The sequence below is a fragment of the Accipiter gentilis genome, chromosome 26 (genome assembly GCF_929443795.1).
Source record: "Accipiter gentilis chromosome 26, bAccGen1.1, whole genome shotgun sequence".
Taxonomy (NCBI): Eukaryota; Metazoa; Chordata; class Aves; order Accipitriformes; family Accipitridae; genus Astur; species Astur gentilis.
The window spans coordinates 517,934-588,617 of record NC_064905.1 but is presented as its reverse complement, the minus strand read 5'-3'; the positions used below and the strand labels follow the sequence as shown (position 1 = coordinate 588,617).

Below are 70,684 nucleotides of genomic sequence, written 5' to 3'. Positions count from 1 at the left end.
TTGTCCTTGTTGCTAAACCAAAATAGTGCAGAACTGAGAGCTGGACACCCTCAAGCTGGGGGGTGGATTTCAAGCACACAGAAAAGATACTAAATAAATGCTGGGACATTTTCACTCATCTCCTGGTGGGATGAGCTTTGCTCATTCGTATTCTCAGTCACTATAGAACTTCTCCAAGGAAACCAAGATTTGCGTGCAGTCCCACAACTCTGGGAACTAGGGCTTTAAGAGAAACCCTTGTGAGCAGCCCCATCACCATAGGTGCCTGCTCAGGTGGCGAGCCTCTCTATGCAGCCCAGTGCACCTGACCCAGGCCAGGCCAGCCACACTTACTGTGATTTCCTCCACCATCACAAATCCCTTCTAATTCCCTCTAAACCGTTCCTTGTCTCCATCAAAGCACAGCGCCCTCCCTGCTTTACCCAGCGGGGATTAGCACAGCCCCATGGAGTGGGGATCGCAGGCAGAGTGAAAGCAGAGCAGCACTGGCCCTGCCTGTGGACAGGCCTATCCCTGCATCCCTGCATCCCTGCCCTGATTTCATGGCTAATCCAAACCCATCACAAGCTGGGAGTGGAGCCACCACAGAAGCTGCCATGGCATCAGCCTCTTCTGCTCTCTCTCAACCATATCAGCCCTTTTCCTGTCCCTTTGCTCATCTCCCACCCCATCCCAGCCACTATGATCCCCTGCTTTGGCAGCCAAAATTACTTCTCTTGACTTCTTCCAGACCCACACGCCAGCACCCACCTGCTCCCAGTGCCCTGCCGTGTCTCACCCAGTAGGCTGAAAGCAACCCAACAGTCTTGGGGCTTTCATGTGCTGGCTGCAGCCTGCAATGCAGTATCTGCATACAGATCTGGGGGCTCATGCCTTCTGCTGGGGGAAAGGAGCAAGCAGCGGGAGAGACTGCTCCACCAAGGAGACCTGATATTGTTTATATGGAGGTGATGAGAGATAGCTCCAGCCCCCTATGCTCTAACCATTCAGAAGTAACCATTTCCTTACACAATAAACCCCAAACCCTTTGTCCATCTCCAAATTGCTCCCTCCTCCAGACTGCTGCTGTAGCCTCCTCCCTCACTATCTCTGGCAGCACCATGGGAGCACAACTTCTCCACTGGCAGAGGAACAGCACCAAAGAACAGCCTTAAATGTATAGTGGTACTTACAGTCATCCCTTGCAGTCTCTTGACTCTGGGACACAGCCCGAGTTTTAGTGGTAGCACAATCAATTTGATGAGAACAGATAAGATGCCAGACTAGCTCCCTTTCTCACCCACTAGTGCAGGAAGGTTTGGGACCTCAGGGGCTATGCAGGGAGTAGAGTACATGCTGAGGCTGGGGCTGAGGCCAGGATGAGCCCGAGTTATGTGGGGAGACTCAGGTTTGGTGATGGGCAAGCACAGCATCACACTGGGCTGAAGCCTGGAGCACTGTCCTGGTTTCAGCTGGGATAGAGCTAACTGTCTTCCTAGTAGCTGGTACAGTGCTATGTTTTGAGTTCAGCATGCAAAGAATGTTGATAACACTGATGTTTTCAGTTGTTGCTCAGTATTGTTTAGACTATAGTCAAGGATTTTTCAGCTTCTCATGGCCAGCCAGGGCACAAGAAGTTGGCACAGGACACAACCAAGGCACCTGACCCAAACTGGCCAACGGTGTATTCCATACCATGTGACGTCCCATCTAGTTTAGGAACTGGGAAGTGGGGGGGGGGGGGGGGGGGCAGGGAATCGCTGCTCGGGGACTGGCAGGGTGTCGGTCGGCAGGTGGTGAGCTATTGCCCTGTGCATCATTTGTACATTCCAATCCTTTTATTACTACTGTTGTCATTTTATTAGTGTTATCATTATCATTATAGTTTCTTCTTTTCTGCTCTATTAAACTGTTCTTATCTCAACCCAGAAGTTTTACCTTTTTTCCCGATTTCCTCCCCCATCCCACTGGATGGGGGGAGTGAGTGAGCGGCTGCGTGGTACTTAGTTGCTGGCTGGAGTTAAACCACAACAAGCACCCAGCTGCACGAACAGGGTGACCAGGGATATTTGGAGGAAGGCGCCCCACATTGCAGGAGGGCTTCAGCAGCAGGAGTGTATTGATCCTGACCAGGAGACCACTGTACATCGAGGAGTTAGCGATGCATCTATAACCCGAGTACACCCATGCCTGTGACATGCTGGGCTGTGCTGGACACACAGAGTGCTCTTCAGGCTGGGCTGTGCCGCACAAATCCCTGGGCCACAGGACAGACTCAGCCAGCTCATGGCAACGGAGGAGCCCACGGGCAGCTCCCACTCGGTACCGGCCATTATCCCCCCTGCGTGGCCTTGCCTTTACCTATCTGTGCAGCAAGGAGTTCTTGTGAGAACATCCTTTAGGAATAGAGTTGTTTTCTTGTAAGAAAATTATGTAATGGCTCGAATGACAAAAAGGGAGAGCTTCTCTCCGTCGGTGGGATCTGCTTTGAGCCGTGGGAGAAATCTCTCCAGGGTCTGCCTGACACTGCACAAACGCAGGGTGCCCAGCATCTAAAAGGACATAAGATTTACTCACTACATATAGCCCTTATTCTACCTTATTAAAACTATTTTATTGAGACAGTTGTCACTGGGCTTTTCCTGTTGAGAACCAACTCGCTCTCACCTCACCCCCGCTTGTGGGGGTGAGGTGAGAACAGAGGCAGAGGACACACATCTTCCCTGGGGAGCACAGGCAGCGTGCAGAGCAAGGGCTCGAGGTGCAGGGGGCTAGTGGGCAGGGACACCTGAAGTACCAAGGGGCCAGAAAGGCAGCAGGGAACTGAGTGGTTGGGGGAGCAAGAAGCTGAGGGACGCAGCCCCTGGTCTGGCTGAGCCAAATCTGTGCAGCTCTGCCTCAGGCAGCCGGGACTCACCACTGCACGCAAAACACTCGCTCCTGTGTATCGCTGTCCCTTGCCGTGGCGTGTCCACGCCGGACACAGGCACAAACCCAACCGCAAGTCCCAGCCAGGATGTCCCAGCCCATGCCTGGACCACTCTTCGCTCATTGGCCAGCCCTGTGCTTAGCAACGACCAATCCCAAGAGGTTATTTGCTGGCTACGGGGTAGGAAGATGCTGGGATTTCTCCCCCCCCTCCCCCCCCAAGTCTCCTGCACTGATCATTTTTGTCTCCAGAGGAAGCCTCTGGCACAAACACACGGGCATACACACACTTACTTCCCCAAGGCCCCTGCTCCAAGAGAGGAGCATCCCAGGGCTGCCCCCGCATCATCTTATGCTGCAGCTTCCACTGCAGCGTGATGCATCCCCAAGGCAGGTCCCAATGGGAACACAGATGTGGGGGATCACAAAGGAAAGGAATAGCTGCATCTACCTGCAGCTCCCCCACAAAGCCTCAAGGTTGTTAGATCTTGCCCATGGGACTTTACCACCTTGTGTTGTGAATCAGGGATACCCATTGGTAACACTAGCCAGGGCTTTCCCTACTGCAGCAAATACAGCCCCAATGGGCTCCAGAATAAGCCCCCCCCTCCCCTGCACCAAGAACATGGGAAAACAGTGTGATTGCAAACCCTTGCCCACAAAAACAAAACAATTGAGCCTTTCCTTGTCACTCTTTTGGATGGAAACTGCAGAGGAAAGAAGCAGGGTCCAGTGGAAATCCAGAGCAAGGAACTTGAGGAAAGAACTTACCTCAGACTCTCCCCACTTCATGAGGCCAGTGGTGTATCATTGGTCCTGATTGAGACTGAGAGACCTGAACCTCCCCAGAAAGATCGATCTGAGGCCTAAATTACTTTAGAGTTCTGCCTGCTGCCTGACAAGGGGTTAACACGTTGAGTGCACAGGGACTGACCTTGTGCACAAGGTGAGGCAGGCCAGCAGGAGAGATGGGGGGTGAATTGGCATTCTTCTAAACCCTGGTTAACCTCCAATCCCTTTTCAACTCTGGAAAGAGTTGAAATTCATGAAATTCAGGACCCTGTCAGGAGGTAGCAAGAAGGGTACAAGCAATTCCTTAGCCACAGGGTTTGTAGCCCAGTCACCAGGACACCTTCCCTTTTCAGTGGCATGCACCCTGCACCCGCAGCTCTGAGGGAAGGGACGGGGCAGGGAAGGGCAAGAGTGGGACATGCTGGCAGACTACCAGTGGCTTTCATTCTCAGTGCAGCCCCCCCCCCGGAAAGGTCGCTAGGAAGCTGCTTCTTCACAAGTACAGACTGTTTCTCAAAAAAGCATCCAATGTATTTTGCATTTCACCTCACAGCAGCTGGATAAAAGTGAGGAGGAAATCAGAAAGCAGTTGGACACAGGAATGAGTACATCCCTCTTGGCCTGTCAGTCTGGCACATAGGCACAAAATGGCTCCAGCATGGTCATGCAAAGGACATGCACTGGGGTTTGTCCCACTGTTGGGCTCCAGAGTCAGAGCCATAGGCAGACCCCTGTGTATGTGTGGTGGGCATCACTGCAAAGCAGTAGGGTGAGCAAGCCACAAGGTAATGGTGCTGCTGCTGAGCAGCCTGCCTGCTGGGGCATGGAAATGAGTCAGCTCCAGCCTTGACCCTCAAAGCCACTGTATGCATGGTGAATTCAGGCTTGGGAACCTTCCATCCTGCTGCACTCACAGAGCCCCATGGCGCAGCGCTGGGGAGCATGCTGCCACAAAACCCTCTGACAGGCTGCTGGGATCTGCTCTCTCAGCCAGACCCTCCTTCAGGTGACGGCACCAACCCATGGAGCAAAGCCTAAGGTGAAAGCTCCGAGGTCTCACACTCTCCATGGCTTGACCACCATGGATGCGTTTCCCCAGCCAGGCTCTCACAGGCACATACACTGCTGGAAGGACATAGCAATTTGGATGCAGTCCTCAACACACACAAATGTGGGGTGAAGGTTCCCTGGGATGAACCAGGATGTGGGGAAGCATCCTGGGGTGACTGGCAGTGGGTTAGCAAGAAAGAAGCAGGACAGAGGACCTCGGACCAGTCTTGCCTTTTGTCAGACTGTCAGAGAGGAGGGTGTTTTGCAGTCAGATGTAAACTGATGCTTTGACTCCCTTTTCTCACCATGCCAGCATGAGACTGGGGATCTCACTGGGGCATTTGCTGTAATGACTTCAGCTCCAGCAGTTAAAGTTAGAGCTCACCTCAGCCATCTGTCTAATGCTTCTGTAATTTAGTCAGACAACTCAGGGTAACTTTTAAGGACATTGTGCCAGCGCATGTTGCTGCTCTCAGATCTCAGCAGCCACGACCGCTCCGCTGACAGGCGTCCCAGGCTCCCCGAAGCGTCTGTCGTCTTATTAGCAGAGCCTCCACTTGGGATTTATTTTCCATCCAGAATTTAAGCTGAATTTATGTATTAACTAAAGACTATTAGTGCCAAAAATAAGTGGAATGCCACTTGCTCAGCAACACAGGCCTTACGAGAGACCACGTGGCACAGCCAACCCACCCAATCGCAGCCCCAGAGAGGCTTTTTATAGACACCCACGTCTGATGGAGTGCAAATGATGCTTGGCTTTCTGCAAGCTTTGCTCTGCAAGGATCTGATTGCAGGGGGAGGGGAGGGAAATATCCCCGCATCCACAGGCAGGAAGCATGGTTGCCTCCTCGCTGCTGACTGCGTAAGCAGCCAGGTGGAACTAGAAATGGTTTAGGAACAGGTATTGGCAAAGCTGCCTCATTTGCCTGCCATAAACACCTGCGCATGCAGCATGAAGCTTCTGACACACAGCACACATGCTGCTGAGTATCTCAGTGCAGTATCTCAACATCAAGGGTCCTCCACTTCCCTCTGAGCAAGACTGCTCGAGGGAGAAAAAAGGTCACGCAACATTGTACAGTTCTAGCTGATGGTGGCTTCTCTGTTTCCTAGGTTGTCCCCAGGGTATTTTTCCCTTTGAGTACACCCCCCCTGCCCCAGCACCAAGCTGGCTCAGCTACCAGGAGAGTGATGCTGATGTGACTCTGAAGGCTCCTCCAAGGACTCTGACCGATCTCCACTGCAAGGGATGCAAAGCCACAGCAGCAGCCACAGTGCTACTGCTGCCAGCAGCCCCAGAAAGCCCATACTGCACAAGCTGAGGCACAGAAGGGGCAGGGGCAGGTGGAGGGCAGCCCTCACATACCAAGACAACCATAGCCGCCCTCTTGGCATGGCCTCTTCTCTTCCACTGCTCCCTGTCCTACTCCCCTCCAAACCAGCAATCTTGCAACCTTTTCCAAGCCAGACAAAGGTGCAGAGTGTGGGACAGGCAGAAGCCAGCGTGGGTTTGCTGGTCTGGTAGCCTCTGCAGCACACCCAGTCTCCTGGGCTGAAGAGGGGCAGCTTTGGCTATGATGCGGCATGGGGTAGCACACAGACAACCCTTGGCCCATGGCTTGGGCCAAAGAAGCATCTGGGAAAACAGGTCACAGGGTCACAGCAGAGGTCAGCAGGGCTGGGGCAGGCACAGCTTGTCTGCTCAAACCTTTTTGATCCAGCAGCTGCTTGCAGAGGTCTGAACAGCAGCTTCAGGCCATCAGCTGGACCAGAAGCCCCAGGCAGGCTGCTGGACTCCACTCTCCTCCTTGCCCCAGGACATGGTGTGCTGGCAGAAGCAATCACTGTGCTCACAGTCCCACCACAAGTAGGATGCTTGCTCCCCAAGCTGCAAGGCAGAAAGGCAAAAAGTCCACCCAACAGCCTTCCTGACAGCCATTCTCTGCTGCCTAGGTCCTGTCATTTCTGCGTCACTGATCTGTGTGGGAAGACAGAGGAGGGAGAGCAGGCAATGGCATCTGAGAAGCAGAGAACGGGCAGGTCTGCAAACAACAACAAGATCAGCACCGGGTCTCACTTTGCAGAGAGTTTGTGAGATAGAATCCAGTCTGGCAAAGATGGCAAAGAGCTGCTCTTCATGCTATCCTGGCTCCCGCTTTGCCCAAGAGACAGCTTTGGCAGAGCTCAGCCTACTGTAGCTGCAGCCCCAACTTCTCCAGGTACAGCACCCAGTCATGCTGCTCCCAGTGGCTCCCAACCTCCAGCCCTGCTCTCTGCAGCCTGGCCCCTCCCTGCACGTTCACTTGAGAAAGACTTAAAACCAAAGCATCTTCAGGTATTTATATACATTGATAAGGCCCCCCGCTGAGCCTTCTCTTCTCCAGGCTGAACAGTCCCAGCTCTCTCAGCCTTTCCTCATGAGAGATAGTCCAGTCCCTTCACCATCTCTGTGGCTCTCACTGGACTCTCTCCAGTATGTCCAGGTCTCTCTTGTACTGGGAAACCCAGCACTGGACATAGTCCTGCAGATGTGGCCTCACCAGTGCTGAGCAGAGAGGAAGGATCACATCCCTTGACCTGTTGGCAATACTTTGCCTAATGCAGACTAGGATACCACTGGCCTTCGCTGCCTCAGGGGCACACTGCTGGCTCATGGTGAACTTGGTGTCCACAAGGGCCCCCAGGGCCTTTTCTGCCAAGCTGCTTTCCAGCTGGTTAGTCCCAGCCTGCAGTTGTTCCTCCCCAAGTGCAGGACTTTGCACTTCTCCTTGTTGAACTTCAGGAGGTTCCTGTTAGCTCATTTCTCCAGCCTTACAAGGTCTCTCTGGATGGCAGCATGACCCTCTGGCATATCCGCCACTAATCCCAGTTTGGTGTCAGCTGCAAACTTGCTGAGGGTATGCTCTGCCCCATCATCCAGATCATTAATGAAGTTGTTAAACAGGACTGGCCCCAGTATTGACCCCTGGGGAACACCGCTAGGTACTGCCCTCCAACTAGACTGTGTGCCACTGATCTCCCATTCAGCCAGTTTTCAATCCACCACACTGACTGCTCACCCAGCCTATACATCAACAGCTTGTCTATGAGTATCTTATGGGAGACAGTGCCAAAGGCCTTCCTGAAGTCCAGGTAGACAATGTCCACTGCTCTCCCCTCATCTCCCAGGCCAGTCATTGCATCATAGAAGGTGATCAGGTTGGACACAGTGGTCTTCCTCTAGGCAGTCTAAGACTTTTGTAACTTTTCACCTCAAAAATCACACAACTTCCTACAAAAATGCCTGCGTCTCACCAGCAAACTCCTGCAAGAGGGAGACCTAGAAGGGGTGCTAAGAGTCTTTCCCAGCAGGCAGGTCCAACCTGCATGTCCTGCATATTTAGTGACACCAGACAACTTCATATTCCCACTTCTCATCCAAATACTGAATTTCCAGGAAATTTCCTCAAAAAATAAGTCTAAATGGAAAAAAAAGGTCATTGAAACACCTTCCAGTTTTCAAACAGGGTGCAGCCTCAGAGAACACTGCAGAAAAAGGAACCAAAGCCATCATTAAAAATGTGTTAGGGTTTTCTTAGCTCAACTGCAATTATTGCTCTGAAAGCTGAGGATGTACGATAGAGAAGAGTATGTGTGGGAGGGAGGAGCAGAGAAGGGGGAAAAGAGAAAGACAACAGCAGCATGGAAGGAAATTCAACAGTGCCAAGTGAAAGCCCCTGTGACAAGCAGAATTTATTTCCTTGCAGAAGGGTTTCCCATGTCACCCGTTACACAGAGAAGGAGAAAAAACCATTATTTTGAAGAACATCGGCCATGAAAGTAAGACTTCAAAGAGGGGGGGGGCTCCCTCAGATGCTGCAGCCAGGAGCTTACCCCCATATATGCCATTCCCCCACCCTCCAAGAAAAGATTAGTTTAGCCCAGCATAGAAGTGCTCCACATAAAATTCTATCAGCCTCACTTGCTGGGAGGGGTGTGTGTCTGTTACAGCAAAGATCTCCAAACCTCCAAGCCCCACTGCTGGGCATGTTTCTGCCCCAGGGACATGGATGTGTTTTCCACAGGCTCCATGCTCACCCCCTTCCCACCAATCTGATAACTCTCCTGGGAATTTCATTTGCGTGGCAGGTTGCTGATCTTCGTTTTTAATAAGAGGAGCCCAGCACATGGTCTCCCACACAGGCACTGCCCATCACCATGACCACTCTTCCCTCCTCAAACCTGGCTGCCGGTGTGCAGCATCTGAGAACCTGTGCCACGGCACAAGGTTTCGCCTCTGGCAACAGCAGGCAGCAGAGCTGGCAGGAGCCACAGCCTGATGGGGCATCGCTGACCCCCTTCCTCACACCCCCAGCCCAAAGGAGACAGAGACAGCAGGTCTGCTACCAGCTTTGCACTGCTGGGATCTCTGGAAAGGCCCCTAGACCAGCTTGTTTAAGAAACACTCAGGTGAGACAACTTGGACTCTGCAGCCTCTTTGGGCCAGAATCAGAGGCTTGGCAGAGCTCGTCTGTGCTGTGCTTCAGGTCAGATTTAACCTGGCACCCCACGGGCCCAGGAGGTGGAAAGCCAAGGACTTTATTGCCTACCCAGAGGAGGAAAGGGCTAGTGCTGTTCTCCTGGCTCTGGGACACAGCCTGACCACCAGGCAAGTGCAAGGGGTGGGAAATTCCCTGAAGGCAGAGTGATGGGAAAGGGCACTGAATTACAAAAGAGATGATGGGAAAGGAAACTCTGCGACTCGTCCCCTCTCAGCAGGTTCACACAATGCTTTCAGTAAATCTTGTGCAACATAAGGAAACATCCCAGATGAAGATCAGCCCTATCCACAAAGCCTCAGTATCCCTCATCCCAGACATGAGCCCTGCAGGGATCCGTGCAGGGGCAGGGACTAAGTGACATCTCTCAGAGCCTGACCTACACCAGAGCACACACAGCCACACATCTCCCAGTGCGTCAAGGGCAAAGGACAGAACAAGACCCCTGTCTCTAGCTGCAGAGTTGCCCAGCACTGTGACCCAAGGAGCCACCTCCAGCCCCAGGAGCTCTCGCTGGCAATGGTGGTCCAGAGCTCAGCACCAGCATGCTCGCAGCCTGTGCAGCCGGGCAATACCCAACACGGGCAACAGGCAGCTGCGGTCCTGCAGCTGCCCAGGGCTGCCTTGGCACCAGCCGCTGCAGGAAAACCATAGCCACTCTCCCGGCAGGAAGGTTTCAAAAGGTCACAGTTTCCTAATGGCACCTTCCAGTGTGCCCATCTGCTCTTCTGAAGCCAGAACTCTCTCCGTGTACTTATGATTTGGGAGTTACCAGCTCCTCTCCTGGATGTTTTAACATCTAAATATGAGGTTTGGTGGTCTCATCAGCCAGTTTCAGAGTTCACCACTGAAAGGTATTTTCTATACTTGCTCAAAGAACCATCCGGAGCCTCCTTCCTGCAATGGCCATAGTTTTATTCACAGTTACCAGTCTGATTACAGAAAGGCATGCACTTTCTTGGCAAATTCAGCTGTTTTTTTCTACAGGTGTATTAACACTGTGGGCAGGATTTCCTCCACTTCCTTGCACCTGCGCTGTCCTGGTGTGACAGCTCTGGTCTCTGTGCTACTGCTCTGATGACATGCAGCAGAAGGCGATTCAGCCTGAAGTGCTTGGGAAGGAAGGAGAGGCCTGAAACTGTCTGCAACCTGAGGCAGGAGGACTCCCAGATTAGCTGTCTCAGCACAGGCAGAGAGTGCAGTTGTCTTTCCTCTCACCAGGAAGAGTCTGCAGAAGTAAACAAGCACACAAACCCCTGCCTGTCTGGGTTTGGATCACCTCCAAGTAACATTTACTGACACATAGCATCCCAGAGGGCTGGGGAATAGGCCTGATGGCAACCATCAGGGTCATTTCAAGCCACAAAAGACAACCCTAATCTCTCAGCTCCATGCAGCAGCTACAGATTTGCAGAAGTTTGCAAGCATCAGCACACCAGCCACTCAGCCTGCCTCACCCGAGCATCCTTCTATCACAGCATGTACCACAAAGCTGCTCAGCCTTCTAACAGCTTGGGAAATCCTCTCTCCACACCATCATGCGCCCTCAGGGATCCATGCTCACCGCCAGCACTCCCAGCTAGTTCTGAGCACCAGAAAAACAGCCTGAATGCCAGAAGCCTGCATGTCACCACGCAATGGACTGACAGAAATTGTCTCTTCACACGTCACAGCTCCCCCACACAGACAGAGCATGCCGCTGCAGATCAGAGGCAGGTTTGGGGACCTCAAGTTTATGTCTTTGTGGATCCAACACCTTTGCTGTGAGCTGAGCTTGGCTGGGAAATGTTCGGAGCTAGATGGCCACCCAAGGAGAGTCAACACGCTGCTGGCTGGTAACAGGCAGGTCCCTTGCAGACCCATTCCACGAACAAGACAGGGGTCCTCCACCCCCAAACACCCACTCAGATCCTCCCAGCTGCACAGAGTACCACTGCAGGCTCTGCCTCATCTCTGGCAGGGTCTGCCACCTCCAGGAAGGACCAGTTGGCAGCAGACACAGCCCTGCACCCCGGGGGATGGACTGCTCTGAGGTCCATCAGTGAAAGGCACTGCAGGGGGGACAGGATTTCATCACCATTTCTGCTGATTACCAGCACTGATACTGGCTGATATGAGCCCAGCACACTACCAGGTTTTGCCTGCTCCCTAGCAGAGCGTGCAAAGCAGCATCATTCCTGCTTGCCAGGCAGGGAATAATGGTGTGGGGATGCTAAGCAGCTTTCCTATGATCAGTGGCACAGATGGGAACTGAACCAAATCTCTAAGCACAGCCCCCTTGCCTGCATCAGTTCCCTCCAGAGTGTGAAGCCACACAAACACACCTCTCTGCAGTGCGTGCACCCAGCACAACTGCACAGACACAGAGCTGAGACAAACTCATACAGCTGGCTTTCTGTGCTACACCCCCCACACAGAATGTCCTTACACTAGAAATGGGCTCAATACTCCACAAAGCTCCTCCTCTGGAGCATGGTCCAGGCGATGGAGATCAGGCTCCATGGAGGAATTACTGATCAATAAATGGAGAAACATGACACTGCCTCCCTGCAGAGCACACCAAAACCACAAGACTGCTTCAGCCCTGTACTGTGCCTTTCCCCACTGTAGCCCACCCCTTCTGGCAGCGAGGCATTTGGGAAAAATGCAGAATCAGCAGCTGTACCCCAACCATGCTGTAGACACAGGCATGGCCTCTGGAAGCCTGTGTGATTCTTCTTCCCTGTGGCCCCAGCAGCAACCTGCAGCGAGGCACTGTGTGAAAAAGGACCTTCTTTGGGTGACCCCATGCCTGCTGCTTCCCATCACCCTCATGCTTGCAGGTATAGAAGAATTTCTAATTTCCATCCACACCATCCTACATCTACCACTATGTCCTCCCCAGTGGCCAAAAACCTCAGCCTTTCCCAGCATCTCACCTGCATCTGACCCTCCCAAACCCACCAGAACACCTTGCACCCTCTAGGTTTTCTCGTCCTTGCCTGTAATCTAGGGCACCATCAGGTCTGGGACTCCTACAGCATTTGCCATGGCCTGCAGTTGTTGTTGTGCCTTAACATCCAAGAAACAACGACAGTCATCCTACAGTCCCAGCCTCTTGTGTCCCCCATGCCAGTAAAACCAGCTAAAATCACCAACCTAGGAAGAAAGCATGCCAGAGAAGGGTGATCTCTCTGTACCACAGACCTCCACCACAGCTGCATCCCCATTTGCTGACATTAAGGCATCTTTCTGTGAGTGTTCAAGATCAGGGCAGCATTGGGGTGGTGGGACACTCATTTGATGTCTGTCCCATCTGCTTGGGGCCCAGCAGCACTGCCAGAGGCTGGACAAGCAGGGCTGGGTGTGTGGATGCTGGAATGGGCACTGCCTCCTCCTGCCATGTATATGGACCGTGCCGAGCCAAGCCAGGAGCCGCACGAAGGACCTGGCAGGGAAACTCCTCCAGCTCCTTCTTGCTGCCTCAGCTCTGCGGATCTGGGGACGTGTCTGTGGGAGTCAGGCTCTCCAGCACTATAAGAAAGGGTCTCCAGGTCACCTCAAAGCCAGCAGGTAGCACCACCCTGCGAAGCCAGGTGCCCCCAGGATAGGAATCTCCACTTCGTTCCAGCACAGGACATAAATGTGCAGCTGCCCGAGCAGGCAGCATGTGTCCCATGGCCCCATGAGAAGTGGCCCTGATGTTCCCTAGGTTACACCAGCTTCACCAGGCAGCTCCCCACAGAGCTTGGGGCCAGGAGCACAAGAGACAACCTGGCAGCCAGGATGGGAAGACAGCTCCTTCTCCCAGCAGGGATATAGGGAGAAGGCAGCTGCGACCCTGCATGGCAGGGGATTGTCCTAGGGATGCTGGTGACTTCAGCTGGACCCCCAGTAGCAAATGCCAGCCTGGCTCGAGGCTGAAAGCAGCCTAGGGGAGACTCACCCACTCAGGTCCCCACTCCTCCCCTCCTCTGCACCAAGCCACATGGAAGGGCAGCTGAGGAAGACCAGAGGGGTGGAGGTGGGAAGGAGGGAACACCCAGAGCAGTGGGTCCAGACAAGAGCCAGAGGCACCTGTTCCCATCATTGCTGTTACTACCATCCTGTGGACCCACGAGGAAGATCCAACCACCAAGCGAGGCATCCTTACAGCCCACTTGTACTCCTTGTCATACTCGCAGGGCTAATGAATGTATTTGCTAATTGTCCTACACACCCACACACACCCCTGCAAGCTGGGAAAGGTCACATTACATTGGTAGAGGCTGACAGTTAGAGGCCATGCCTGATCCTGACCTCACCTTGGCTTGACCCAAGTGCAGCCCACCTTGAAGAGCTAAAGCTGACAGTGCATGAGCAGGGAGCCAGGGTCCGATGGGGACAGGCTCCAGTGAGTGCAGCAACCAGGGCTGGTGCATTGCTGCCAACTTTGAGACAGCCCAGAAAGCAGAGCTAATTCCAGTCCCCACCCTCCTGCCAAGCCATCTGCCTGCCCCAAGACCACCAAAAGGATCCTGAATAGCATTTCATTACTGAGCCATTACGAAAACTGGATGAGCAGTGATTGATTATAATGAATGCAAATACCTGCCTTCCGACCCCAAATTGGCACGACCTGACTAGCTCTCCCACTAAGTAGTACAGCATGTCCTTCCACAGGCTCTGCAAAGCCCTCCCATCCTCCTCAGCATTTCCACAAGCCATCAGGCACAAGACAGCCCATCCAGAACTGCCCTAGAAAACCATCAGGTCCAAGATCTGCTCTGCATCAGCCCTGGGGCCCTGCTCCCATCCGCAGATGCTGCAGGCTCATTTCCAGCACCCAAACCCATTGGGAAGGCTTTCCCAGAATCCTCACCTTCATCAAGAGGGCAAAGGACAGTCCCCTCACACCATGACAGGCTGAGAGTGGGGGTCAGCAGGGTGGGAGCTGGGTGCTCTGTCACAAGTATGACACGTCCCCACTCATCAAGTACGTGTGTCCCATCCCAGAGAGATGCTGTGCCCAGAGACGACAGCAGCCAGCTCTCCTCCAGGAGGCCATCAACTATGAGGCATTCCTGCAAACTCAGGACATGCACTCCACCCTGGAAGGATGAACTCAGTTGCCCTCCATAGGCCAGCAAACAGTAAGTGACAGGAATACAGGAAAGGATGGCACTATCCTGCTGCAGACAATGGGGCATGAGGCAGGTGGGGCAACCAGTGAGAACCACTGCAGCCACAAACCCTAGCCAAGAGACCTTAAAGGACTGCCCTGGCCAGAGAGAGATGCTGTGAGAAGCAGCACCTTGTCCCTGGATACATCATCAGACAACAGAGTGGGAACAGACCCAAGCACCTATCTGGTCCCTTGCCTGACTGCAAGGAGGTCAGCCATACCAGGGTCATTCCTGACGGGTGTCTGCCCAACCTACTGTCAAAATGCTCTGCTGATAGCTCTCACCCAGCTCCAGATCAGGCTACCAGGGACAAGGGGATAACTCCTTGCAGAGGGGCAGATACCTGTGGTTTGCTGTTCCCACAGCCTTATCAGGACTGTTGCCATCTTCTGGCCTCTTTTCTGCACACGACTTCTTCCCATCAGCCCACCCAGCTCTATCCTCAAGGTGCCACATCAGCTGGGGCCATGCTCAGCCCATGCTACCACCATGAGGCCCAGCCCAGTTCCAACCCTTGATTCATACTGAGGAGCTCTTCTAGGAGGTCACCCTGGTCATAGTTTGGACTGCAGAGATACCTTAAAAGAGCAATTGCTTGGGGTAAGACCCCGAGACAGGAAAGACAAGAAGACCAGAGAGGATTCCCTGACACAGGTAATCAGCCAGCAATGCCAAGACATGACTACAAGCTCAGCAAGAGTTGGCTGACCCTAACATGCAGAGGCAAGAAATCCCCACTCAGCTGAACACCAGTGCCCTGGGTCCCCAAGGCAGCATCTCCTGTCCCTCTCCAACCCACTGAATCTCTTATTTTCTCATTCCCTTTTTCTTCCCTAACATGAGCTCTCCCCCTTCCCTGAACAGCTTCAGTGCTGTCTGCTGCGACTTCCATACAAAACTTCTCACCAAATCCTCCGAGCACAGAGGTGATCCTCCCGCACCCAACCACATCCTAGGTTTCCCTGCCTGGAGTTATACAAATTGTTTTCATTCAAGCTGCAAATCACCTGCTCCCCTCTAGTACCCCATGTTCTGGGGAACCTCATGTTTTCCTCCTCCAGACCAGTCACCCTCTTATCCATCACAGAGCTGGACCATGGGAATTAAATGAAAGCAGTTTTCATTGACCCTTCTGGCCAAGCTTTGCAGTACACAGCCCAGCACCAAGCTGCAGCAGGCAAGCTACTGGGAGCATGGTCATTCAGCAGAGAAAGAGCAGCACAGTGATTCATCTTCCTTTTGATCTTTACCCTACCTTTGCAGGCTCAATACTCTGTCCCCAAAATTTCTGGCAGTTAGCAGACCTCTCCACCTCCCCCCAGACCTGAGAAAGCAAGTGCTGAGAGGTGTTGGCACCCCTTAGGGGTCCAACTGCTGCACACCCTATTCAGTAGGCGAGCAGATGCCTGGCTGCCAAAGTTGCCAGGGAGATGAGCTTCCTCCGGAGCCTCCCCTCGCTGCAAACGTCCGCCCGAGCTCCTGCCGAGGACCGGCGTCCTCCACCATCTGCACCGGACAGAGCATCACACAGCGCAGAGAACACCTCACCAAGGAGTGGGGCAGAGCCTTCTCATTCAAACAGCACCATTTGGACACAAAAGAGTGGTCCAGCCCTTCGGGAGGGTGCGTGCTTGCATCCTGGCAGCCTCTTCTGATCAGCAGTAAGAACAGAGAGAGAGGCAGGATTTACTGACATCTTTGCTACACCTAGCCCAGCTCCCTGCCAGCGCGACCAGCACTGACCACGCTGCCGCACCCAGCACCGCGCAGGCACAGGAGGTCCGACAGAAGCTGCCAGACAGCCCCAGCACCTCCCAGCTCAGTGGAAGCACTTTATCGCTTCCCAGCACTTGATCGCTCAGGCTCCTCTGAGAATTTCTGAGACGGCCAGAGTCACCCACAGGCTCTCAGCCTCGCAGACCTGCTGCCCACCATGGATCGATCTCCTGTAGCTCCTCCTGGCCAAGCATGACACTCACTCTGCCCTTCTCGCTGCGTCCGCAACCTTGCCTGCCAAAGGCCAGCACAGCTCGCTGAGGGAAGCCTACGCACTGTTCCAGGGTGGCACAGCTCTCCTCTACGCTCAGTGGTGTCACTTAGCGACTCGGGAAGGGAAACGGAGACAAGGCACACTCCAGCACCATCATCCAGTGCCCTAAACCTGGCAAAGCAGCAGCCACTCCTCGCAGGAGCCATGCCATGCTGCTCACAGGAACTGGGAACCCCTTCTGATCCTGCTGGGAGAGGCACCCTGACCCCAGCAGTACAGTACCAAAACTGATCCCTTGGGGGTCTTTGCAGTAGATTTTGGGGTGTGCCAAACGCTTTAAGGCTCAAGGCCCTGGTGACCATGGCACATTTTGCCTTACGCTGCCCAAATCAAGAGGGGAGCTCAGCTGCAGCAGAACATGGCTCCCTTTTTGCTTGATGATGGAGTTTATTGCTTCTGTGCTCCCAAGCATGCACCAGTTTCTGATCCAGGTCCAAACCCAAGTCAAGGTGTTGCCTGTGATTTAGAAAGGGCGTTATGCTTCAGGGCCCATATCTAAGGGTTATTAGTTAGCAGAGCACAAAGACAGCCACCGAGCAGCAGCTGGTGTCCCAGGGCTGTGTATGGAGAGGCCCTAGATATAGAAACCAGCACTGCTGGGATCACACAGGAGCCTTTTTAGTCTCCTCTTACTCATAGAGATCCTTGGGGAGATGCTTTATTTAGTCAAACATTTCTGAAAGGGACACTGAGAAATTAGCCAGGCTTTGCTCCACACACGGCACGTGCCTGGGAGTGGACAACCTCCGTTGTTTCAGGTACAGCTAAAGTCACTTGGACCTGCAGCACCAGCCGAGAAAAGTTGCAGCTGCCAGTTCCCCGTCACGGCTGGCTCAGCTGGGAGACAAGGAGCTGACCTGGCCATGGGGACCCAGCTACCCCAGCTCTACTCCCAGGTCAAATCCTGCGTGCCAGCTAACCAGGAGCAGAGAACACCCAGAAATGTGCCTCCCTTGCAAGGGGTAAAAGCTTTCTGCAGCAAAGTGACTGTTCCCCATCTGCAGAAACTCAAGGCAAGAAGGAAGCAAGTTTTCACTCTTCTGCGAACCTAAGGAAGTGTGATTTTCTGAAGGTGGTGAGAAATAGTTTCAGACAGCTCTAATTAGCAGGGTGGCACATGAGAAAATCCAGCTTTGCTGCTCCCTGCTCCACAGCTGTCCTGGGATGAAGGGAGAGCACCAGCATTGGTGGCTGGAGCCCACCTGCACCCTCCCCCTGTGCCTGCCTGGCTTGGAGCTAGCCCAACGATTTGCAGGATAACAGAGAGGGCTATTTTTGTATGAGCTGCTGGTCCAAAGTTGCCAGCGCTATTTCAGGCAGCACCACCTACACTGTAATCCAGAGGGCTGTATTTTCCCGCGGGCACTTCAAAATCAGGGCTCCCTCCTCTCCTCACAGGCCAGCTGTAACCAACCTGGCTCCCAGAATCAACAGATAAACAGCTCCCAGCATCGTGTGGCCACCGAGTCCAACGTTCCTGATTCCCATCAAGATCAAGGTGCCTTCTGACTGGAAAAAAAGAAAAACACCTTAACTCACAAGAAGTACCTGCTGCAACAACAGGTCTTCTGCCTGCAAATCCTCCTGGGGATCTGCCATCACCAGATTACTTATTGCCCAGACTAAGCTAGCTAATCCTACAGGCAAGTCGCATACTTCGTCCTGGAACTCTGCAGCATTTTCGGTGGGGTGCTCCAGGAGATGTACAAGCTCTAATTAAAGCTACTTTGCAACTCCCTGCATATGGAGGCAGGAAGACATTTGTTCCTCTGTGAAAGCAGAAATCAGAGCCCAGACAGGTTAAATCCCCACCAGCAAGAGCCTCTCCTGTATGCAAAATACCTGCAAATATATCTTTCTCACAGGAAGCATGGACTCATATAGAGTGGAAAGCAGATGATGACAGGAGTGACCCCTAAAGACCAGGAGGGTCAGGATCACAAGCCCCTTTCTGGACTCAGATCAGGAGTGGTTTCAGCAGGGATACCATGCCACACAGCCACCCCACCAGTGAGAGCCAGCGCCGCATCTTGCACCTACTTCTTCCTCCTTGATCTGTGCATGTAGGCACAAAGGAGGTAAGAGACCACCCAAAATTAAGGAGCTAAAAGATGTAAAGAAAAGAGACAGGAGGACAAGCAATAACAGGAATCATTATATAACAGTATGAAGAAAACAGTAATACTCCTAGTGCAGAAGAGCTTTTAAGATGGGCAAGTGGGTGGTGAGACCTGCAGGATCCTGGGCCCAGGGACCAGCTGCTCCCTGTGTGCCAGGGGATGCAAATCCATGGCTGGGAGGAGATGCAGAGGCTGAAGGAGATGCAGGTACGGAAGTTCCAGCCTCCAGAGCCTGCCCAGCAGTGGGATGACCAAAGTGAGAATCCCTCTCCCTGGACCTCAGCATGGTGGGGGCAGATGTGAAGCAGTCCAGGCAAGACCCTGCACACACCAGCTGCAGAGACTGGTTTTCCTGTTCTGCCTCCCGCACCCCATCTACCCTTCCCTCTCCTCCAGCCTTCCTGGCTCTGCCTGGCAAGGGTCTGGGTCCTGTGCAGAGCCTCACCACCCACTTTCTCCCCTCCTAGTGAGCTCTACAAATAGCAGAGACTGTTCCTTGGAGAGAGACACATGCTCCAACTGCAGGCCTAATCCTGCAACACATCCTGGACCTCAGTGAGCAGCGAGAGCAGAGGACACACAGCACCTTAGCCTGTGAGAAGGGGATGATTCACTAGAAAACAGACCCAGGCATGGAGCCAGAGCACGGAGAAGATGGTCCTGCAAGGCCTCCATCTTTGGGAGGGGGGGGATTGGAGTGATCAGAGCCATGAGATCCCCCTCCACCCACTCCAAAGTGGCCCCACTGCCTGTCCCCCTGGCTCCATAATACCCCTCACAAGGCTGCAGCCCGGCTGCCCCTCAGCGCGCACATTGTGCCTGGACACTTCACCCCCTGCCAACTCTGGCGTCGTCCACAACCCCCGCCTGCAGCAAGAACGGGAAATAGCCCTGCACCCCTCCGGATCTTCCCTCCCAGCAGAAACCAAGGTGCAAGAAGGTAGACCGTGGCCTGGTTTCCCAGGCCACGCACCTTTCCAGCAGCTAGGGTGCTACAAATTGGAAGATGCTGCCAGGAATGTCACCTTCAGAAATAACCTCCTAGCCGAACCGAGAACATGAAGTGCTTGGGGAACCACAAGTTCAGAAGGCTGAGGCTCCTGTTTAATCTTCATCACTGAACCGAACCACAGTTGTGACAGTTCCCAAGCACCAGCTTTTATTTTTCTTTTGCAATCTGCCATAAAGCTCTGCTGAGACAACGTTCTCGACAACCTGCAGAGTCCCTTAGCCAGGGATCCTGTTCAGACCATCAAAAATACAGAAACAAAAGCATCAGCTCCAAGAAGGTGTCACGGGCAGAATGACATCCCTTAACTTATTGTTACATCAGCCTACGCATTAACACTTTGGGCCTGATCCAGGAAGCAATGGAGCAGCCTCCGTTCCTCTTAAAGTCATACCCTGCTGCTCAGAGATGCGCGTTTGGAAGAATCCTTCTTGCTTTAAAAAAAAATAAAAGCCACGTACCTTTTGCTGTGCTTTCACCTGATGATGAGACCACAGTCCCGAGAAATTCCGCCATTTGCCTTCCTTTTAACTCTGCAACAGCTATTTCACTAAAACCTCTATGTCCACGATGGCCCACATACAGATGCACAGGAAATTAGTGTCTCCCAAATTAGTTTTCTCATATGCAGCCCTAGCCCATTTTCCTCAACAACATATTACGATACACAAGGTTCCGCCTTTCTCCCAGAAAACGCAATCTTCTAAATATATCTTTTGGATAACTAAAAAAAGAGACAGGTCTGGTTTTCAAAATCTGGGGTCAGCAATCCCAAATAGCAAAGTGTTTGCCCCAGAAACACCTAGTTAATAACGCAACAACAACAACAACAACAACAAAGCAGCACATGTATGTTCATAGAGCTAAGTTTAAGTTGACATGGCACCTTGCTTTTAATGAGGCAAAAGGCCAATTAACCTGATGAGGAAGCACAGCATGCTGTCATTGAGTGGGGGACTTGGATACCCTGGAGATAGTCCCTGTACATCCTTGGAACCCACCAAACATGAGAGCTTCAAATCCATTCCTGATGGCACGGCGCAGCGCTCAGAGCTCTCCACATTAACACCGGCCTTCTCCAGATTTTGTGACACAGTATCTGAACATTCGAGCTGGATGAAGGGCTAGCCTCGCATTTTTGTAAGCTCAGATCCTAACCCGGGGAAAATGCAGTCATTGTCTTTGCCCCGTCTCCCACTGCCCAGCCCACCGCAGGCATTCGCCCTGCCGGAGGACGGCAAGGAAAATCCGGGCACAAAAGGAGTAACGCTCCGGCAGGCGCTTCCCCATTGAAGTCATTTCATAACCGCGTTTACAAAGGTGGTGGAGGATCAGCACACAGCACGCACGGAGAACAGCGCGAGTGCGTTGACGGGAGACATCTAAATGCGCTGAACGAACAAAAGAACGCCAACTTCACAACGTGAGGCCGGTATTTTGAGGGAGGCGAAACTTCCCGGCACTTAGGGCACACCTGGAGAGCCAGCATCTGCCCCAGCCCCCGCACTCCCCCGGGAAGGAGCCCCTCTCCCCATCGGTAAACACGCCCGGGGAGAGGAACGCATCGGGCAGCGCCAGCGCGCACAGAGTTAACGGAGCCGCCGCCGCATGCCGGTAGCGGCTCTCCCAGCCAGGGGCTGCCTGCCACCACCGAGGCGAACCGAGGGAAACGGTACCCGAGGCGGAGGGGTGGGGGGGGGCTCTGGAAAAGCGCCGAGACCGAGGGGTCCAGCGCGCTGCCGCCGGAAAGCCGGCGGCCCCGGGCGCAGCGGCAGCCGGGCTGCGGGCCCTTCCCCGCCCGCCCCGCACCGGGGCTCTGGGCTGCGCCGCCGGCACGGCGCCCGGGGGGGGGCCGGGACCTTGAGCCGGGCCGGCGGGGCCGGCGGGGCCGGGGCGGTGGCGGGGGGGCGGGCAGCGCTGCTGCGGCGGCCGGGCCCGGCGGAGCGCATCGCCCCCGGTGCAGGCGCGGCTGCCGGTGCCGGCCGGGGCTGAGGCGGGGGGGGGGGGGGCATCGCCAGGCGCTTCCCCCCCCCCCCCGCCCCGGGGGTACGGACCTGTCGCCCCGCGGCCGCCCGGGCCGCCGGCCGGCGCTCCTCGCCGCCGCTCCATCACCGCCCCCCGCCGCTGGTCCCGGCGCCCCCCCCCCCCCGCCCGGCCGCCGCCCCCCGCCTCCGCGGCGCGGCCCGTACCGCAGTCGGCGCAGAGGATCCGCGCCACGTCCCGCTTGAGGTTCTTGCCGCTGGTATCGAGCGGGGCGAAGGCGGTGCGGAAGACGAGCGGCTCCTCGGTGGGCTCCAGGAAGAAGATGTAGCGGTGGTTGCGCTTCACTTTAAAGCAGGGCGCCTTGGAGCCCACGCTGATGAGCTGCTCCCGCTGCAGCCCGCCGCTGTTGAGGGGCCACAGGTCGAGCACCTTGACCAAGACCCCCCCGGCGGGACCGGCGGCTCCTCGGCTGTCATTGCCGCCGCCGGCGGGGGTGCCCACGGACTGCACCTTCCCCTCCAGCACCACCGCCGCCGTGTACGCCTGGTCCTGCACCGACTTAAGGCTGGGCGAGTAGCAGGCGAGGGAAACGCCGAAGAGCAGCATGGAGAAGCCGGGCGCCGGGTCGCGCCTCATGCCGCCGGCTACCGCTCGCTCCCCGCCGGCCCTGCGGCGGCCGGGCTGCGGGGCTGCGGCGCGGCGGGCGCGGCGGGGCGGAGCGGAGCGGCGCGGCGCGGCGCGACGCGGAGCGGCGCGGATCCTCCTCCGAGCGAGGGAGGTGGGATGCTCGCACAGCCGCCCCTTCCCCCGGGATGCTGACACCCACCCCCCCCCCGGAAAAAAAAAAAAAAAAAAAAGGTGATTCCCTGCCCGGGGGCTCCCCCCCCCCCCCCCCCCTCCACGGGGGATGCCCGTTGCAGCAGAGGGGATCCCTGCATCCCTGTCTCCCGCTCCTGCAGGGCCTGGGGGTCCCCGGAGATGGGAGACAGATGGTGTTGCCTCCAGCTCAGCCATGGAGATCTCAGCCCCCTCACCAAGCCCCCAAGCGTTCACAGACCCACTCCCCCGACCCCAAGATGCCACCAAAGATGCATTCATTTGGGGGTGGCTGCAGGTGGCACAGGGCCTCCATGAGGTGCAGGGCCCAATGTTAGGAGCTCTTTGCCCAATGTTTTCATGGAGCTGGGAGATTTGTGCCCGAGATTCCCTGCACACCTGAAGAAAAGGCATTAAGATAGAGACAAATGGAGTAAGGTAATAGCCGAGGAGACAAAGCCTCCTTTCATGCCCTGATCCCTGCTGTCTCTTTTTAATAAACAACTGCTCTTCCCCTGCAGTGGTTTCCAGGAGGAGTCAGTTTAATCTCCAAAAAGTGGCTTATTTGGGTTTATTTTCAAAGCTGAGCCTGAAGCATCTGTACTCACAAAGCCTCGCTGCCCAGCTGCTACAGTGTGGCAGGGATCTGAGATGCTAAATTAGCAGCAGAGGATTTCATATTTGTTGTTGCTCTAGATTCTGCGTTGAAGGAGAGTGGCCATAGTCCCATCGCGATGGAGGTGACCCAGAGGCAGGAAGGCTGGGCTCAGCCTTCTCTGAGGCAACGGGCAGGGGCACACCCTGTAGTAGGGATGCAGAGCCCTGCCTGCACTGTGATGGAGACACAGCCCTCACCCCAGTGGCCTTGCAGCCTCTAGGGCATCCCTCAGCACACCCCAAGAGATGACAAGAGCCAGGTCTTTGAGCACATTGGTGAGAGCAGAGGAGCACAGATAGCAGGACCAGGGTTTGCTCTCCATTTAACATAGTGCAGCCAGAACCATCAGGAAAAATGGGAAGGGAGCAGAGCTGCTGTGCCCAGCACAGGCACCAAGCGCTGCCTTTCCTCGTGTTGCTCTGGCTCTGCTGCCCGGGGCGGGAGCCAGCATTGTCCCACCGCTGGCACACGATGGCACGGCCTCAGCACGCACACACAGAGCTCTCCAGCCATGGAGCGGCCAGCAAGGACAGATGCTTTTCCCCCTCTCCGGGGAGGCTAACAGCTCTCTGAACAGCTCTGCCGTTGCAGGACCGTGATGCATCGGAAGCAGTGCGGTGTGTTAACAGCACGGCTCAAGGAGCATTTCTGGCATGCATTTTCTCTTGCTAACTAACTGTGATTATCTGTGGCTTTCTGTTTTCAGATGTTCCTGAAAGCTTTCTCTTTTCCCCTGTTTGGTGACCATGCAAAACTGCAGAGGAACACAGGCGGAGGCAGAAGGGACCAGAAGTGTTTCCCACGGCAGAGGGAAGGATGGTATTTTGGATTGAGGAAGCTGCTTGGACGAGTAGGGAAACCACCTGATTTCTCTCTGCTTTTGACACAAATCTCTGTGGAAATTCCCCTTTTCCTAACATTTTGCTCAGACAGCAACACAGGTTCTGCCTGAGAAGGAAGGAGATAGCTGATAGCATAACTTGATCTGGAGCTCTCCCACTCTACTCTGCCCTTCACCAAAAAAGATGGTTTAGCGCCCAAGCATTTGAGTTGCCAATCCTTGTCTTCTCCCTGTTTGCAGGTTGAAATCCTAGTGGGACCACAGTGGTTTGACCACTGAGAGACATTCAGCACAAGGTACCTGTGAGGCCTCTGGGGCAATTTTGAAAAGTGAGGTTTTTCTCTGTCTCTGGGGTATTTGGAGTCCAGGACACTTGGCCTCCTAAAAGGGCACTGCCCACATCTCCTTTTAGCAGTATTTCTTCTGCTGTTCAGCCTAGTTCCTGTGAAGACAACTAGTCTTCATTGTCAGAGATGCTTGCATTTCTGTTATCGTTTGGGAAATGCTTTAGGACTAAATCCCTTCCCCCCTTCCCTGCTGCTTCTCCTGCATAAATGGAAAATCATTCTTTGCTGTAGGTATTGGGCATTTTGACATATGAAATTAATAAGGCAAGGCCCTGGGTGCAGTCACCAGCCCAATCTGAGCACCTGTTTTGAGAGAATGATGCCTAAAAAACGTACTTTTAAAAATACATCCCTTCAGTTTCCTCACAAAGACTTGACCTTTGTTCACAGAGTAACAGGGTAACTGAGGTTGGCAGGGACCTCAGGAGGTCTATGGTCCAAGCCCCCACTCACAGCAGGGCCAGTTGGGGCAGGTCACTCCGGGTCATGCCTACCTCAAGCTTGAACCTCCCTGGTGAACCTGTTCCAGTTCTGACCACCTTCATGATGAAAAAAGCTTTTCCTTATCTCTAATGGAAGTGCCCTGCTTGTCTCACGCTTGGCTTCTAGATGCATTTTCTGCAGCTCCCATGTCTGTTCCTCAGCGTAGGGACCCCCTAACCCCATTTCACTGTGCCTGCATCACCAGCTATCTCATCTTTGGGACCTCTTCTGCTACTCATTTTGTCTCAGAAAGTTTTCTCCAGCTTCGTCACCATGGTTGTTAGCTGACATCATCCTTGCTTAGTCTTAGGGCTGATACATGTTTTCAAATTTTCACCCTGACGGTCAAAACTGCAGCAAATTTAAATACTTCCCAGCTTCTTCTCTCTTCTGCAAAATCCATTGCACCTTTCAGTAAAGAGGCTTTGTGTTTGTCATCAACCAGAAGCCAGACCTTTCTGCACCAAACCATCTCAATGCAACTGCTCTTGAATGTTTGTGTCTCTGACCCATCCGTACCCCTTCCCTTCTGGGATTTTATTTCTTTATCTTCCATATTTTCCCTTTGTCAACCAGCAAAGTCAGATCATTCTGTATTCAGGCACAAGCTGGGATCCCTCATGAAGACCCATTATTTCAGAAAACAACTGTTTCATCCCCCAGCTGCTTTAATTTCTCTAAAGCCTGTCTGTCCCCTACCTCCCTGCTGTGAAAACCCATCATATTTGCCACCTTGAAAGGGAGATGGAGCATCTGAGCTCAGCCCAGATTCCACCATGCCTAAAGGACCCCAAGAGCTCAGCAGCACCATCAGAGGTTTTTACCCCTCAGACAACTGCTGCAGGGCCTGGTTTTTCATTCACCTCCTTTAATTTTGTTCCTGTAATTTCCCAGGGATGCCTGCAAAACAAAGAGCTTCTCAGGTCTCTCTTTCCCGCTGCCAAGGCAGCTCCTGGCGCAGAGCCTGGCTTGGTGACAGATGCCACAAAGGGCCATGTCCCAAGGGATGCCACAAAGGGCAGTGTCCCAGTGTCCCTTCCTGCCTCAGGGAACCCTGCAGCTCTTCTGCAAGGAAAAATGTTGACCTCCAAAAGCACAGCCAGGGTGTCTGCACGTCTTCAGCATCTTCCACAGGTTACAGATCCTCAGCTTTCTCCACATTAGTTGAAGACATGTTCCTGCAGAGCCGATGTGGGCAAGTCCTGTCAAAGAAATGGGGCTTTTGATATAACAAGGAACACAGCATCTGCGTTTCCACCCCAGGGTATTCTGGATGGGCTGGTGTTATCCAGCATGGGGCCGTGCTAAGCTCTTTCCTGCTTCAGGTGAGCCTCAGAAGCATGTGTGCATCATAAGCGTGTCCCTCCACCTCCCCCAGCCCTCCCCAGTACAGGGTCTATCCTGGTCCCCTGCAGGGACCCTGGAGCCCTGCTGGTGTGAAGATGGCAGACTCAGGAGACCCCCACCTGTGATGGGTTGACCCTGGCTGGACACCAGGTGCCCACCAAAGCCGTTCTATCACTCCCCCATCCTCAGCTGGACAGGGGAGAGAAAAATATGACAAAAAGCTTGCAGGTCGAGATAAGGACAGGAGAGATCATTCACTAATTACCGTCACGGGCAAAACAGACTCAGCTTGGGGAAAATTAGCTCAATTTATTACAAATCAACCACAGTAAGGTAATGAGAAATAAAATGAAATCTCAGAACACCTTCCCACCACCCCTCCCTTCTTCCTGGTCACAACTTCACTCCCCGATTTCACCACCAAGCCCCCCCAGCGGCACAGGGGGACAGGGATGGGGTTTACGGTCATCACATGTTATTTTCTGCCGCTTCACGTCCTCAGGGTGAGGGCTGATCACACTCTTCCCCTGCTTCAGCATGGGGTCCCAACCATGGGAGACAGTCCTCCACGAACTCCTCCAATGTGGGCCATTCCCACGGGCTGCAGTTCTTCATGAACTGCTCCAGCATGGGTCCATTCCACGGTGTGCAGTCCTTCAGGAGCACACTGCTCCAGCGTGGGTCCCCCACAGGGTCACAAGTCCTGCCAGAAAACCTGCTCCAGCGCAGGGTTCCCATGGGGTCACAGCCTCCTTTGGGAACCCACCTGCTCCAGCGTGGGGTCCTCCACGGGCTGTAGGTGGATATCTGCTCACCGTGGACCTCCCTGGACCGCAGGGGGACAGCCTGTCTCACCAGGGTCTTCACCACGGGCTGCAGGGGAATCTTCGCTCCAGCACCTGGAGCATCCCCTCCCCCTCCTTCTTTACTGACCTTGGTGTCCGCAGGCTTGTTTCTCTTACATGTTCTCACTCTTCACTCCGGCGGCTGTTTCTCCCTGTCTCAACTTTTTTTCTTCTTAAAAATGTTATCACAGAGGTGTTACCACTATCACTGATTGGCTCAGCCTTGGCCAGCGGCGGGTCTGTCTTAGAGCCGGCTGGTATGGGCTCGCTCTCTCTCGAACACAGGGGAAGCTTCCAGCAGCTTCTTACAGAAGCCACTCCTGTAACCGCCCCCCCCGCCCCCGCTACCAAAACCTTGCCACACAAAACCAATACACCACCCATACACCAGCCAAGGGAAGACAGTTTTCCTTCCCTGTGACAGTCAGGTGTTGTACAAAGGCTTAGAAACATGCCTGAACACCAACAAATCCAATGCAGACATTTTTTTCCCACTTCAATGTCTTCTCTGCAAGAATTCAGTTTGTTCAGCTTGGGGCTGCCCAGCAACAGGAGGTATGTGGCCCATGGAGAACATCGGTACCTGCCACACAGGGCAGGAACCAGTCCTTTGCCAGGACACACCAGACTCCTGGCATCAAGGAGAGGCTGCCACAGCCTTGGTTGAAATGAGAAAGGCAGATGATAAACGATGAACTCAGAAATAATATGGAAAAAGCAAAGCCCAGCACTCCATTTGAGACTCCAATCTGGAGAATGACTAAGCAGGACCATGGTCAAAATAAACCATAACTGGCAGTCCTTCCAGGTAGCTAAGGACCAGTATGGAAAGAAACCCCCAAGATATATTCCACTGGCCTGTCAAAGGCTCCAACAAGCAGCATGGCTGCAGCAAAGAAAACCAAGACCCATCTCAGGAGTCCTCCACCAGGAATGCTGCCACGGTCTTGGCAATTTCCTTGACTTACCCCTGCCACACTGTGTTCCCATATCTCCTGCCTATTAATGTCACCTTCTGGACCAGTGCCAGCAGGGGAAGGCAGAACTGAGGGGTGTAGCTGTAGGCCCCAGTGCTGCCTCTCCCAGAAAGAGACCAACATGGTGTGGAGGCCTGATCCAGGTATGCCCCCTTCCCTGAGCTGTGAGAGCATTGTCCTACTGTCTTTCTGTGAGATGCTTCAACATTCCAAAGAAAAGTTGGGCACATTTGCTGTTGGGAGACAAACCAGCACTTTACCCATCCTGAAAAACCTTTTCTTTCTTGGCACATGGCAATCAAAGGGAAGAAAAATCAAGAGCAAATGACTTCTTTCACATGGGAGAGAAGCTATTAGGGTTCCCTCCAGCCCCTTTGTGGCATATTAACCTAGGTGCAAGGAAGAAAAAAAGCCACTCATCTTTCAAGGAAATGTGTGCCTCTTATTTGCTGCCCTCCCCAAGAAACTCATTCACTCCTTGTCCACCCACACGAGCAGGAATGATGAATGAAAACAAAATATAAACAATTCAGCCTTCCCTTTTTCCTCACAGCCTTCCAATCAGCTGTTTCAGTCCATGCCTTGGTACCCAAATTTTGCACGTTGATCATTCTAATGGCATGCCGATACAGCCTTGGCTCACTGTGCCTCTCACACACTCTGTTTCTTAGATACATACATCTGCATCCAGTACATTTATCCGCAGCTCCAGCTTTGCGAGGGTGTCACACCACTCAGGATGGAGGAGACAGAGGGGAGCCTGCCTCTGAAGAGCAATGGCTCCATCATCACTGCCCACCCTGCCCGGGGCCAGAGGACGGCTCTTGTGACACCAGCAGATGGCAGACACCAGCAGAAAGCTGACGATCAGTGAGGCAACACTTCTTGTTGCCCAGAAGGACAGTGTGGGCCAGGCACTGTGATGTGTCACCAGAAAGATGACACATGGGTGCAAAATAGCACCAGAAGGGGCAATGCTCCCCGCACAAGGGAGTATCTTCAGCTCCTGGGCACTATAGACCCCAGTCTCCAGGTCACCAGTGAGAGACCCCTTGCCATGGTTTAGCCCCAGCTGGCAACTAAGCACCACGCAGCCGCTCGCTCACTCCCCCCTGGTGGGATGAGGGAAAGAATCAGAAGGATAAAAGTAGAAAACTCATGGGCTGACATAAAGACAGTTTAATAGGTAAAGCAAAAGCCACGCACAAAAACAAAGCAAAACAAGGAATTCATCACCACTTCCCATGGGCAGGCAGGTGTTCAGCCATCTCCAGGAAAGCAGGACTCCATCGCACATAATGGTTATTTGGGAAGACAAATGCCATCACTCCAAACATCCACTCCTCCCTTCTTCTTCCCCCAGCTTTTCATGCTGAGCATGACATCATATGGTCTGGAATATCCCTTGGGTCAGCTGGGGTCAGCTTTCCCAGCTGTGTCCCCTCCCAGCTTCTTGTCTCCCCCCAGCCTTCTTGCTGATGGGGTGGGATGAGAGGCAGAAAAGGCCTTGACGCTGTGTAAGCACTGCTCAGCAATAATGAAAACATCTCGGCATTATCAACACTGTTTTCAGCACAGATCCAAAACATAGCCCTGTACAAGCTACTGTGAAGAAAATTAACTCTATCCCAGCCAAAACCAGCACACCCCTCCATCCCAGAGACTCCCCTGGGACTGGATTTCTTTGCCAGCCACTGTGATTTTTCTCTCTCTCTTCCCTTCTCCATGCATAACCTCCTTACACCCCCCTGTGTATTAAATAACTATTACAGTTATGTCAGTACATCAAGTATGTCCATGCATTTCCGAGTTCCCTTCATAAGATAAAGTCTATATCAGTTATGTGTTGCTACATGCATATCCTGAGTCAGGACAGCCTCTATTTGGAAGAACTATAAAGAAGTATTGTGAAGAAGAAAAATGAAGAGCAAAATCTCCAAATCACCATGAAAAATGCAGTAGTTGAAGCAGCCAGCTATTGCCAGACATGATATACCATTGCAAAGGTAAAAAACAGTGCTGGTTGTAAAAGCATTGATACAGTTTTGGCTTCTCTAATGATGCTACTTGTCTAGAGAGTGAATGATGCATCTCTAGAGGGCATGGATGCAAAACTGAGAAATGGGTGCCATCACAGTGATAAAGTCTGTCCTAAGCTTTAGCGTTTTAAGTAGTGAGGGGGCTCCAGGTCATCTGCTGCAAGATTGTTTCTCATGGATTCAAAACCAGTTCAGTCCCTGCTTTTGGAGGTGGCATTTCAAACAACATTTGTTTAAAGTTTTGCTGTGAAAACAGATGAAGCAGCCTGGAGGGCTGTGTGATAGCAATGAACCTTCTCTCTGAAGCAGCATCATGTATTGACATGAGAAACTCTCCATGTACAGCCCCACCAGTTCAGCTCGGAGCATCTCTACCTCCCCCTCAACTTGTCATTGAAAAATAGCATCATCAACTAGGGGGGAGTACACATGGGTTTTGCTCACCCAGAAGCCACCAGGTTTTGACCAACAAGAAGTGTATCACAACTCCAGGTGAAAAATTTTTGACACCAAGCTCCTACCAAAGACACAACAACGTGCACAAAAGGCCACCAAGTGATGCTGGCACAGGAGCAGCCAGGCCCAGCATGGGTGGCAACTTCCCTTAATATTGCACTTTAAGCTTGTAATGATACTGCAAATTCCTCATGGCAACTGCATCTCACAACAGAGCAGAAACTGTGCTACCATCGCATCAGCCAAGCATGACACAGGAGGCTTCAAATTAATTCAAGGTGGCAGTTGATCCAGTTGGTGCAGAGGTTTCATGCTATAAATGTCCATACTCAGCACCCCTCCTCCCTGCTTCAGGACATCCCAGAGCTCTGTATGGGCAGTGTATTGCCGAGATTGAGGGGCTGGCTAAGGGGTGTGACAAATGAGGCTGACGGCCATGGGGGGATGCTGGCAAGTTTGAAACGGGAGGTCTGTGCATCCAGTGAAAAGCTCATGAAAACATTTCCATGAAAACAAGAGCTTTCTGCATTGCAAACTCTATGTGTCATCGAGGTGAACTGGGCTGCTCAGATCCTCTGACTGAGTGCTGAGGGCTGTCTGCAGACTCAGGAACATGTTTCCCCCTCCCACTTTTGCTTGTTCTGTGTATTTTGATGTAAAAATATGCTCAGTGGGTATATACCTTATTACAGGTGTAGGAAACACAGAGAAGGAGGACTTGAGGTGCCACCACAATAACAGAGATAGACAAGGCCCCTTGTCTGGCTTTGCCTTTGATTCCCTGTTTAAATATCATCTGCCACTGTTTAGACAAGAGGCTTCGCCAAATGACTTCTGAGATTCAGAGGACCATTTCTGCAGCAACAAGTTAATACTTGCAGGCACCCTGTGGCTGGAGAACACCCTTGACATTACAGAAGTGGTAACTTTTTTAATGGATTCAAATAAATAGGAAAGCCCAGGAGCTGAGGTGGCAGCATCTAAGCCCTGTGCTGAGAGGTGCAGAGACCTTACGGCGAGATTAAATATAGGTCTCACAAACCAGAACAACAGCGCTTTTACTGAGAAGATAATCAAGCCCTGGAGGAAATTACATGATATAAAGCTTAGATTTAAAATAAATGTGAAATGAGTTGGTGGATTAGGGACCAGTTCCTTATGGAAAAGTTTTCACGTCAGAAAAATCACTTGATGAAGCTGGCTTTTTAATTAGCAGTTTTGGCAAGAAGCCAGGAGGACCAAAGGGGTGCTGCAGCCTCATCCCTCACCTTGCCATCTTGTCCTTTGCAAGGAGGGCTGGGATCAGGAGAGGGGTGGGCTGTGCCCAGGCTGCTGCATATAAGAGGCAGAAAAACCTGGAGATGAGACCTGGTTGTTCCCCTTGTGAATCCCCATCAGCATGCACTTTCCCTGGAATATCCTACACTCCCCAAAGACAACACCCAGGGCAGCAAGTGCTGAATCCAGGAAGGAAACCATAGCCTGGGCCTGGGCACAGGCTGTGACTGCACAGAAGGAGCAGAGACATCGCAGGAGGAGAGCTGCTGGACGTCTTGGGTCCTCCCCAGCATGGCACGTGCAAGCTCTGCTCTTGCAACCTGGCATGCAGTTTGGTTGCTGCAATGTCAAGGATATGGGAGTGCAGATGAAGGTTCTGTCCCAAGACAGCTGCTGCAAACATGTTTCCCCTGTCTTAATTATCTGTTGCCTTTGCTTTACTCTCTTTTAGTCTGATTTTCCACTAAGCATCACTACAGGATTTTTACTCATGCCCGTGGATGAATCTAAGTGATCCCACATCCCTTGGCTCAGACAAGTCCTTGGAATCTCTGCCCTGTGAATGGTTGCTCAGCTCCTCTGTTAGCTCCCCAGATGCATCTCCTCCATGCAGGACAGGTTTCAGTGGTTCCCTGCACACCGGCTTCTTGTCCTGCACCAGCTGGGGGGCCAGGATGGAGCCACCTGGGACTATCCAACCCAGGGCGTCAGGCTTTGAGGTAGTAAGGGCCTGAATGCAACCTCCCTGCTGTGATGCCCAGGTAGAGAGGCTGGATCCTACCCAGAGGGGCATACCGTGACACTGACACTGTCCTCATCCAGCACTCCTTCAGCCAGTTAAAGGGATGCAAATTAAAAGAGCAAGTTGTTTTTCTTCTCCTCCCTCTTTCTTTTCTTGCTTCATATCACACTGTAATCCTGTGGTTTGCAGTTTAATTGTGTCCTTATGTCTCCTTTTCTCAATGAGTTAATGCAAATTATTTTTGCTCCAAGGTGGAGCATGGAAGTCTCACTCTGTGCTGAGCTTGAGAGCAAAATGCAGGGCCCAAGAGGCACATGAGCTCCTGTTTCCCCGGGGACCAATGGGTTGAATTGGGCTTCTAAGCCACTCCAAGCATCTGAGCCTCAAGTTTCAATTTTCAGCTCCATTTTCAGCTCCATCTCCTCCCTGCAAAGTCTGTTCAACAGCAGTGGGAGGTTACAAATAGAGCAAGGCAGCTCATCTGCTGCATCTCACTCGTGTGATTCGTGGGCACGCACGTGTGTGTGCCGTATCCTCCCTCCACAGGCACTTCACAACTTTCCCAACATATCGTGTAGTGATGGCCACACATCTTTGCTGGTCTGTAGCTCCCTCCTCAGCCCTTTGCTGTGCGAGTCCTGGCTGGAGCTGAGGACACAGGCGGCACCACATGCATCTGTACTGAGATTAACCCTGCAAAGTCAGGGATTACAATTTGTATATCCTCATCCAAAATTCATCATCTGGAAAGGCTGCCAGGCCAGCTCTGCCAAGACAGAGGCTTCAGTGGGAGTCTCTGCTTGCTACAGGAGTGATGGGGTACAGACATCACCACTGCTTACCTGGCCTAGGGGATACTGTTAATGCCTGCTCTGTCCTCTCGTGAAATGCTGGTAATACAGGATCACACATACACACTTGCTGGGTTAGGGACACAGGGACTAAAAGAAGGGATGATGGGAGGTGGTCTCATTTAGTCTGGCTGAGAGGAGGCTAAGGGCTGAATGAATGGTGGCCAAAAACTACCTGGAGGGCAGGTACAAAGGCAACACGGCCAAAGTCCCCTTGGTGGGGCATGTCACAAGGGGCAATGGCCCTATAGTGTAGCTTGGGGTGCTTAGGCTGGACATCCAGATGGGGTTTTTTTTCCCAGGAGGTGGTGTATCCCTAGGAGAGAGCACAGCATGGGGGCAGGGGTCCTCCATCGTTGGGGGTTAATGAGGCTAAGCCCAATGAGGCCATGGTCATCCTGACCTACTGCTGGCAACAGTCATGGTGCAAGCAGGCACTGGCCAGAGCACACCAGGGCTCCCATCCCACTTCCCCTCCTCGCACCCTATGATTCTGGGATATATGAGCTCTAACCAGTCTGGCAAGGCTACTTCTCAACACCTAACTGGGGCAGGGGGGAAGGGGGTCGGAAATGCTGGCTGCCTGTGACACAACACAGAGCACTTAACCCCTGCCTGCTCCCCTTGCAGGAGTCACGACTCCTTCATGTGGGGAAGCGGTGAGGACCTGAGTGAGGCTCCCAGAGCCCCTTCAGAGCAGGGCTTCTGCACATCCCTCCCACATCCCCAGGCTGGGGATGGCCGGAGAGCAGGCAGGAGCCAGAGCCTGCAGGGAGCGGTGGCCCCAATATGGGGGGAGCAGTCCTTCGCAAGCCCCCCACCAAGACCCTCTGTCCTGGGTTCAGCTGGGATAGAGTTAATTCTTACAGGAACCTGGGAGGTGGGGGGCACAGCTGGGGCAGCTGACCTGAACTAGCCAAGGAGCTATTCCATACCATGTGACATCATGCTCAGTATATAAATGGGGAGCAGGCCGGGGACACCCTCACACACTCCCTTCCTCGGGCATACTCCCTGCTTCTTCCCAAGGCATGTCTGGGCTGGAGGGGAGGTGGTACAGGGGTGTTTCCGGTGTCAGTGAGAAAGACCCGACAGCAAATGGTTTGATAAAATAGCTGTTTTAATAAGGCAGAGTAAAAAGAGAAATATCAAGAGTGAGAAAATCTTACACCCCTTCAGCTGTGGGGCACCCTGCATTCGTGCAGCATCGGGTGGACCCAGGATGGATTTTCCTGTGGTGCTGTGCATACTCCCTTCCCTGGAGAGAAGTTTCTCCTTTTTGATCCTTCAAGCTATTATATATCCTTCTTTTTATTCTATCTTATTAAGGCAGCTATTTTATTAAGCCATTTGTTGTCAGGCCTTTCTTACTGAGACGCAGAAATAACCCCCTCTCCCACCACACCACACCTCACCCCACAGTGCAGAACAAGGTCTCCCTCACATGTGCCAGAGCCCCTTCCCTTTCCAGACGCCAGCACTGGTTTCGGCAGAACAAGGGCTGCAGCTGCTGTGCTGGCTGCAGACTATCCCACAACTCTCTGGCAAAGCCAGTTTGCTAATGCTCCTGTTTTGTAAACAGTTTTCCTCTCTAACACAAACCGGGTGCTCCACTCACACAGTCTCTTACCTGCTCCATCCAAACCTTGCAGGATCAGAGCACTGTGTCTTCCCACCTGTACCACATGGTATTTGCTGAGCAGCTGTAGAACAATTAATTGAATATAATTATTGAGAGGATGTTCATGTTTCCTCCACACTTACACACCACTTTATCTCAATCATGACAGGGCTGGTCTATAATTCTCTTTTTAATGAGTTCCCAAAACATTCCCGTAAGCAATATCCTCAGTTGTAAATCATAAGAACAAACCAGCCCCTCTATCTAGACACACTGTGTGAGGTTGAAACCTGGGGAAGGAGAAGGACCTCTCACTGTGCCGGGTGCATTTCTCATTGGCTCCAGGCAATTCTTGCTTTCTGCCACAGCAGGATTTGGGGGAGCAATGGATTTGCTGTGGTTTTCTCCTCCTCCTGGCCTGATTCAGTCAACTGCTCTCCTTGTCCCATCCACTGCAGGTTTGCACAATCCCAGCTGGGACTTGCTGATCTAAAAGCATACAACCAGCAGACATCCTTGGAGCCCATATCTGATCCAAACACCCCTGAGGTGCTGGGGGACCTGCCATCATCCCTCTAGGACTGGGGCACAAAAATGTCCCTTTCTCTTATACCAAGGGTCATCCCAGCAAATGCCACCCTCTCTTACCCTGTCCTCCTCTAAGGAATTGCCTCATAACAGTGAAGCTATTTCCTTGTGGACACTGCGCCAGAGTGGACCCTGCAGCCTCTTTTGCACTATAAGAAACCAGAGTATCAAGAGACCCAGTACCTTTATAGAGTTTTTCCCATGGCATCTTGCGGGGAAAAGTAAAGAGATGTTGCCTCCATGGTAAGAGTCTGGCTTATGGCTTGAGAGGTTTTAATTAAACACCCCTTCAGCAAAATCCCATGACACTGAGACAAGTTATGGGACAACATCCTTGAGCTGGAAGTCTCCAGCTACGCCACAGAGAGCAGGCATCCCAGGTTTTCAAACCCCAGCCAGGTCTCAGTAGGACAGGAAGGAATCCCACCAGCTCCCAGGGCCATGATGATACTCCAGAAAACACTCCCAAAGCAGCTCTGAAAGAGATAAGAGCAAACGTTAAATAATTCATAAATAAAATTAGATACTTTAAAACATTTCCCTGTTACAATACATTTCTTGATGCTGCCCATGGGAAGTCACTTGCAGACGAGTAACAGAGGACTTCTCTCCACCTTGTGTCTGACTCTTCCTTGTCACAGCACCCGTGTCAGGCACATGGGGCTTCTGCAGTCATAAGCTGGGCCTCTTCATCACCTCAGAGCTGGTAGATATCAAGCCCATCACCCTGTGAATGACAAGCGATTCTGCTGCCCTTAGACAACACCCTTGCCACAGCCCCTTTGCTTCTTGGTGAAGCTTCAAGTGAGAAGCTAGGTGGGCTCTTCTCTTCCTCCAGGTCCACAAACTGATGGACTTTTAAAGGGTGGTATCACATCCACTTCCCATCAGTGGCAGCCCCCCTCTCATCTCTTGCAGGAGGGTTGCAGAGCTGGCCCATACCTCCATCTATCAGCATGGTCAATGCATGGTTCAGGTCTTCCTTCTCCTTGAAGGACAGCTGTGGCTTCTGCCCAGGGAAGACACTGGAGCATGGTTCAAAGAACAGCTTTATCCCCCTGGCAAAGACAGGGACTGGGGTCCGGTGGATGCCTCCTCCCAGGTGTGGTGCAGGCCACCTGAGTGGGCCACAGGCCAGTGTTGCAGTACCTGAAGGATGGCTTCAAACTCTCAGCCTGCTCCATCAAATCATACTTAGGGACCATCTCTTCATGTCCTCCAAAAGGACTTTGTTTGTCACCATGGCCAGTTGCTGTGAAGAGCTGATAATGAGATGCCTTTGTTGTTCTCAGGTAGATGATTGCATAATGAGTAGTTTAGAAGTCACAAGCTATAAATTCTTCTGGACCAAAGCTCCCACATTCTCTAAGCTCCCTGCCAGGCCGAGGGGCATCTGCATAAATAGGTTTGTTTACAGTCAACCAAGTGTTTTCGTCTCAGGGGATCCAACAAAATTCTTCTCCTGATGACTGCCAAACAGCATCAGCACGAGCTCCACTAGCACCAGCTGGAGCAGCGGGTGCCCTGCTTGAATCTGGGCACGGCCCGGAAGGCTGTGGGGTCCATGTCCACATGAGGGTCCAGCCTTCTGGAGAAAGGTCAAGCTCATGGGACACATCACCTATCTCAGAAAGGGCAAGACCAAGCACAGGGCTAGTGTGAAAACTCAGACCCAGCTCCAGGAGCTGTGCAAGTCTTCTTGGAAGGCAGCTTAATGCAAGAAACACAAAAAACATTGGGCACCAGGGCTGAGAGACGCTGAGACATGTGACTGCTTCAGTTCTTGCCCTCTTTCTTTCTCTTCTGCTGTCATAACTAAGAAGAAGGAGCTAGCAGCCCAAGGAATTGCTCCAGGGGCAGAAATGGGCCCCTTCTTCTGGGGCTTCAGGCCAGGGACCTCTGGTAGCCCCGGGCTTCCCTTGGCTCCACAGCACCACCCGGCCACAGGGCACTGTGCATGGGCAAGTGCCACCCAAGGAAGCCTCCAGCAAAGCAAGCAGGGAGAGAAACAGCAACTCTGGCATGTGCCCTGCAAGGGGACAATCCACTGTGGGGGCTCAGAGCCCGATCCACACCCCAGACTAAGACCATCTGCCTGCTCTGACGAGGCAGAAAGCAGGTACTTCTCCTCTCTGGAAAGGGAACACCAGGAAAATGAGAGAGATGGTAACCCCTCCTGGTGTTTTGGGGCAACAAGCCTGGGAGACTGGAGGAGACCCCACTCCCCAAGGCAAGGCAGATGGAGCTCCCTCCTGCCAGCACCATCTCCAAGATTCTCGGCTCCACTCTGCACGCAGGTCCCCAGCACTGCGTTTGTCCAAAGGCACCCAGCAGTTGCCCTCCTCCAGCCAGAGCTGCCACGCAGCTCCCCGGCTCCCCTCGGCCAGTGCCCAAATTGCCACAGCAACTGGCCAGATGCCTCCGGCTGCTGTTCCCTGCAGCTTTGGGAAAATAAAAGACTGCTGTTTCACCTTTTCCTTGCAGCCAATTTGCTGCTCAGCCAGCTCTGCCCCTTTGGCAGCTCACCTGACCCTGCAAAAAACACGGCTTTCCACACCGGGGTGGGACCCGAGGAAGGCAGAAGGTTCCCGCTAGCCCTCGTCTGTCCCTGACCCTCCCTCCAAGAAGGTGTGCAGACCCCTACCAAGGGGCAGAAGAAAGGACACGAGTGGCAGGGACAGCACCAGGCTTGCAGGGGCTGCCAGCTCGTCCTGGCCATCCCCACCCAAACGCACAATCTCACTTGGAAAAGCCCTTTCCCAGCGTGCCCAATAGCAGGGAAACCTCACAAGTGATCTCCTTCCAGATCAAGACCCTCATGTCCCGTGCAGTTTTGGTGCTGGAAGAACAATGACTAACCTCCAGGAGCAGCTTTGAAGAGGGCAATTCCCTCCTCCTGGATCTGCACACCAGCCCCCAGCCCCGCTGGAGAGCGTGGACCTGCTTCCAGGGCAATTCCCTGCTCAGCCTCAGCACCAGGGCAGCCCTGCAGAGAGCAGGGGGTGAAGCATTTCAAAACAAGCTTGGACAATGGCCATGGTGGTAGTGCTGAGGCTGGACTGCCTGCAAGACAGAGAGGGGCCAAGAGCACTGTGAACAGAACAGGCATTTATAAACACCTCCCCAAAGACCCCTGCACTGCAAGAGGATCTGCAGAAATGCCTTTGGGTCCTTCCTGCTCATCTCTGGCTGGGCATCAACAAGAGCTTCCAGGGCATGTTTTTGTCCACTGTATCTTAGAATTGGGAGGGAGGGGAGTTTGAAGTGTTTAAATTATTGATATGTGCACACAGCTCCAGTGCTTCTGCTCTCCTACTCTATTCCTGGGTTTATGTAGTATCCTTTTAAATTACTGCTTTGGATAGCAGCTATGTGTCTGCAGGGCTGCATTCACTCACACACATACATATACCCCCAGGACCCAAGTGGCAGGTCTGCAATGAGCTTACACCACTAGAATGAGCCTTGAACACATCCATTAGCCAGTGCTGACTGTAGCTTACCACCACAAGGATCAAAGATTGAAAACCACAGTCAGTTACATCACTAGGTGGGAGCAGGGTGCAGGAGACAACCATTAGCTGAATGCAGCAAAAGGTTCCACCACAGGGACATTTAAACTCAACAGCATCAACTACTTGCAATCCAGTAATGAATCTAAGCACTTGTCTGTTCTGCACGGGTTGATCTGCACAGTTGGTGTTTGCTCTTTGTTGTGTGAGTACTGGGGAAGTCTTCCTTTCAGAGCCATGTAAACAAAACCCCACAGAGGATGGGGAGTTGGTACTTTGCCACACTAGCAGCAGCCAGCCCACCTGAGAGCTGAGGACTCACTGTGTCCTCTCAGAGTGGGAACAGTCGAGTTAGCATCCTATCTCAAGATCCAGGCATTTGCTGCCATGTCAATACATTCTGACAATCCACATGTTTTATGCTAAGCAATGATTTCATCCTCTCCATGAGGGATTCATTGTTTTTAGTCCCACTTAGCTGATTTGTGGTATCTGGCTGAAAGCATGTGCTACAGGATTATGCTGATGCTTTCTTGCCCTTTTTTTTTTTTTTTTTTTTTTTTGAGGGTGGGGAGGCCTTTAAGTCCTTGTGGTGTGTTGTCTTTTGTGTCCCACCCTGCATCCCCAAAGCTATGACATCTCCTGCAAGGTAATAGGGAACTTGCCCTCTATGTTCTCTGGCACAAAGAATTGGGCTATGCTGGAAAGAAAAAGATGCATTAAAAGTCAGAGTTTTAAAAGGAAAAAGAAAGGCTTTAGGGCTGGCATCCTGTCTCACAGCATCCTTTGCATGGCCTCTGCAGGGGAAAGTTGTTATGCTGTGGATCCCAATGCTCCTGTCCAGTTGTGAAACATCACTTCTGGTTGAGCTTGGGAGAAGAACTTCTCTTTTGGGAAAAAGAAAAAAGAAAAAAAAAAAAGGCAAAGCATTCTTTTCTTGACAACTGCAAAACTGTGATTTGTTCTAAATCTCATTTCAAAACTGCAATTTGTTCTAAATCTTCTTTCTCATCCTCACAAATGTTTGGGATTTCTTTGGCCCCAGATGGAAGTAGTCAGTTCAGACAACTCCACAGCCCCCCTTCACCCCAGCTCCATGAGTGACCTCGCTCCCTGTGAACAGGGATGGGTGCACTAAGGGACTTGAGGAGGTCAGGGCAGACAGGGTTACTGCCCACCTCTGGCTCCTGCAGTACCCTAATAAATCCCAGTTGGCCTAAGAGACTATTTTGGCTGGTACTTTGAGAAGACAGTGGGTGAGGGGTAAATGGGCTGCTGAGGAGGTATGTCTTTAGCAGCATGACCTGGACAATGCCACCAACATTAAGGCCCCAGATGATGGTTTTTATTGACAGCTTTCTTCTATGTTTGCTGTGTGTATGAATTTTGAAAAGTGAGGAGGGATGGAAGTGGGGAGGCAGCTCTGCCTCAGCTTTGGATCCCCAAGGGCTCTAAACTCTACTTCTCCACCAGCTCGAGTACTGTATCACTTTGGGAACTTGACAGCTAGGAGCTGGGAGAGGCAGTTTCTCTGCAGGGCGATGGGAAGCAGCGTGTGGAGACAGCAGTCTTCACAAGGAAGACTGACTCCTGAACTGGAAACATCCCACCGCTTGGGACAAGGTAGTAGGGCCTGGGAAGTGCTAGCAAGGAAACCACAAACTGACTGCAGTGATGGGCCTGGAGACACGGAGGGCCAACAGGACAAATCTGACTGTATTTCAACATTCTTGGTGGATGAGGTAGCCCCATGGGGAGCTTGGCCATATTAAGCCATGGAGCACAAAGATGCCTTCCTCACACCTCCCCAGCCACGGTGAATCATGGCAGCTCCAACCAGGAGCTGTGGCAGAGCTACATCCAACCTCCAGCACCCAACAGGGCTCAGTAATAAAGAGCCTGAAGAAATGGTTTTACCAGCACCAGACCACGGTCCAGCCAGGGAGAGGTCTCCACAGGGCAGCCACCTGTCAAATTCCACTTGCACAGGCAGGAGGCTGAAAGACAAGCTCAACAAGAAGCTGTTTTCTCAAAAGAAATTGTGTCATCTTGGTGTCCCTAGCTGCCCTGGGCCAGTAGCCCCAAGGACTTGGGGACATGCACTGACTATAGGAAACTTCCTCCACACGTGTCAAGTTAATGCCCTATGCTCCCACTGAGACAACACTTCAGACAGAAAAACTGGAGGAAAGAAACCCCACAAGATCAGTAACTTTAGGCTGGCATCTGGGTACCATCCAGAGATTAAAGTGTTGAGAAATGATAGGTGAGATGATGGGCTTGCATAGCTCTCAGCAGGTTGTCTGAATGCTGCGGAAGGCTGTTTCAACCTGGGAACACAGGAAGGACATTTCAAAGGATTGTAAAAGATCTAGTCCATGATTTGGGAATTGCCAACATCCTCACCTGCTTTTTAAGGAAAGGGGGTTTAAAGTAGTGGGAAAGAATCACCAGACCGCAAGAAGCTGCGTCAGGGAAGGGCTGGAGTTTTAACCTCAGAAACCAGATGTTACAAAAGGCCAGAAAGCTCCCCCAGCCTGGAGGAGGCATGGAGGTTTGTCTGGACCGAGGCACACACATACCTGGACGTCTCGAGCAATGGCTCCTCTCCACATGGTGTGAAGAGCACTGCCTTCTTCCACCCCATTCTTCTGTGGGAACCTGCAACGGTTGGACTGCTCTTGAACATGTTAGTGACCCTACTTGGTTTGATTCAGCAGCTTTTGGAGGTTGTAAATTAATGGCAGGCTAAATCAGGTATTCTGGCACAGGAGCAGGGTGCATCTCTATCAGGCAGGGCTGGTAAATCCAGAAGTGCTGCAGGCAATGCCTGCCAGTGCTTTCTAAAGCACACTTTCCAAAAACATGCCTTGAGGGGATAGATTCACAGCCCACAAACCCCAGCATGTCCATAAGCCCAGAAAGAAGAGCAAGACCAGAGAGGCTGTCAGTTGGCTTGCTGCACAGCTGTACAAGTCAAGGACCTGGAGTAGCACCCCAGAACCATCCGGGCACAGCTCTGGAGACACCAGCAAGGCAGCATGAGGACAACAGGAATCATGCAGCAAAAAACACAAGAGTGCCCTCATCCTGATAAAAGGATGAGTCAGCTGGTGCAGCAGGAGCCAGAGCCAGCTGTCCCACTGAGCCAGCTCTGCCCATCCTCCTGGACACGCCTGGGGATGGAGCACCTTCCCAGCCAACACTGTGGGCATGGGAAGAGGAAAGGGAAGCAGGAGGCCCAGCCAGGCATCGCACCACTTCAACTAGAGGCAAACAAGCTGGATACCGGGAGGCAGGCTGTTGTAAAGTGGGGTGAGTGTAGCCCCAGTCTGCTGGTGTCGATCCAGGGCATGGTCACATTTAGGGGTTGCATAAACCTTCCTAACTACTGTACATGATGCTGGACTCTACTCCTTATTCTTCCTTAGGAGGCAAGAAGCAGAAAGCCCTGGTTTTATAAATTGTTGTCACTGAAAACCAGCAAGATTAGAATTTGGTGGCCATTTGTTGCTAGTTTTCAACAGAACAGCAACCAGCACTTACTGAATTATGTGGGGAGCTGGAGAACCACGCTTCCCTCTAACTTCACTGGGAACCAAGAACTGGCAAGGATCCTCCCTCTCTGCAGGTGACACTGCCGCACCATCCTCCACGGTCAGAAAGAGAAAGAACCGATGAGGAGGAAGCCAGCTTGCTGAGAAAAGTGTAGCGGGGAGGCTTGCAGGCCAGTCAAGGGAAAAGAGAAAGCACGCTGCATGATTGGACCAAGCCATCACGAAAACAATCCCAAACTTAATTCACTTGGATGGGACTTCACATGCTGCTTAGAAGAATTAGCACTTTATCTTTGCAGACACAAGAAGCAAGAACTTGTTCTGCCATTGTGCAGTCACCAGTTGCCTTCCCCTCCCCCCCCCCCCCTTTTTTTTTTTTTGAAGAATGAGCAAAAGAGGTGTCTTACTGCAGTTGTGGACAAGGAATGGCTGGTATGTCCTCGGGATGTCAGTCTCTAGCAGGTGGCCAGAAAGACACAAACCCTCTACCCAGGGCCAGCCTGGATCCAGCTGTGCCCCACTCCTGAACACCTGGAAGCCAGGCTCCCTATCAGGGTGACCCCTCAGGCAGTGACCCTCCAGTACCCCCATGGGGGAAACCTTGCTTCGCCAGTCACCCAAAAGAGATCATCAAAGGAACCGGAGTGACTTTTTTTGAGAGAAGCGGTTACAACTGGAGGGCTGCAGTTAACCGTGGCCAAGCTTTTCCATTGTTATTTTACAGCTGCTTGATGTTCTGAAAGATATTTAGAAAAATGACTTTAACTGTCCTGTGCCAAACTGGGCGAGGGTGAAAAAAAAAAGAAATTTGGCAGACATGTTATTCATTCAGCATGTAGTTTGGATGACATCCAGTGACTAACACAAGAGTTTTAACTGATCTGGGAGACTAAAAACCATTCACAAATAATTTGATTTAGGGTCACTGTGATTCCTTTTTATAAATAATTTTCATTGAGAAGTATTTTTTTAATTAGGATCGACAGACCTAATAGCAACTCTATTGTGTGCACAGTTCATCATTCCCGTCTTCATAAATGACTTACATATGTGGTGTGCTAGTTTCTTGTTCACTGCACGCGATGGGGCTTGTTCACGGGGCAACCAACGCCTTGCAGACAGTGCACAAGCCATGCTGAACTCCTCTCTCCAAAGGCACGCTCTGAAGAGGACCCAGATGCAAAGCAAAGGAAGCTTTCACTGTCCTGTAATATGGTCTGGTTCAGGGGCTGGTCTAAGCCTTTGCACAACTTCAGACATCCCCATGCGGCTGTAACTGCCTTCTAAATGCTCTGGCTCTGAGAGATGGTAATGGCAACTTTGCTTTGAATGCTTTATTGCTCCAAGCCCCATCACGGCTCAGGAAATACTCTGAAGCAGAATATGCTCCTTTTTCCACGGTGAGAGCACTGAACAAGGACTGGACCAGGGCGAAGGTCTGACACATCCTGGCAAAAAGCTGTGTCCAGTGGCAAGTCTAAACTCAGTCACCTCCTAATCCAGCAGATCACCCAACTACGCCTGAATAGATCTGGGAAGACTGCAGGAGAATCCGGACAGTGGATGGGAGAAGGATGGCTCGGCAACTCAAAAGCATCTTCCTTGGCAACATCCTCCATGTGTGACAGCCTTTTCTTTGACTTGCACAATAACAATTGCGCCCCAGCCACTTTCATTACTAATCTTATCTGTTGTTTGAATGGCTTTTAGGTTCCCTCCTGTGATTATAAATGTTCGTACAAGTTCTTGGAGTCAGCAGAGTTGTTGTTTTGTAGCTGAATAACAGGCTTGGGCTCCAAAATTTGAGATGCTTGCTGTAATGATCAGATATGTTCTTAAAAGCCCTCCAAATTGGATTTTGAAACAAAAGGCCCATTGATCTTAAGCCTGAAATCCCAGCCACGACTCTGAAAACCTTCTCCCCTGTCTTTCAGAGGAACTGAAACTGGTGCGATAAAGGAGAACTACAACAATCAAAGAAAGGAGGATTTATCTTACAAGAGGAAACTACCAAAAGTTGGTTTTATTTAGACTACCAGAACAGGGGCTGAAGGGGATATAATTGCTACTGAAAGACATGTGGAAGGGGAGAAAACATGAGAAAACCTTGCGAAAGCTCCAAGCCAAAAGCTGTGGAGCTGTAAAGAAGCCATTGATACATTCAGGCTGGGGATGAACTGATTTCTGATTTTCAGAGCAAAGAGGTCTGGGATGGGTTTCAGCAGAACCCACAGAAGCAGCCCAGCGTGAAGCCTAATAAACATATGGGACATATTGATACGACTGCAACAGCAAGGGAAGGCAGCGTGTGACCCAGGAGGTCCCTGCAAGATCCCTACACAGTCTTTGGCCATCAGTACCTGGACGAGGTATGAAGAGATTCCCCTGGCTCCTGCATTTGTCCATTGCCTTTGTCCTGTTTTGCACCTTGTTTCATTCAAGCAGTCATCCCAGGCTTGTTTTGGCCACGTTTTCTTGTTTTAGCACTGGGCAGACCTAGCATGGTAGCACAGCCACAGCCAGCCGCCCAGGAGGGGCTGCTATGGTAGAGCTCCTATTGAAAAAGGTTGCCCGTTGGGAAGAAAAAACGCATTTTTTGCTTTGTTCTGGTTACTTAAATAAGCAAATGCTTGTATTCAAGCCAAATTCAGACTCAAAATCAGAGTATTTGGTAGTCGCTATGAATAGCAACACAGAACGACGCTGAGCAAGCAGGGTCCCACCAACACCATCCCACCAAAGGACAAATGTTGGCAGGTCTGTTCCTGGGAACACCAGCATCCACCTGGAGTGCATCCACTCTGGAAGCAGTAATGCTGGCCTGCACTGGGGAGGAAGAACAATCTCTGCTGCTGGCTGCACTTGACCAGCATTGTCACCACCAGCAATTCTCACCCCACCGCAGTCAGTGACAGACCAGCCACGTGCTTCTTGGGCGCCAGGTTTTCACCAAATGCATTTCCTCAGCAGTTATGTATTTCCCAGCTCAACCACATGAATAAAGCAGTGGGTTAGACTCCATAAGGATACCTGCTGGTGTTAGCAAGAGGTGTCATGGTTAGGCCTCAGTTAGGGTTGTTTAATGTCATTTGCCTTCAGGATGAAAAGAGCAAATCGAGAGACAGGGACTGCCAGAGCATAAGCCCTCAGCCTGCCACAGGGGTGCAGCATGGCGATGCTGGCCTGGCCACGCACGCTTTCGCATTCGGGCCGGCTGAAAATGAAACGTAGCATCCATGTAGCACTGCGCGTCCCAGGCATGCAGGGCATTTCTGCAAACCAACAGCCAGCTGCTGCCAGCTTCCAAGCTGCAGCTCACCGCAGCTCCAAAACATTGCTTCTGTATTAGAAGGAAACCGTTTTCCTCTCCGTTTTCTTTCTTTTTTTTAATTAGCCATGGAGTCACTAATATCCAAGGCTTTAATAGTAACGATGGGGCAGACTGGGGGTTCCTCCCATGATACCTAAGCAACTGCTAAGACACGCAGATGTCTTAGCAATTTACTCTTCTTCTCCTCTGTGAACGCATATGTTATTTCCTCCATCGCAGAGCACATCCTGCAGGCCACCGCGAAATCTGCCTCGTAGCACGACTGCCTCGTGTAATGCTGGCAGTTTTTTGGGGATGCTCAGGGTAGAGTGATGCCCTCCATGCAAGTCAGCACTTGCTGTGCTGGAAGCGGCAGGCGGGGAAGCAGACAGGGAAGGGACTTTTAGCCAAACCCAGCCTGCCAGTTTGCTTCCCGGTCCCCAGCACCGGCAGAAAGCATCCTCACTTGGGCTGGCGCTGGCTTGGGTTTCGAGATTCGGGATTCAGGATTCGGGGTTCAGTAACAAGGACTGGAAGCGAAGGGATCTCCTCCAAAACCCACCAGCAGAAAGCAGCAGCAGTTGCCTAAAAAGCAAAGCTGGGAGGGGATGCTCGGGGGGCAGCCTGCCCTGTCCCCTGCCCGCAGCTCTGCCCACCGGCAGCTGCCCCCTCCGCGCGGCCCCCATCCCCGCTCCGCTCCCGGCGCCGCGCCACAGACGCAGTAATTAATTACTTTCCTCCGCAGCCCCGAATACGTCCGTATCCCCCCTCTCCGCTCTCCCACCCGGGAAGCCCCTCCGCGCAGCGAGCGCCGCACCGGGATGGGATGGGATGGGATGGGGAGGGCGCTGGCGGACCCCACTCCTCCCCGGTCGCCTCTGCGGTCTCGTCCCGGAGCATCCCTCCCGGGGAGCCCGACGGCGCGTCCCGGTCCCGCCCGGAGGGGCGGGGGGGAGCCCGTCGGCGGGACCGGGACGAGGCGCCGGGAGCCGCTGATGCACGGCGGGGGGTTGTCACGGCGCCGGGTGTGTGTGTGTGTGTGTGTGTGTGTGTCACGGCGCCGTGGGGTGTGTGTGGGTGTGTGTGGGTGTGTGTCACGGCGCGGGGGGGGGTGTCACGGCGCCGGGGGGGGGTGTCACGGCGCCGGGGGGGGGGTGTGTGTGTGTGTGTGTCACGGCGCGGGGGGAGGGGGGGGTGTCACGGCGCCGTGGGGGGTGTGTGCGTGTGTGTGTGTGTGTGTGTGTCACGGTGCCGGAGGGGGCGGCCCGCCCCCGCCCGGTGGCGGCGGCCGGCGGTGCGCGGCGCGGCGCGGCCGCCCGGCGGCGCGGCGCTGCTGCCCGACTCGGCGGGGCGGCCGGCGTCGGGGGCCGCTCTCTGCCGCCTTCCCGCGCCCTCTCCTCGCTCCCGCAGATCTCGCGAGAGCGGCCGGCTGGTGGCCGCGGGGGCTGTTGCAGCAGCGGCGGCGGCGGCGGCGGCGGCGGGCGGAGCGGCGGCGGCGGCGGCGGGCGGCGGCCGGGGGCGGCCGAGGAGGAGGAGGCGGCGGCGGCGGCGGAGGCGGCGCGGGCGGCGGCGCGGGGGGGGCGCCGGGCGAGAAGCGGCGGCGGCGGCGGCGGCCGAGGCCGAGCGGCGGCGGCGGCGGCGGCGGCGGGCGGCGGCATCATGGCGGACAGAGACAGCGGCAGCGAGCAGGGCGGCGGCGGCGGGGGCGCGGCGGGCGCCGGGGGGCCGGGCTCGGGCGGCGGCGGCGGCGGCGGCGGCGGCGGCCCGGGCGGCGGCCTGCAGCACGAGACGCAGGAGCTGGCCTCCAAGCGGGTGGACATCCAGAACAAGCGCTTCTACCTGGACGTCAAGCAGAACGCCAAGGGCCGCTTCCTCAAGATCGCCGAGGTGGGGGCGGGCGGCAACAAGAGCCGCCTGACCCTCTCCATGTCGGTGGCCGTCGAGTTCCGCGACTACCTGGGCGACTTCATCGAGCACTACGCCCAGCTGGGGCCCAGCCAGCCCCCCGAGCTGGCGCAGGCGGCCGACGAGCCCCGGCGGGCGCTCAAGAGCGAGTTCCTGGTGCGGGAGAACCGCAAGTACTACATGGATCTGAAGGAGAACCAGCGCGGGCGCTTCCTCCGCGTCCGCCAGACCGTCAACCGCGGCCCGGGGCTGGGCTCCACGCAGGGCCAGACCATCGCCCTGCCGGCCCAGGGCCTGATCGAGTTCCGCGACGCCCTGGCCAAGCTTATCGACGACTACGGGGTGGAGGAGGAGCCGGCCGAGCTGCCCGAGGGCACCTCCTTGACTGTGGACAACAAGCGCTTCTTCTTCGACGTGGGCTCCAACAAGTACGGCGTCTTCATGCGGGTGAGCGAGGTGAAGCCCACCTACCGCAACTCCATCACCGTCCCCTACAAGGTCTGGGCCAAGTTCGGCCACACCTTCTGCAAGTACTCGGACGAGATGAAGAAGATCCAGGAGAAGCAGCGGGACAAGCGCGCCGCCGCCGCCGCCGCCGCCCCCGCCGCGGGCGCCGGGGCCGAGCCGCCCCCCGAGGCCGAGGCCGCCGCCGCCGCCGCCGCCGCCGCCGCCGGGCCGCCCGGCGCCCTGCTGCAGGCCGAGGAGCCCGAGGAGGACTGACCGCCCGCCCCCCCGGGACGCGGACTGGCCCCGCCGCCGGCGGGAGGGCGGGCGGGCGGCGGGGCGGGGGGGCGGCGGCGAGGAGCCCTCCCCGCTGCCCGGCGCCCCCCCCGGCCGCGCCGCCCGCCCGGCGCCCCCCGCCGCCCGGCAGCAGCGCCTCCGACCCGCCACCCATCGCTGGATGTTCCTCCACTTTACCCACCGTATCAAACAGTAAGCAGCTGCTAAAACAAAACAAAACAAAACAAAAAAAAAAAAACACACAGAAAAAAAAAAAGTCAAAAAAAGTAATAACATTATATATGAACTGTGTTTCCTACTTGATTAAAAATATAAAGAACTGAGTGTTTATTTCCCTAATTAACCAAGAACTTTTGTACACGTTTAAGCTATTATTATTAAAAGTGTTTGCAAAAATGGTCAAGATTATAATATTGCTGAATTATATAAAAAAAAAAAGTCCTTTTCATGTTGAGCTAACATTTGACTTTAGCACAAAAAAAAAAGAGATATTTTAGAACACGTAAAATAATATTTTTAGTTTTTTCTTCTCATTTTGTTACCAAATTTCGAACCTTACATGGAGGTTACTATAGTATATTTGACACCCTATATACCTGTGATTAGAGATGTGTATATATATATGAGGGCTAGGCATGCTGTGTGTCTGAGCTTTGTCTAAATGTTATGCAGAAGTTTGTAGAGTTAAAAGGTACGTAGGTTTAATTCATGCAAGGTAAACAATAAGTGCTCTCTTTTATACAATATGCATTGCATCTGGACCTTAAACATATAAAAATGGTCAGTGAAACTTCTGTGAACATGAAGAAAAATTATTAAAAAAGGCATTTAAATGAAATTTGCTAACTTGTGATTTTTACGTTTGAACCAAAGTTATTCAAATAGTAAAAAAAAAAAAAAAAAAAAAAGAAAAGAGGAAAAGGAAAAAAAAAGAGAGAGAGAGAGAAAAAAAAAGAAAAGTAAAGAATTTCCTCCCGTAATATTTTTTTCTGCACCTGTTTGGTTTACAACTGAGTAGGCGTATTGTCATTATTGTGTATATGAGATGTACTTGTATTGTTCATAATATATTTTTTTTATTCTGTGTACCTAAAGTACTTAACCTGACGTGCAGCGGTTTCCAGTCAACCTGGTTTTGGACAGCAGGTAGCGAGTCTTTCGGTGTCGCCACTGGCACTAGCAGTGTCTCCTAAACTCGTGAGAGGTCCGAACCCATGCTTTGATCCTTGCCAGTGCCGTTAACTTCTGTAGGCCTGTTAGAAATCAGTGCGACGTAATTGCAGAGTAATCCTACTGAGCCATGGGGTTTGGAGTTTCGTTTAAAAGTGAAAGCCAAGCCGGTGTGTGTCTGTAACGGATTTCCATGTAGCTGTGGTGCTAGTTATTACTGGCTACATACCTGGCGAGCCTAGCCATGCCCCTTCCTTCCCCGTCCCAGCCTCCTCGCCGGCGCACGCGCTCGCGGGCTCTGGTCGAAGCCTAGGGTAGGGAAATGCAGATTTGTTAGAACGCTAATCTGTCCAGGTGTGTTCTCCAAATTGAAATAATTTGTAATAATAAGAAGAATAATAATAGACTTTTACAGGTTGTTTTTGTTGGTTTGTGTGTTTTTTTCCTTTTAAAAAAAGTTGGTGTGCTTTTAATTGACTAACTTCTTGCTGCTGTATAGTGAAATATTAATATATTTTTATCATTAAACTGCTGCATGACTATCATCATTATGAGTGAAGAGAAAACGTTATAAAAAAAAAAAAAAAGATGCCTTAAACAGTGAAAACAAAACTTTTCTTTTCTTTTCTTTTCTTGGCCGGAATTCAGTAGACAGCATTTTAGAGAAACTAGGATCTTGTTGCACTCGGAAGTTTTTTTGGGATGCAATCGTTTTTCTTAATGCTTTTGGCAAAGTTAGCCGTCTGGTAGACCTAGCTGCTGCGCGTAGAAGGCACCACCTGTGCGAGCAGGAGCTGCCTGCGCTTCTTTACTGATGGTCGAGGATGGAGTTTTGGAAGGGTGGGGAAAAAAAAAAAAAAGCTTGTTTTAAAGAATTTTATTTCCTGTTGTCTTTTTATTCCCATTTGAAATGATAATTCCCTTTTTTTTTTTTTTTGAGATGTACTGTAAGTGTCAAAACAAGCTGTTTCCATTGTACCATGCATTCTTTCCCTTTGAAGAAGTTTGCTGTTAGTGTTCACAGAAAGTTAAATACGAGATGATGCCGGTAGTGAGGTGTTTCTGTTTCTTTTAAACAATCACTGGAAATGTTTAAAATTGCTTTAATGTGCACTTTCCTATTTCCCAGTAGTAAAATAAGCTTTCGGAGTGCGTAATGTGACATTTGAAATGGTTCTCAATTGCATGTAAACATTTGTCTGATAACCTGCTTTTGAATCGGAGGGTCTGGATGGGCAGTTCCATCGATTATTGTGCTTCAACTGTGATGTGTGCGGGACTGCGTTCTCCATGCTGCTAGACGTAGTTAGGAAATTAATTGCTTTGGTTTTGCTACTTGATTGATTGTCTCGGTCCTGCTGTTCACTCCCCTCCCAAAAGTTGTCGCGCTGCCGGCGGACGTGGTCCAGTGCTCGTAGTTCCACGCTGCTGCATCGTGTTCCCAGCAATAAGTAGTGGGAGGCGATGAGAGCACAGCAGAGTGGCCTTCCGTACCCTCCCGGCTCCTGGGAGCATCGCTAACGAGGCAGGCTGCTCCCCGCGGTCTTCCTCACCCACGCCGCCCGGATCCTGCCCGGGATCCGGCTGACCTGAGAAGCGCACGGGCCGCATGGTTCCGGTCAGACCAGTACAGCCTGTAACAGCCCACTGGCAGTTTTGTGAACAGTGTCCGAGACCTCGTGGTCAGTTTTTGTCTGGTTTTGGTTTTCTTCTCTGCGTTGTTTCGTTGGTTTTGGGGTGGTTTTTTTTTTCTTCTTTTAACGCACGTTATGCATGTTCTAGGACTTGATGAATGATGGTAATGAAAGACAAAAATGACTGTAAAGGTTCGTGGGATTTAGCTTCTGGTTTTGTTTATGTTTTGATTTATTTTTTTGCTCTTTTTTTTTTTTTTCCCGGAGGTGCTCGGTACTTTACCAAGGCTCTAATATCTCAGTATTTAAAACAAAGTACAGAAAACCCTGTTTAATGTTAGAAGAAGAAAGGTATATTTGACCATATGTGTTGTTTTAAAAAAAGACAGTATGCTCAAATGTGCCAAGCTATCTAATTCCTGAGAAGTATGCCTTATATTTTCCTTGATGATATGCTTTTAAATGTCTTGTAGAATAGGTCCAAGAGCATCATAAAAACTACTTTATAATGACTACGTGCAAGAAAACTTGAAATTCATTGCAATACTGACATTATTTCATTTTTAAGTTAAAGGGACACTGTCAAGTAATTTACCATTGAAACACAACCACCCTTTAAGTGGTTTTTTGCTAACAGAGAAACGTCCTCCAAAATCAAAGTCCTTATTACTATTTTTTTTCTTTAAAAAAAAAAAAAAGTAAAATTGTTCTGTGGCTGAGGAGTTAAATGAAAAAGAAAAAAAACAGAACCAGAACGAGCTGCCGTTGATTCCTGGCTCTTTTTCGTGGTCCCGCTCACGGTGCGCTGCGAGGGGCAGCCCTCCCGCTGCCCAGGAGCAGGAGGGGACTGGCTGAACCCGACCTGGCGTTGGCTCTGAGGCCAGTGGCGGCCGCGAGGGTCAGGGCTTCGCCGGGCAGGAGCCGCGGGGCAGCCGTGCCAGTGGGCACAGCCTCAGCTCTGGGGTGCGGGCAGGACGCTGAGCTTCCAGCGAGGCGTACCCATATGCGGTGGAGAGCTTTTTTGGAAAATTCAATTTAAAAAAAAAGGAAAAAGGAAAAAAAAAAAACCAACCACAAAACCAAAAAAACTACTCGACAGTGTCACTTTCTTGCGTATCCCTTGCAGGGGTTGAAATGTGCTCAGTGTAGCGCTCGCTGAGGAGCAGTTTGCAACCTGTAACTTGACTGTTGTAAAGTGCAGGGGGCTGCAGCGGGTGCGAGGCAGAGACCGTCCGGTCCGTGGAGTGAGGCAGAAAAGCTGCCGGTGATTTTAACCCCTGCTCAGAGCCGACTGATAACTTCTTTTTTTGGGGGGAGCAATTACTTTGTTGCCTTTAAAAATAGCACTGTAACCACCTTTTTTTACGATTAGCTGTAGTATAACCTTTGTCCCTTCAAACTATGCAAGCTATGAAATGTAAATTAGGGATCAGTTAAAGATAGTTGATTATATTCAATCAGATGGCATTCATGCACTAACTGGAGTATATACAGATAAAGCTATTAGAGTGACTTGTATGCTAACAGCAAGATATAACATACCTACCTATTCTAAAAAAATGACTATTAATATTGTATAACAGGACTGTGGGGGTTGGGAGGGGATGTTATCTCTTACCTTCTTAAAAGGGGATTTAAGATTTTTATAACTGTTTTTTCCATCAAACTTTAATATTTTTGTCAAATTTTTAGGTATTTAATTTGTAAAATAGATTTTACTTTGTACTGGCATACAGAAAATAGGGGTTGATTTAAACTTTTTTGAAGCCAAGTGATCAAGTACATTTGTAATAAAAAGTCAATGGATCTATATCAGTCGTACTCACTGTTTTCATTTCTTGTACGTTCTAATGCAGTGGCGCTGTATGTCTCCCAAGGAAAAAAATTGGGGAGGTGGGTGGAAGGAGAAGGCAAAAATTTCAGCATTGATGCTGCAAATTGATGTGTACGCAAGTGGCCCGTGGTCAGTGGAGATTTGGTAGATATGCATTTTTACTAAAAACATGGTGCACTTTTTCAAGAAGGGTTTATGAAAACCTGATGTTTTTGGCATGTCTTCACTTCATGCTTCCACCTTGGTGCCCGTAAACTCTAAAGCCACCCTTTGGGAATCGCGCTTCCCTGGCACTTAAGAAAAACAAAACCAAACAAAGCAAAACTCTGATAACTTCTAAGGTGGTGAACTACGGCACTTTATGTTTTTGCACCCACACACTTTGTCTCCCTTCTTCAAAGGTCTGCCACTTTCTTCTTTTCTCTAAGTTCAACAGGTTAAGGTTTGGGTTTTTTTAATTTTGTTTAAGTAAAATTACCGAGTGTTTTGGATTGAAGACTTCAGCAGATCCACCGAGTTTGGATCCAACACCTTGCAGAGTACTGACATAATTATTTTTTGTTTGCTTGTTTGCTTTAAACCCAGACCTCCCATTTCCCTTTCCAGGGCATATACCAAATCTGATTGACTTGTCTGTGGCAGAAGTTGTGGGAGCTAGAAGTGGAGAATCCTGACATTAATGTACAAGAATGCTAAAACAGGTTTACATTTTGGGGGCTCTCATGAAACACGAAAACTCAAAGTATAACTAGAACCAACCAATTTCCTGGGGTTTGCTAGTCCAAAGGGTAGAAAATGAGTCTCTCTTAGGTGAGTTGGAAAGAACGCAGCAAAAGCAAATGCTTCCACGGCTGTGCAATTTGCTCATTCAAAAACCTGCTGCTCTTACCGGCTTGGATTGCTTTTTGAGAGGTAGGGCTCTGCCTAAAGTGCTGGAGAGTTTCTCTGTTAAAATGACACCGTCAAGAAGATTTTATTTTTTGATCACAAATTTAAAATCCACGTTTGCACCTTTTTTTTTTTTTTTTTTCCCTTTTTTTTTTTTGTCTTTGATTTTTGTCAGGCTTGCCCAAACTTTCCTTTTATTTTCTTACTATCCTCCTCTGCTGGCTGCCTGCTCCTTGTTAACTCAGCTTGTGTAATTGAAGGGTCACTGTTCGTGTCGGTGTTGGGACTATGTGGAAGAAGAGTCCACCGTAGTTTTAAGTTCTCGTGCTGGGCTTTGTACTTTTTGCACATGCACTTCTCTCCCTAAAAGTTTTACTCTTCTTGGCTTTTTTCTATAATGCGTGCAGATAGGTGAAAGGATCTGAATTTTTGGTAGCAGAACAGAGATGCGGGCTGCATGCAAAGTGTTGTCAAAATGTTTTGACAAAACCGACAAGGTAAACAAGCGAGTTCCATTTTTATTCTTGATTCCTTCTGCTGTTGCTATCTCCTGTGCCACTTGCAACAATGAAAGATAATTTCAGCCCAGAGCTTTTTTTCAAGCCTGTGGTTCCTTTTACTCTGCTCACTTGCACATGATTTAGCTCGCTGGCACCGCAAAATGTTGTGTGTGGGTTGCAAGCGTGGCAAGGAGGTACATATATATAGTTTAAAGCTAGTTAAGGTTAATCTAAATGGACTTTCAAAATGATAACCTTTTCTAAAAGCCTGTTTTAACCAGAGCCTAATCTTTGGCCTGAAGTTCATGGCTTTTTTTTTTTTTTTTTTTTCCTGAAGTGGGATCTTTCGTGTTGAAATTACTGAGGGTGATGGTCTGATGGCACAGGAAGGATGCTCCTTTCTGGTGGTAGCAGAAGTTCCTCTGCCAGAGCCGGGCTGCCTGCTCTGCTCCCATCAGCGATGCTGTCTCCCATTCATGCTAGACAGTCTTGGGTCTGCTCTGGGAGTTTCTCTTAGCCTGCCTGTCCTTCTTTTTTACCTTCTACCTTTTCAAAGCATTTTGGTTCCCCATGGGACTGTGTTTTAGCAGCACTACAGTCTGGGGGAAAGTCAGCCGAATACAAATAGGCTACGAGACTTTACTGGGCCGTGCATTGCTTGTCATTAATGCAGGTCTGACCAGCTGTAGATAGCAGAGAGAAGTAAATGCCAAATCATCCATTTTTAGGGGTTCACAGAGTTACTTCTGCAATGTTATACTGGATATTTTATTGCAATTTGGATGGCGTAAAAGTTGCTGCTGGAGAAGTACATTGGAAGGGAAAGAATGAGCAGGTTTGCATTCGGACCTGCACTCCTGCAGGGAGGTATGGTGCCTTTGTCGCTAATGAAGACCTTTCCTGAGCCGGTGGACTCAGGCAGGTACCAGCCCGGGTGAAAAGAGTTTGTCCTGGGGGAGAAGCTCCCAGCGGTCACAGCAGAGGGGATGTTGTCCATCTGGAGGGTGGGAAAAGCCTTTCAGAGCAAGGTGGGAGGGGTGGGCTGGCAGAGGTGGACAGCCGAGTTCTGCCTTGGGCACCATTCGAGTGCTTCAGCATCTGAACTGGTGTTCAGGATGGAGGGTAGGTGATGCCACTTGCGGAGAAGCACCCAAGAGCCAGATGACAGCATCTCTGGCAGACCCTTTGCTGCAGACAACTGAGGGGTGTTGGGCAGCTGATCCCAGGGGTGGCGGGGGCGTGGGACTGAACTCCCCAGCTGGGGTAGTTCTGCTGGTCCCATCTCTACAATTTGGTGTCTGTACGTGGCTGAAGCCAGACGTGCAGTCATGGGTTTTGGGAGAGTCGGAGCATGTCACGCCTGCCTCTGTGCAAGTAGTAAACAGTTGTGTAGCCTGTTTGAGGCAAAATGTCACAGAAGAGGGAGAGTTTAATTCATACGGCAAGGAATGAAGCATGTTTTCAGGGAAAAATGTCAGCTGGAGATTAAGTGAGAAAAGATAAAGATAGAGGACTTCTGGCCCTGCTGTCTCTCTTTTGAGTGTTGACTGATTAAAACAAGACAGAGCGAATGGCTGAATATCCCTGAACAATGCTTCACTGTCCTTCTGGGGATCGATACCGCTGGTGCTCCTTCACCTGGAGAGGGGATCTTGTCCTGAGCCTTTTGCTCTGGAAGGCAGCATGTCCAGCCAAGATGGAGCCCTGCTCAGGCTGGCTGTAGGTTTTGCCTACGTGTGGGTATTGTCTCATTTTGGGTGACCAGGACCCCGCGCCAGACATCCCCGGGGCCGGGGTGGTGTCTGCAGTAGCTTTGCAGCTCAGGTCGGGTGTACACTTCTGCAGCGAAATGTTGTGCCGTCCCTGCATAACATACCTTGGTTTTATTGTGGAGCAGTCTCAGAGCACATGACCTGATTCGTTTGGGGTTTAACTGAGCCAAAAGATGAGTTCTACCAACTGGTTGGCATTAGGTCCGTCAGACCAAGCTAAAGCTCATGGGGGAGTAAAATCCCTGAAACACAGATAACGTGACCATTGGGTCCTGAGCAGTGACTCCTTTGCTGTCGAACTTGGCTCTGTACTGATTGCTCGTGTAGACGTAGCCCTAGATAAAACAGGAGACTGCCTGTGTAGATGGTTGGCCATTTTTGCACCTCATTGTCTTGAGGCTCAGGTTCACGACATGCGGCGTACTTCTGCTCCTTTCTGGATCAGCCATCAGGTGTGAGGGCGCTTGCTTTGAATGGGCATCTTCTGGATCTCCCCAGCACATAACTCGGTCTTAATTCAGGTAATTCTTTGGCTTTGCTGGTCATCAGTTAGTTTGCTGTCCATCCTGATGTTAGCTTTGCAAAAATACATACCTTAGCCTTTTCTTAGGCTTAGGCCACGTAGGAGGCTGAAGTGAAAAGAGGACTAGCTGCAACGCTGACAGAGGGAGTTTGTGCTGAGCCTTCCTGGCTGTGGCGCAGAAGGGTTTTTTTCTTGAAACACTATCTTGAAATATGCAGGAAGCAAAGAAAAGCTTCATTCTTTCTGTCGCAGATCGGAGAGGTGAGAGGTGTGGAGTTACATCTGCAGCACAGAAGGATGTGCCCCTCTTGACTAGTGAGACCTTGGAGGGAGGTGGCTGTTGTGGGAGCTGATCCACTACGTGCTGCCGGGAAGGCAAAGTGCATGCCTTGGAGAGATTCAGACAGCTTTTCAGGGAAAAACCTCTACACATTGAAATGTCATCCTGGTCAGCTTGTTGATTTCTACGGAGAGCTGCTCGTAAAGGTGGTTTGCAAACAGCATCTGAATCCCCATGACCATGTTGACCCCAGCGAGTCTGGATTTTGTGCTGGACATGGTGCAGAGACCATGCAGCAGCCCCCGTGGGTGACTGTCTTGGTGCAAGCGATCGTGTCTCGCTGATGCACATCAGTGGTTTTGACTGTGAGGTGCACTGTCATGCTTGCGGGAAGGTCTGGGAGCTGAGCCTGGGATCTCAGAGACATCTCATCATCCCACTGGACCGATGCGCAGTTGCTGTAAGGTGGGCCAGCACAGGCACAGGGGACTTCGGGGCTGGCATGTGAGGACATGTGAGCTGCAGGGTCTCTGCTGCTCCAGCGTGTTTTCAGTTCCTCTGTGTCATCAGCTGTGCTGTTGTGGCCAGTGCTGAGATGAAGCTGCAGGCTTCATACAGCAGCTGGAGGAGGCTAAGTCTCTATAAGGTACATGCCGGGGTAATTTATATTGCTAGGAGTTGAGGGTGGAGAAAATGAGCGGTGGCGTTCTTTTCTGTTGTTGGTGAATGTCTTGATGTGTGACTTGAGCTCAAAGCACCAGGTGCTCATCATATCTGCTCTGCCCTCCAGCTGGTATGTTAGCCCTGTCAAAGAGCAGGGTGGGTTTTGTTCTTGTAACTCAGGGTAGAAAGGCATGCTGTCATGTACCAGCATGCAGGACAGTGTTTGTGCATCTTGGGCAGGACCTGTCTGGATAGGACATCTCAGAGCAGTGCTGTCATTTGAAGGTTAGCCACGTTGGTTTGAGTGCCTTTCTCTCCCACTGGTTGGGCTTGCTGTAGTGTCTCACTAGCGAACAAGTTTTATTTCTCTGTGTTCTGTCCTGGTTGAACAGTAGTTTGTGAGTCCAATGCAAGCTGCCGGCCTTATTGCCTGTAGTCTCCTGAGGTTTGGAACTTGCTTTTCCTGGGCTTGCCTTTTGCTCGGGCGCTTAGTGCGGGCAGAGGAGCTTAAACCAGCAGCAACTTGGGAGCATGCATCAGCACGTCGGCGTCAGCTGGTCCAGACTCCTCAAGACTCACCTGGGGGTCAAGAGGTGGGTGCTGGGTCTTCAAGGGCCAGCTCTTCTGTGTCAGTCCAGCAGAAGCAGGTCCAGCTGTCTCACTTCTAGGTGAACTGCAAAGGCTTGCTGATCTGTCAATACTTCAAGAAATGTCGGGGCTAGGAAGCATGGATAAAGGATTTTGTGAAATCTGGTATTTAAACCTCCCACTCAAGTGATGCTGAGGAGAGCTGGCAATGTAGCATTGGCTTATCAGAAGCTGTGTGGGCAGGTCAACTTAAGAAAAATGTTGTTTGAGCAGCACCAGAAGTGAAGAAAAGAAGCCAGTGTCTTGTCAGGTACAGAGTTATAAATGGGGTCAAAATTTCTTTTTATTAAAGAGATTATTTTATTTAAATAATAAATGATGGTAGGATCACTGTTGCCAGGGGCTGCTGAAGGGCAACCAGGCAGGTCTCTGAGCAAAATAGGGACTAGAGGCTTTGAATTATTTTCTGGCATTAATAATTCTGAACTAAGCACTGCAAATTCATGTAATTGTCATCTCTGCTTCCATGCATGCAAACAGTTTGGTTTGTGGATAGGTCTTTTGACAGTGCTGTGTTCAGAGGCTCATTTGATCTTTAAAAAAAAAAAAAAGTTGGCTTCTGAGCTGCAACTGTCAATAAAAGTCCTGGTAAATTAATCCTTGCAGGCTTCTGCAAGGCCATATGTAACTTATCTTGTCCAATGAATGTCTCTAATTGGTGGTTTAAAGTAATTAAAAGAAGAATCCATTAACAGTCAGTCTATTTTTAGTTTAAAGATGGACTTATATGGTCATAAAGTAAAAATCCTAGCTTAATTATGGGAATTGAAGAACATTGGCTTAATTGCACTAGGAACTGCACACACGAGTGCAGAGAGGACACACTTTACAAGTTATTATCTTGTGATAAAATACTATACAGCGCAACAAGTGGAGGCACTCCAAGCTCTAGAAAACATCTTGAGGCCAAAGTTGCTGAGCTGGTGGAGAAGAGATGGCATCAAATCATGTGCAGCTGGTCATGGTCTATCCTCGCCTCAGCACTGGCTGCCTTGCCTTTTATTTGTGGAAACTTGACTTGCAACTGGACAGGATTAAAGGGGCAATTTATAATTTAATACTAAAGCCTTGGTTGAGGGATTGTTCTCTGTTCTGGAGATGCCTCCAAAAGCTGGGGAAGTAGCTCTGGGAGGTTTGGATGGCAGAGGATTTGGTCATGGGAAATTACAGGCTCTGCTCCCGATGCTTAGGAGATCCATCTGACGAGTTGCCTGTTGAGTGGAGAAGTAGATCCTGGAAGATACCAGAGTGCTTGGGGCAAGCCTGAGGCTGTTATCCTTGAAGCTGACATACTCAGGAAGCTAAATTTGGGTGCCTGGGAAGAAGACAGAATTTAGGACATCCCGGTCCCTCTTCCTGAAGTCTTAATGCGAGCCTGGGAAAATGGTAGAGAGGGTATGATAAGTAGGTGAAGTTAGGAGTCATGATTTCGCAGCATGGGCTGGTTTCCACTTCAGCCAAAGTGTCCCTAGACTGATGGCACAGAAAGTGGACAGGGTTTTGGGCGGATGGACTGAATGCAGTGCTGGTAGAAGGCTGAGGCTGTCAAGGCTTGGGCGAAGGCGCTGAATGGGAGTGTTGGGAGCAAAAACCTGTGCCCGTTTCTCCTGGAGGGCAAGGGGCGACTTTTCGGCGCGGGGTCTGAGGAGGTTGAGACCAGAGTTGTGTACGTGGGAGGAGCAACCAGCTGTGGGGCTGCAGATTGGGATAAGAAACGGGCATGTGGTCCAAACAAGAAAAATGCCTGTATACCAGTATGGAAACATGAAACAAAAATAGTTGTTGTAGACTGCTCAGCGGTGTAAAAAGACCTTGGCATAGCTGGTCTGATTGAAAGCTGCTGGGGGGAGTGATGAAAATCAGTAAGATACTGCATTATCTGCCATCAAGGTATACTGAATAGGTGTGCTAGGTCATAAAGGTGTGAAGGAACACTAGATCTAAAAAGTTGCCATAAAATCTGAGAGGAAATTGGAGTAGTGACAACCACACAGCCAAATTTATGTTGGATATAAATCCCGTATTTTAATGACACGGAGGTATTAGGAAATTTTCTATTCCAGACAAGAAGGTGGTTATGGATTTCATGGGGCTTGGGAGAAAACCAGGCTCACGTGTCTTCATAAACCTGTAAGAAGAAGTAAATTCAATTATGTCCATGCTATCTGGCTGGATTGTTTGGGAAGGAGCTGGCTAACATTTAGGTGAACAAACATCTTGATTTACTTAAAGGATCATTTCTTGTAACAGCCTGGTATAGACTTAGCCTTGATTTAGGACTAAAATGTAAGAACTGGTTCAAGATATAATTACCATTGAGTCATTAAATAGCAGTGACCACAGTACAATTACAGGTTCAGCATCCTCAGGGGTGGAAGGTGCTGGACTAAAAATGAGTCTTGTGTTATAAAAAACTGTGGGGGAGAAGATCAGAACAATAAAGTCCTTAGACTTGTCAAAGCAGCCCCACGATACCTGGGAAGGTTACAGATGTCCAAGTTAGGCAGAGGTCTGTCATGAAGGAGCTTCAGAGCTGAAGTAGAAATCAGTTACAAAGTGAAATAGTTATAAAGTTACAAAGTAAAATAGTTATAAAGGAAGGGACTTCTGGAGTCCAGCAAGACTCCATCAAAAGACAGACGTCCAACTCTTGCAAAGTAGACTGAAAGAGCCATGCTGTACGGCAGGTAATCCATGATCTGGAAATGAAGCAGTTTAGGACGGGCTTTGAAGAGCTGGGGGCCTGAGGGAGCAAGTGCTATCCTGAGTATATCAGAGAGAAGGCTGGGGAGAAAGTCCGAGCATGTGGGACTGAAGACACGCTGAATTCTCTGTACTACTTCGTACTACTCTAAGTGACTTCTCTCTGTCATGCTGGAGCACAGGGCATGTTTGAGAGCCTACCTAATGTCACCTAGTCCTTTTGGATGGTAAAGATAAGGAGCCTCCCTCTGAAACTCAAGTATTTGAGGTTGAGATGCTGGAGCAAAGTAGTAAATTCAAGTGGAAGAGCAACAGATGTACCTAGGAGTTTTAAAAGAGCTTGAGACTGAAACGCTAAGTTACTAGCAAAAATAGGGCTGTTAAAAAATAGCTTAGTATTCTCCATGACTAGATAACATCCTAATGTTGGATTATTATTTTTTAATTAAAGTATTAAACGGGGCACTGGGAATTGCAGATCAGCAACCCTGAACTCTGGTTTGAGAAGGAGAAACAGAAGCGCTGTAACTCTTCAGTATGTGATAGGTTGAATGCAACATACTTTCTGCAAAGAAAAAGGGTTGGACCAGGTGGTCTTTGAAGGTCCCTTACAACCCAAACCATTTTGTGATTCTATGATTGGTCTTGTTTTCTGGGTAATCTACCAGAATCTTTGAACATGTTGACTAACAGCAGGAGATGGAGTGTCAACTGATTTTTATTTGGGTGTTTTAAAAGGTTTTTATCAAGGCCTTCCTAGACGATATTAAAACATTATGCTTGTAATGAGAAGTGAAATATCATGGAGTCCGTCTTTGGTTGCAGCCGGTGTTGATCACTTAGGCAGCACAAGGTAGACTCTAGTTGGAGATGGTGATGGAAGGCTTCCAGGTCTGTGTCCTGAGTAGATCTTTGGCCTCTGAGCAAATGAGTTTTCTCTAGAAAACACCAATTTGTTAAAACCAAAGTTGCCAGGTGGAGAAGGGTTGATTTTCATTGAACTTTTCTGGTGAGCACATTGAAATCCAGGCTGCAAAGTCTGGTTGACCAAAGAGGAGAAACAAGTCCAGAATACTGAGTATCATGGCATCTAGATTTCTCCTGTGATGTGACACCCCCAGTTCAAATTCCTACCCTGAGCTTGACTTGCAGGTCTGCCAGATCCCAGAGCATGCCTCAGCAACTAATGTTGCGGATATGTTCTGGTTCTTTTTGTTTTTACCAAGAAAAACCTAAAAGGTTTTGGTTTTGACAATGGGCAGAAAGGGAAGGAGCAGGGAGAGAGGTCTGGTCAACATTTTCCGGGTCTTGTCTAGCTCTGTTCTTGAGGGAGGATTGTCCATGTCTGTGTGCACGCACGTGCAGACCTGTGTTAACCTCTCTTCCCAAGAGACCTAGGAGGACCCATAGCTAACTGACATGAGCTAGAGCAACCCTTTGCTGCTCTAGCTTAGTTTTAGGCTTCTTAAAAGTCTAGAAGTCATGGCAAATACCCTTGCTTCTCCCACCTTACCTGTCTTCAGTAGGTGGTGGTACCAAAGAGTAAGTGCTTCGATAAGTCATTGGATTTTGCAACAGGAGCAGGTTAACTGCAAGCACCTCGAGTGCTTTTGGTTAGAGTTAGTGTTTAAGTATAAGAATTGACAGCTGAAAGAGCAGAGCGGTTGGTTTATACTAGAGAAGTGACTTCAGCCTGGCCATGACTGGAAAATTCAGAAGGACATGATAAGGTCTGGTACTGTGAGCAAGCCGGGGGGGGGGGGGGGTGGGTCTGACCCTGGGAAATTCAAGGCAACAGGCAAGGGAAAAAAAAGCAATTTTCAATGCTCCAACAATATTGCTAGGCTTTAAGTGATTTGCTCATTCAGGAAGAAGAATATCTGATTCTGGGTAGCAAAAGCAAATGAAGTGATGGTGTATAGACTGCTGTAGAAAATAACTGCATATTACAGATTTAGGCGCTAAGGTCTGAGAGGCTGCTGTGCTTGAACTCGCCTGTAACACAGTTCATTAACACCCACGGTGTCCCTGTGCTGTTTTCCCTTGGTAATCTGGTGGTTGTCACTGGCACAACCTTTGTCCCCTCCCCCTAGAAATACTAATTTCATTAGATTGCTCACTTCTAGTTAAATTATACCAGCTGACTTTGAAGTACTTAATATAAAAATGTTGTGGTATGCTTGCATGATAGCTATTTGATGTAAGAAAAAAATCTCTTGTGCTCTCTCTTTAGGAATTTGGGCTTTGAGTTTCATTGGGGAGTGTTGTATGTACCCAACTGCACGGGATCAGGCCCATCTCTTTTTAAAAATGTATTTCACATCTGAGATTAGAAACATTCTAGAAGACAAATCAGAAGATAAAGTTGTCTGTTACAGGCTCAGATGATAATAGCAACTTGTGCTAAAAGCTGTCCGTCCACATAGAAAACTGCACGGCTGCTTCTGTTTTAACTGCTGTCAAAGGTCTGGCATTTTGGTAATAGTATTTTTTTCTAAATGTACTGAGTATACTTGCCTTTAAATCCTGTTAGGTACAGATAATTATCATTGGTATTCTGTAAATTAGCTCTATACTAGCATTCACATTGGACTAGGCTTAATATTGTGAGTGTCAAAGATGACTTGAAAAAGGAAAATTAATTTATACCCTTTTAATGCGGTTCTACCCTGTATAGGGGATTGTTTGTAGAAGTACCAGGAGTGTTACAACTGTCTTCCCCCTTTTACTTGCTGTGATTCTCTGCAGGAGAACATACAGATTTAAATCTATTTTTCCATCCTTTAGAGACACTGAGGTATTATCACGGTGAGGTCCATGGAAATACCAAGATAAACCAGGCCATAACACAGAGATAATGCATCTTTTCCATTTCTTTTTTTGCTTCTGCTGTGAATCAGGCCTCCGAGCTTTTTTATTTTAAATGTGTAAAAGTTAAACTGTTTCAGTAAAAATCACTTCCCTCATCTGTCCAGTGTGACATCCTCTAATACCATAGGTCTGTTCAGGCTGAATTATATGTGGTCTTCCAGAAAAGGTAGACGGGACTGAAATTACTAATGCCAAAAGTTGCCCATGACAAAGGAGGGAAATCCTTGTTTTCGAGACAAAACCCATCCAGACCCTTTTCAGACTCCCCGCAGCACACTACAAGGGTATAAATACCTCTTTTTCTTTTCCAGGTGATCTTTAAGGCCAGGTAGCAGCAGGCAGGGTCAGTCTGTCCGGGCAGACAGGACGGGGGTCCTGCCCTGCAGATTTGCCCTGCTTTGGCATCACACCCGACGGTTTTTAGGCTGGGCTTTTGTCCTGTGAGCAGAGCTCAGCCCCGGCACAGCCAGCCCCGGGGGTGGCCAGTGCTGTTTGGCATCCGCGCTGTTTCGCGCTCCTTGCATCTTCACGGGTACGAGACCCCCGGCATCTCTGCGGGTGATGCTGCCTGCACATCGCCCAGCTGCTTGGTGTGCGTTTAGGGAGCTACGTGTGGTTGGCTTTCACCGTGTCCTCAATTTTGATCCCCAGGGCAGAAAAATTAGGACTTTCTCAGTTAAAGAAAAAACAAAAAGTGAAGCAAAATCTCTGGAGAGTGGTGTTTCCCTGCAGTAGTGACAGCTGTTCACCACCCGCTTCTGTTCAGCCATGACCCCTGGTTCAGTTCTGCTGGGTTTTTAGCCATCTTGACCTCATGTTTGCAAATATTATTGGTAATATAATGCTCTATGTACAAATGTCTGTGTGGCTCATGTGTATGTTTCTGTGGTTCAAGTCAGCCACAGACTTCTGGAATTTCATTGTACTTTGGTTAAATGTTGGACCTTTAACTCTTCTACTGTATGGCTTCTTGATTTCTCTTGTCCAATGTGGACCAACTCTATTTTTGGAAATAAATAAGCATGTAAATAAAATGAATGGGTTTATGCCACTTACAAGAAAATGCTTTATTTAAAATATACACTCAGTCTTGTATATTTTATGGTATCTCAGGGAGCGGATGAGGCTCAGGCACCAGCAGCCTTGGTGATCAGATACCATATTATGTACAAATTCATTTCCAAGTAGTTTCAGAAGAAGACTTTCCATTCCCTGAGCGAAACCCCTGTAGGACCAGCCTTGCGGAGGGTGGGGGGTGGGGGTGATCCAGAAAGAAATGCGTAGTTTAAGGGGAGTAAAGGAAAGAAACACGACTTTCCTCTCAACACAAGGCTTCTGGTTTGAGGTGTCCAGGTGCCAAAGATGCCGCTGAGTGTAGGGATGCCACAGGGCAGTTCTCAGCTCCTGCCCAGGAGCACATGGAGATCAGGAGCACAATGACTCTTTTTTTTTTTTTAACTTATCCGTATAAACCAATATTTACCAGTAATCCTGTGTTTCTGTTTTTGTTTTTTGGCAGACTTTTACCAGTAAATATCGGTTTATTCCTGAAACCAGAAGCCCTAAACATACCTTTGTTTATAAGGTCAGTTGTCATTTTGTCTCTCTCGTTCCCCGCTCCCCCCCAGTACAAACCGGCAGGTGATTGAAAGGTACCGAGTTTTCTTTCTAGTTTTCCTGCTCTGCATCTCTGGGAACTGGAGCCCGCAGGACCTAGAGCCTTCTGTTGGTAACGTAGACCCAAGTTTACAAATTATTCTTTTACCGTTTTAAAGCCTGCTTTTAAGGACAGAGGTGTTCCTGGCTGCCCACTACGGGAACTGGTAGGAACCCCCGCAAATGCATAAATTGCTTGACCTCTCCAAAGCCAACGGGTAGGTCCCTCACAAGCATCTTCAGGCTTGGGGCTGAGAAAATAATTTATCCAAAAATATTCACTAAAAAATGCCATTTCTGTTTTACAGTGAGCAGGACTGGGGGAGGGAAGGGCGGGAAAGGAACTTGAAAATTATTTTCTCCCCCCCCCATTTTTTTCTAATTTGCTGCTAGAAAGCAAGTGTGACATGGGGAGGAGGGAGAGAATTTGAATGTTGCCCTTCCTAAATTTGCTGTAAACTCTTCCTCCAAGGCTAGGAGAAAGGGCAAGTAAAAGGTCTGATCCTTAAAAGGACATTGCTAGGTGTCTGGGACCCCAAAAGCAGCTGGCGCTTTTTAATGACGGGAATCGCTTTAGGTCATTTTTTCAGAGTTTTGGTTTATACCAAGACAAATTGACTTGGGAGTGTTGAAGCCTTCTTTTTTTTTCTGCAAGTGTTTGCGACCCAAACACAACAGCGTTATGCTAATACTCAAGAAACAGAGAAGCTGGTGAGGAATAGAAAATGAGTTGACTGCACAGTCCCAGCCAATTTTTTTCTCCCAAGCAAACAAAATAAAAAAAAAAAAAAACCAAAACAAAACAAAACAAAAAAAAAACCCAAAAAAACAGCCCAGCCCCAACACCCAAAAGACACAACCTCCCAAAAAAGCAAGCCAAAGAGGATCTCAAATGCCTAGCCTGGTTTTATTGTACATGGTTGGCAAGAGTGTTTTTGGCATAGCTGCAACCTAACTATGTCCCTTTAAGGAGCACCAGCAGCTAATTTCCTCCTAATGAACCCAAAAGCTGAGGTTTTTGCAGTTTTTGAGTGCAGATCGAAGCTCCTGCAGCCTTAGTTGGAGTCCAGAATGAGGGGAGCCCTTCCAGCTGTGCACTTTGAGCTGAAAACTACCTTTCCTCCCCTTTTGCAGCCTGGGTGGTTCTGATTGCTGGCAGTTCTGTAATACAACTTTAATCTGAGCAATTGAGGCTGGTCCTACATTATCTTCAGACGTCTTGCGGAGGACTCCTGTTACCAGTTTGGTACTCTAAAGCTACACCCCACCATCAGAAGTCACTTACTTTTTTTTCAAAGGCAGTGATAGATTACCCTCTCTAGCTCTAATGGAAAAATGATAATTGCAATGCAACTTTCTAATAAATTGTTCATATATTCATAATTCCGTTGCAATCCCAAATTGGAGAAGAGATCTGTTAAAGGTATATATTAGTCTAGATTTTTTCTTATTGTAAATACTGTAATTTTATAATACTGTCAATATTTTATTAACTTAGAAATATTTAACAGAGTTTAATCTATGGTAGTTGATTTATTTATAGGTTTATGTTGCAGCCAATATTGCATTACATTCTAATGTAAGATTAACTTTCAGCGTGTAAACATTGATTTAATATACCATTGGAAAGATTAAGAGAGAAAACTCTCACTCTTAATCTGTAATATTTATCCCCCAATTCCCAGTTTGGAATTATTTAACGAAATACTAGGAGGTTTCAAGAGCTCATGAATCTAACAACTGCTGGATTTGAAAACTTGCATTTTGAAATGTACCTGGCTCTTTCACCCTGTGAACAAGTTTGCTTCAATATCTAATCTATATAGTACGGAAGTCTTTATTTTGAGCAAAGGGACACTGTCAGATAATTTTAGATTCTTGTTTTGGGCGGGGAGCAAAACTCACCCCCAGTGCATGTGTGTTAATTCCTTTTTAATCTCAAGGGCAAAAAAACCGTTTCTTGTTCATTTGGGAATTTGGCTGGAAACATTCCCGCAGCAGTTTGCATCCGTGCAGCCGGGGCTCGGGGTGGAAATCCAGCCACTACGAGGAGTCTCTCCAGTCCCAGCGAGAGGCAAGATGCCTGGCGGTGCTGCCACAGTCCTGCCATCCCTGGCACCGACTGCAGTCGGAGCTCGGTGAGATGGGTGAAAGTGCACAAGGTCTAAAACTTGCCAATTTTTGACCAAAGTTTTTGCCTTTTTTTTTTTTTTTTAAATTATTCTCTCTCTCTTTTAGCCTGATGGTGTCCCTTTAACAGCATAAAGATGTTCACGTTCTCTGAAAAACCTTTAGAAATTATTTTCTTTTTAAGGCAGGGGAGAATTGGTCTGTAATATGTTTGCAACGTAACTTGCATAAAAATACCAAAAATATATCAAGGGTTTTCATGGGAGTTGGTATTTTTTGAGTGTAAAAGTTAATCTTTATTAGAGATGTGCCAATCTATACTGCTTTATTGTAGTGTTGTTACACTTAGGCATTTCAGTTAACTTACGAATATATACTGTAACAGTATACTTTGTACAGATTTATTTAAAATTTATTTGAAAACTGAAATAAAGTAGGCAGAAAATAAAGATATTTATTTTTCATTTGACTATGTAAGAAGGTATCATTCTTTTGGTTTTAGTGCACTGGTGTACCAAGCCTCAGAACCACTGCTTTCTCCAGCTCATAGGATGCTTTTCCGAGACTGTGGATACGTGTTTGTGTACTGCTGTGTTGATAAGTAAATGCCAACGATGGAGTTCGTTGCTTTTATACATCCCAAAGAGAAGTTCTCCACCGTTAATTTTCTGTTTTCTGACCGAAAAGGCGTGTGTTTGTGAACAGTGTTCACGCAAGTTCTGCCATCCCACTCTCACATCAGCTTATACCAATGCCAGGATGGGAGGATTTGCCTGCGTACCTTCCCCAAAACACCCCGGTCCGCAGTGGCATCGTCAGGGAGCAGTTCAAATGTGTGTCCTTTGGGCTTTGTGTAAAGCAAACGCAGAACAAGAAAAATCGAGATGTTAAATCCATTAGAAAACAAATTCCTTATTGTACAGTAGTATGGAGATCTCTAGTCAACCTGCCATTAATAATAGATTCTTATTTTTTGAATGATCTATTTAAAAGAACAGCAAGCATTGTATTTGCTAGTAAATCTGAAGTGTTTACATGGAATTACTAAATAAATTATTTGATCTAAGATGGCTCTCATCAGTGCTGATTTTTAATGCTGGAAATTAATTTTGGCAGCTGCTTTTTTAGTTCGTGCTGTTCTTTAAAATCTTCCAAAGCAGATTTTTTTCAATGCATCCTTGTGTTTTAAATTAGGTTCTGAGGAAGACGCAAAGCATGCCTCTCCCTGCAAGATCTGACAGGAGTGCTAGCTAATGTTTTCCAACCCCCTCCACGTCATGAGACTGCCTCTTCATGTCCCAAACAACTGATTACATTGCTGAGACAGAGCAGGATGCTCTGAACTGAGAGCCCTGCGGCAAATGGTACTGCTTAGCTTCAGTTTTCACTGCTCTGAGTCCTGATGCATGTGTATATATAATTTATTTTTTTTAGCAGAAAGCATTGGGATAGAAGTAAAATGCCATCCTTCAAGGTAACGAGTTGTCAAACAGTTCCAGCATGGCTTGGTCCTGCTTTCTGCTGTTACAAGGCTGCGGGAAAGCCCCATGTTCCCAGCCCCATGACCCTGCTCAAGGCCCTTGGGTCCGCGAGCAGTCGCAAGAACCTGAAGCGGACAAGTGCTTTGGATCATCATCGAGGCTGAAGGTGAATTCAGGGGCTTTTGACACCCTCCAAACAGCAGAGGACTGGGGCTGCTCTCTGATGTGGGGAAGCTGGCTTCTGTGGCTCCCAAAGCACTTCAGTGCTCCTGGGGTGGAGGATGGAGTAGGTGATGCCCTGCCTTGGGGCTCCTGCCCGGCACGGAGTGGGGTTGGCAGGATTTCTGGCTGCAGGAGTGCAGTTAGTGAGAGGCTGGATGGAGAAATCCATGTAAAAGGACCAGGCAAGAATAGCAGGCAGTCGTTGCAAATGCAGAGTCTGGCCACACTGTGTCCCCCTCTAAGCACTGCATACGTTTGTTCTTTCTTAGGCATTCAAAACTGGGGAAAAAATGAAACTATAAATAATGCAATCTATCCCCGCATTTCTCATTTCCCAGGCTTTCTTGTACAGCATGCTAAGTCACCTAATGTTTAGTTTAATGCTCTCAGTGCTAGATCCCTGGTTAGAAAACCCATAAAACACTTACATTATGCACTATTTGAAAATTTTTTGGACATGGATTTCACACTTCATATTCAGGGCAGGATTCCCGTCCTCCCCAAGTGTGCTCACACCACAGCGATGCTGCTGGCTGCCTTGTGCTTGCGGGAGCCGTGACTCAGCTGGGGATTGGTGAGCCCAGACCCTGCTCCATGCACACGACCAGTGTCTCCCCCAGCCACCCACTCACCCTTCCCAGTCCTCTTGCTCTTGCTGGTTTGGAAAGGTCCAAGATTTCCATCCCCTGGCCCCGCAGTGCAGTCCCAGCTCTCCCCAAACCTTCCACCCCCAGCTGCTCACCGATCCCAACACTGCACCCTGCACTGCTTCCATCAGAAATAATTCTGCTCTCCGCTTATTATTCTGAATAGTGTATTTATATGCATCTTTTTCTCACAGGAGAGCTAGCACGTGGTTATGAGTAGTATATTCCTAGTAATTTTCTTTCTAGTTTGGGGGAAGTTGAGCACACTGGTAAATTGGCTACATTTATCTGAGTAACATCAGGAAACTTAATTGGGACAGATGTTTCTCCAAGCTGATACCTACCAGCCCTGGCCAATGGTGCTTCAGAAGAAGTTGGAAACAGCTGCTCTGCACCTTGCTGAGCCATGCAAAGCCCTTATTTTGGAAGAAAATATTTCCTCGTTAGCTTTATTTCCCACCCCCACCCCTACCCTACTCTCTTTTTAACATGAGGCATTGCAAACATAGCTCAGGAAATGATTCAGCCCGCTGCTGAGCCTCGCAGCTCTAA

At 50.3% G+C, this 70,684-nt stretch overlaps 2 protein-coding genes and 1 long non-coding RNA gene across 6 annotated transcripts in view; 2 read left to right on the top strand and 1 right to left on the bottom strand.

The window, feature by feature from the left end:
* The window catches only part of NRG2 (neuregulin 2), a 173,378-nt gene extending 150,966 nt beyond the window's left edge, over window positions 1-22,412 (bottom strand). Inside the window, exon 1 of one of the 2 annotated variants that reach the window (XM_049829681.1) lies at window positions 21,803-22,412. In XM_049829681.1, coding sequence (XP_049685638.1) covers window positions 21,803-22,232 — 430 coding nt within the window. In that variant the 5' untranslated portion in view covers window positions 22,233-22,412. The remainder of the gene's footprint in view (window positions 1-21,802) is intronic. The other variant, XM_049829680.1, reaches the window with a different exon arrangement.
* Window positions 22,413-47,523: 25,111 nt separating this feature from the next.
* On the top strand, window positions 47,524-48,564 carry PURA (purine rich element binding protein A). Its single transcript, XM_049829682.1, has one exon. The coding sequence runs from the start codon at window positions 47,524-47,526 to the stop codon at window positions 48,487-48,489; it is 966 nt and encodes a 321-aa protein (XP_049685639.1). The 3' UTR covers window positions 48,490-48,564.
* Window positions 48,565-48,593: 29 nt separating this feature from the next.
* On the top strand, window positions 48,594-68,836 carry LOC126051037 (uncharacterized). 3 transcript variants are annotated; one of them, XR_007509706.1, is made up of 3 exons: window positions 48,594-48,702; window positions 65,516-67,790; window positions 68,285-68,836. It is a non-coding gene; the product is annotated as an uncharacterized LOC126051037 (long non-coding RNA). The 3 variants fall into 3 exon arrangements; XR_007509705.1 differs by lacking the exon at window positions 68,285-68,836 and having other exon boundaries at window positions 65,516-65,581; window positions 65,669-68,231; XR_007509704.1 differs by lacking the exon at window positions 68,285-68,836 and having other exon boundaries at window positions 65,516-68,231.
* Window positions 68,837-70,684: the final 1,848 nt, after the last annotated feature.

Coding starts and splice junctions, on each gene's coding strand:
- PURA (XM_049829682.1), top strand. CDS start 47,524: ATGGCGGACAGAGACAGCGGCAGCGAGCAGGGCGGCGGCGGCGGGGGC.